General features: G+C 40.6%; 2 protein-coding genes across 5 annotated transcripts; both read left to right on the forward strand.

Annotated features, from left to right (window-relative positions):
* The first annotated feature begins 32,581 nt into the window (after window positions 1-32,581).
* aqp4 (aquaporin 4) lies at window positions 32,582-37,132 on the forward strand. 2 transcript variants are annotated; one of them, XM_038717957.1, is made up of 5 exons: window positions 32,582-32,703; window positions 33,319-33,736; window positions 33,818-33,982; window positions 34,730-34,810; window positions 35,648-37,132. In XM_038717957.1, the coding sequence occupies exons 1-5, from the start codon at window positions 32,612-32,614 to the stop codon at window positions 35,894-35,896; spliced, it is 1,005 nt and encodes a 334-aa protein (XP_038573885.1). In that variant the 5' UTR covers window positions 32,582-32,611; the 3' UTR covers window positions 35,897-37,132. The 2 variants fall into 2 exon arrangements, with proteins under 2 accessions (XP_038573885.1, XP_038573886.1); XM_038717958.1 differs by lacking the exon at window positions 32,582-32,703 and adding an exon at window positions 32,710-32,850.
* A 6,169-nt stretch (window positions 37,133-43,301) lies between these two features.
* On the forward strand, window positions 43,302-56,142 carry kctd1 (potassium channel tetramerization domain containing 1). Of its 3 annotated transcripts, XM_038717960.1 has the most exons (6): window positions 43,302-43,654; window positions 47,112-47,251; window positions 49,470-49,648; window positions 50,576-50,720; window positions 52,312-52,617; window positions 54,923-56,141. In XM_038717960.1, exons 2-6 carry the CDS (start codon window positions 47,162-47,164, stop codon window positions 55,082-55,084), a joined length of 882 nt encoding a protein of 293 aa, XP_038573888.1. In that variant the 5' UTR covers window positions 43,302-43,654; window positions 47,112-47,161; the 3' UTR covers window positions 55,085-56,141. The 3 variants fall into 3 exon arrangements, with proteins under 3 accessions (XP_038573888.1, XP_038573889.1, XP_038573887.1); XM_038717961.1 differs by lacking the exon at window positions 47,112-47,251 and having other exon boundaries at window positions 43,303-43,654; XM_038717959.1 differs by lacking the exons at window positions 43,302-43,654; window positions 47,112-47,251 and adding an exon at window positions 47,307-48,610 and having other exon boundaries at window positions 54,923-56,142.
* The last annotated feature ends 15,947 nt before the right edge of the window (window positions 56,143-72,089 follow it).

Genomic DNA, 72,089 nt, shown 5'->3' on the forward strand with positions numbered 1-72,089 from the left:
GAATGCAATGGGCCCATTGCCTTTCAAAGCCATTCCCACTTCCAAACTTCCCCCAACTCCTACAAACATCCGGTCAGAGCTACTAACACAAGTCTAAACTCTGATGGCACCGTCAGGCAACAAACTGGGGCAGTGTATCTGCTAAGCCTCGTATACATGTGTACATTGTATTATTTCGCACTGTAATGTTGCCATGCTAGTAACAAAACACTGTTGCTGTTGCTCTTCATGCACAGACGTCCGCTTCATTCCACTGGCTTTGGTTGGTTTTTCCAGTTTCTTTTCAAGATCCTTATGTTGTGTCTCAAGCACTCTCCCGTCCATATTTGTCCCAAAGCTTTGGTGTAACACACAGCAACTCCACTTCTGTTTCCATTGGTGAGCATTTACTGCAGCTCCGTCTGCACTGTATTCTGGCTCATTTAAGTATTGAAGTATTCTATGAATATAATAATGACAGGTGTGACAGGTAGAGGTTTGTTTTAGGAAATTTGGATTATGACATACAGTAAGTGACATTTCTTCATCAAACGGTACAGTCATCAATCTCTGTTATGAATACATCTTTTGAGTCTTTTGTTGGCCAACAGATTTCCTGAATAGGCACAAAATAAATTATAAAAGAGAGGAAAAAAGAGTATTTTGAATGTACTCTAGCATTTTGACAAAGGCTTGGGGAAATTCAAGTGAACACAGCTTGTCTTCCCCAATAAGCACAGCTAGTCCAACCTACACTGTGAGGCCCCTGTGCTTCATGCGAGACGAAAAGTAGCAGTAGGACTGACATCCACGGCATTTAGAGGAACATTCAATCAATCATGTGGTGGAAATGTAGCGTTTGCTTTAACGCTGGGTTGTTAATGTTCTCTATTATTTTATTCATTTCACCTTGTGGAGGAAGACGTCACATGAAACTGTGGCAGAGCAATAAACCTAGAGGCTGCAAATAACTTGGCTACATAGTTCATTTGATTTAAATTAGAGTAGAAGATCAGACTTGTATGGTTTGTCTGCTGTATAGTGCTGTACCATGAGGAACACTATCAAACTATGTGATTTCAACCTGCAGACAATCATCTGCAAATAAGCACACTAAAATTTGTTTGTACTGTTTTGGCCAGTCAAGACAGATGTTCTAAGTCTTGGCTAGTTCAATTTGTAATTCACTTCTTTGAGAGACTGAAAGAGCATCTAGAGCAACCTGTGGTCAAAGGATGAATTTCCTGCAGTGTTCCTCTCCTCAGATGCAACACTGTCCATCCTGTCTAGAAACCATCTTGTGCCAGTGTTTAAAGAGGAAGCACTCCTCAACAGTAGTCCCTATATGTGGTGTATGAGTAGGCAGGTTCTCAGATTTGATTGGATAGTGGATGTGATGAAATGACAGCTTAAAAATACTTTAAAAATACTGAATGACGTACAAATAATTAGCTTCTTTTTTTTTCAGAATGAACTGAGGACTTGTTGGTATGAACGAGTTCAGAAAACAGTGTATATTTGTTGTTTACCTTTTCAGATCCAACTTCCACTTGATACTTCAAGCCACTGTGGCAGGCTCTGTTGCCCTCCTGCAGAGCGCAAGATCTGCTCCAGCCTTGGACCATGTTGTTGGTAGAGTTTGCATTTTAATGAGTCTGCATCAAACTGTCTCTCAATACATTGTTTCCATTCATCGTTTGTTTGTTTTTTTTACATTTTGTTTATGCATAGCAATACCTCTTTCAAACTTGTTTTCATTGATTTACAGTATTTTTATTTTAATAAGCTATCTTGTTTTACTCAGTATTTCCTTAAAAAGTAGGTACAGTAACATTACTAAGGGAAAACATGTGCGTTTTCATTTTAATGCATCAAAAGCTGGCCTTACTCTCACCCGTATTATACAGCCCATCCTCACCAGAAAAATGGCTGTATAGGTTGATTATTATAAATCTTATTATGACTTATACTTCTGTTTTTAGTTAGGCCCCAGAAGACGTCAGGTGAGGTAGTATAAAGAGCTACAAATCCTGTGTAAGGATGTGGTGGAGTGGCTGGATGAGTGACTTTCAATAAGGAGACATGTTTTAAGTTAAATAATGTTTTGTAGATGACTTACGTCACATGACTTATGTGACTTATATACTTACTGTAACAAAAAAAAATTATCTGTTTCCAAATCTAAAGATCCTAAAGTGGTTTTATTGCCTAAACCTAACAAAACTTCAACCATTTCACATTTTAAGTCAGGGTTCGAGTTACGTGGGAGCCAGTGGGAGCTCAGACCCTCCTTCTGGGAGCTTCCAACGGAAGCAGTAAAATCATGCATCTGTGGGGGTCACTAATTCATTTATCAACAACAATTATTTTGGATCACAAATAATGCGTTTTCATTGTAATTAGTAGGCTACTATTATTTAGACTACATTAAAAAAAATAAACAAACTTAGATTAACATGTTTGAACCACGCTGCATGCCACATGACTGACAGGATGGTTGCACTTCTCTGCCATCAGCCACTATGGTGCGTTGTACAGTTTTGACGGAACAGGTTGAGATCACAAATGCAAACATAGAATCCGTTGTACTATTCAGTGCTTGAAGTGGGCCCGTACACACGAGTATCAGTATCAATGTCAGTTTTGGTGAACCACCCAATCAATTGAAATATAGAAGAAACAAATGTGTATTGTCCGAAAAAAGTAACTTAAGCTAAAACAACAAGCTGCTGATTACTGTATTGCATTCTGTTATATTTTATATATTTTGAATTGTCACCTGCCGCCTTAGTGTTGTTTCCGTTCATATAAATAAAGACATTTCCACCATAAATTGGTGCAGACATATATGTTGTTGTACTTTTCAACGTCGTTTTGTTAAACGGTCTCATATATCTTTTTGGGACACTTGACAATCAATCTATTTTGTCATTTATGTAAGAGGACAAGTTGGTACTATGCGCAACTCTTTATATAACTGGAAACAGGAAAAAAGTTACTGTTCTCCAATATCCTCCTTCCTGTGTTCTAAATCATCTAGTCAGTGAAGAGATGGGTCAGTCACAGCAGATGAAGGCCTCTTAAGTGCAGCCAAAAAGATTGCTTTGATTTCACTCCTCTCACAAATGGTGAGGGATCTTTTGGATCCACCAACACTGCTGTGGACAGTGTCTGAAAACATATTAAGAAAGTGGTGCAGAGTAGGCTATGGCTGGGCAGATGAACAGACACACTGAGCAAAGGGAAGCAGATATATAGTGTAAGGAAAGAAAAATTATTCAGTTTTGGAATCTTTTTTGTGTGTGATATACTACTAAAAAATTTATTCTTTACGTTATGCAAATAACCCCTTCTTTAACATGCAGCACATTTGACTCATATAGTGCTGTCTTAATGAAGTCATAACTTGCCCTAAAATTTCAAAGCCACTTAATTTACTGTCTATTTACATCTTCTGGCAATATTAATATTATACTTTACAAATGTTCATTTTATCACTCAGCTCATATAGGCCTGTGACTTAAGTACCTTGGTCTATGTTACGACCACAAATGTCTCATTCAGAACCTCTACAGATTGATTCATTTTCATTAATTTATGTTTGAAACTGGAGAAATGGCTTCACAACCCAAATGTCAGTGAGTCTACTAGAGGTCGTTGTGCAAAATTCATGCTAATGATGTTCAAGTCACTGCAGTGCGAAATGTGCATAAAGGTGAAACATGAGCATGAGGGATATCCGCCAATAATCCATTTCTGCGAGAGGGGTATGTTAAACTTTTAAAAAACAAAAAAATAATACAGAAAGTCAGGCTGGTTTTCCAAAACATTTTAATTGATGAGGAATGTAGTTGTATTTCATGTGGTTGAGGTTAACATGGACTATCTCATGCTAGGCATAGGGAGGTTTATGAGGAAGCAAAAAACTACAGAAAACCATTCCATCACATGGGGACAGAAATAGAAAAAATGGTAGTGACATGCAATGACACCAGTTGACCGTTCGCTAAGCCCCGCCCCCCTTAGTTACTGCTGCTAAGTCCGACAAACTGTTGGTGCTGCCACTGTCTATTACTGCACTCCCCGGAGAAATATTGTCAGATTTGTTGGAAAAAGCGATTTCACAAAGAAGCCGACACTTTGCAGTTGCATTATACATTTGAAGGTTGTATTCAGGCTGTCAAACTGACTCAAATTGACTCAAACGGACGTGAAAAAAATTAAAGATAGAAGAAGAAGAAGCTAAAGCCTACCAATCACACAGTACAAGTGAACCACCGCATTGCCCGACGATTGAGACAAAAGACAACAATATTAAGGATCAACACTGTTCCTGTAAAGCTGTGTAGGCCTCTATTCATTATTATAGGCATTAAAAAGCAGATGAGTATGGCTTTATTACATTACATTCAGTAGGAAGGTAGCTAGCTTTAGCTAACTAACATTACATTAGGAACAACCCACAGCCAAATTTTTTCTGGATTTATTTTAGGTTTTGGAAAGAGAATAAATCATACTTCCCCTATCAACCTCTCTGGGTAGCAACTGTAATTATTACAAGTACCCCAGGAACAGTGTTTGACCATATCTTGGAAAAATACAGCGAAAAAAACCTAGAAAAACGACTCCTTGGAGCCATGAAAGTGTCGGACCTCAGTTAGAGTGAGTCCTATACTGCGCTGTGATTTTTCAGCTTTGTATTCGGGGCGTGGCTTAGCAAAGGGTCAGTTACATATGCTGCTTTGTAACCAGTCATGTGACCAGTCATGGCGACAGTTGTGGTCTGAAGAGGGCTGGGGATGCAGGTTGGAACTCATCTTCTTTGCAGCTTCAAAACTGTCCATTGTACAGTATGTCAGGGCTGAAGAGGGAGGGAGTCTCAGGAGAGCAGCATGTTGAGGCTTAGGAAAGGATGAGAAGGAGCCACTGCTGCTGTCAGAGCTATACTTTGTTTTGAAGTGCAATTGTAGCGCTTCTCTTGGGCCAGTCAGCACAATATTTAAAGCGCTGGAAAGCAGGAATCAGGAGGAGCAGGGACGTGCACAGGGGGGTTGCTCTGGTTGCCCGGGCAACTGCCCGTTTGCCTTTCCTGACTCAAGTTGCCCTTCCGACTCGCCCTTCCGAGAAAAAAAAATAAAATAAAAAAATAATCGCGATCGCAAAGCCTCATTCACTTCCATTCGGGCACCGAAAGTGAAAGTCAGTAGGGGAAGGGCAAACTCTGTTTAAGTGGCTGCACTGCTGCAGCGCTGCCTGCACGTCAGTCGATTCTGTTCCCTACCGGAATTCCTGTTTCCTTCCTTTATGCAATCATACTACAACAAATCATGCGTAGTTTTGCCCAGTTACCATACGTGATACGTACCAACAGAAGTGAATACGAGCTAGAAGCGCAACTGAATGTACGGGAAGCCAAAAGGTTAAAAAAGGATTGTATTTTTTTCCGAAATCTAAGCGTTTTTTTATTTAATATTTTATTAGAAGCGAGTTTTCCCCATCTGTCAATTCAATCTAGATTATTTATTTTCAAATAAAAAAAAAAAGGAAAAAAAAAAAAATAATAATGATTAAAAAAACAATAAACAATAATATAAGGAACTCTTTTTCTCATATGTATTTTGGTGACATTTATATTGTTAATACATTTTGGATACTGTGTTTAGTGCCTTTTTTCAGGTCAGAGCAACTGCCCTTCAAAATTCCTGTGCACGTCCCTGAGGAGGAGGAGCCATTAGCATGTTATTCAGTGGCAGCATTTGCCTCACTGGTTCTGATTAGTAAAATGCCAACAAGGGCCTCATTACCTTAAAAACATTTCTGAGAAAAGTTGTTTGAGACAGTCTATGTAGGTTTAAGCAGGTCTGGTATTTTTGCTGAACATTTGCAAGCATTATTGATTCACTTTCTAGCCTGGGGAAAACTACCATATAATCCTATAATTTCACCTGGTCATTGCAGGTGTAAACAAATTAGTGAAATGTATCACATGATATGCTAAGCACTTGTATTTGTAGCCACTAGTCATTGTTGTGCGTGAAGAACAAAGAACACCATGATGCACATATTGATTCTGCTGTGAAGTACACACTTAGAGGGAGTATTCAAACAAAAGGTCAAGAAAATGAGATGGAACTTTCTTATTATAATACTGACATACCCCATTACATTAAGAATCATGAATCCTTACTCACCACTACTCCTTAGAGAGTAATGCAACACTTTCAGTTCATTAGTGCTTGTTGCTCAAGGACAGTCTATTCTGCTTACTTGTGAGTTGAGGTAGTTATTATAGATACAATTACAAAACCATACACTACAAATGGGTGGAAAGCTCAAACTGGACAGGTATGAATACAAGGTGTTATGACCTGGCTCAAAAGGCCACAACAAAAGGGAGACACACCATGGTAAACGGTTAACGTATGTTTATTTAACGAAAATAAGCCAAATCAATAGTTACTTCAAATTAACATAATTAATGTATGAGGTATGTAGTCTGTGGTTTCAGTAGTGTCTGTGCAGGATGATGGTTGCATGGGTGTATGTGTGAAGGTGTTGTAACATGCAAACAAACAAATACCACAACTCAGCAGTCCAACCAAAGAAAACCAAACTAAATGGAAAACCCGGGAGCCGGCCGCAGGGAGTTCTGATCTGAGAGAGAGAGAGAGAGAGAGACAGGCCACACTCATGACCCCACAGGGTGTCACAAAGGTGAGAGAAGCTCTTCTTTATATCTAAAGTTTAAAGGCAGAAGAAGACGGCACAAAAGGGATATAAGGAGTATTGGTGCATGCTTAGCGAAACTGCTTTTTGGAATATAAATACAGAATAGGCTCTTCCCTTGATGAGGATAATTATACTCATTTTTCTTCCATCAGCTTTCCAGCTCAGCGTGGGACCCAGGAGTCTAACTTGGATAAATTTTTCATAGCCTTTCAACAGCATTCAGTTCCTGCCAGTATGAAACTGCCGTTAGAGGAACTGGATACTTATCTAACCCAAATAAACAGCATCAATGTGCACAACCCAACAAGAGGACACAGCACTGAATGTGCTGCAGCTCTCTGATATCGTTTTCCTGAAGTGACAGGATCCTCTACTACTAACCATTATGTGCCATGGCAACACGTCTGTTTGCTTCATCCTTGATATTTTTGCCATATTCTCACTCTGTGTCTGTATCTCTCAACAAGTTACTAAATTACCCCAATAAAGAGTGAGTTAAGGCACCAGATGCTACTTCAGCCAAACAAGAGAAGAGTGAAAATCCACCTTAAAATACTTCTAACTCTCTCTGGCACTGCCATAAATGCAAAGGTTGCTTTATCATTTCAAATTGGCATATCCTATTGCTATTTACACTTCAGGAAAGTGGCTACGTGACATCAGCTAGCCAGGCAACTAGCTAGACAGGTAGCTAATGTAATTTCATTTGTTCAGTTGAGTTGCTAATCTTATGTATGAGTACTTTATTATTATCAGCAACTTAACAAACACATCTAACATTAAGTTAGCATAAACAGCCGCTTATTAAAGTTAAAGTATGTAATTATTAAAGTTAAAGCACGTAAGTTTAAAATGTTCCATTTGTTGATGTAGACTGTTGAAACAATCCTGAAAAATAAGATAAGGAAACAGTGATGGAAGCTAGTCCTCCACTATGGCCTGTTCCCCTGTAGATGTGGCTCATGTGAGCAACTGCTCTGTACTTGGGTGCTTTTATTTTCAACAGTAAAAAGTGCCAATACTGGAACTTTTACTTTCCACTTCCAATAAAAAAATAAAATTGTCTCACCATTCCAAAAATACCCATTGTGTTTTGTTGATCTTTCACCTCCATTCATAATAAATGAGAAAATGGTGAATACAAAAAAAAGCATTTAGAACTCATGACAAACATTTCATTTTAATAATATATTCAACATTACAGCTTGGTCATATTTGTAAATGGTTTAAATAACAAGCACGATGACAACATGCTATTGTTCAGGGTTTATAGATTATAGCAACTTTAATAAAATATGCTGTGTTTAAAAAAAAACAATTGTCCTTATACAACTGATACACTCAATGGCCACTTTATTAGGTACACCTTGCCAGTGTTGGGCAAGTTACTCAGAAATTTTAATATATTACTAATTACTTATTACTCCTTTAAAAGTAATATTATTACTTTACTTGTTACTGGGTGATAAAAGTAACTAGTTCGTTACTGGTTAGGGTACTATATTACTTTCCGGTGTTTCCCACAGAATGACAGCGGGGGAGTGGTATTCTATGGAATATTTCACTATCTACAAGTATTTAGTGAAATATTTGCGCATCATAGTACGCATTTGTGGATTATTTTCTGTGGGTTACAAATATTAAAGTCCAATAAAATCTTCCATAGTTTTCTTTAGACAGGTTTGTGCAGCGGTGTTCACGAGAGAGAGAGAAAGGGGGAGCGAGCGCGGAGGTGCTGCACGATATATACTCCTCAATACAGCTCCTCAATCAAATATGATTTTAAACGCGCCTAGTAAAAAAATTAGAAAATCAATATGTGGCGGTCAGTGTTGATAATTATCCAAATTATAGGCTAATTATGGGAAACACTTCTTTCACTACCACCCCCCTTCACCCCCAAACAAAGCTGTCTCTCCCGACTTTTTAAATAATATCATATTCATAACAGCAGCAGGGAGTATGGTTTTTACAAAGCATATAGCCTAAGCCTAACATTTCTTAACACCAGCAGCTGAAATAAAAAAAATAAAGCAAGTAAATCCCGACTTTTAAACAGCTGTTTTTCTGCACATCTGGACTGTTTATAAGAGCAGTATTCAGTAGTTACAAAACGCTACGTTAAAGCCACTCTCTCCCGACGAGTCCAAGCATCAGTGGCAGTAACGAGTAAGGCAGCGTTACTAGCATAAGTAACTAGTAATAATATTACTGTTTTACAAAATGAATTAGTTACACTACTTAGTTACTGGGAAAAGTAATATTATTACAGTAATGCATTTCTGCACCACACTGCACCTTGCTAGTGACAGTTTGGAACCCCTTTTGCCTTCTGAACTGCATTAATTCTTTGTGGCATACTTTTAACAAGGTGATGGAAACATTCCTAAGAGACTCACAATATTCCTCAGATATTGACATAATAGCATCACGCAGTTGCTGCAGATTTGTTGGCTGCACATCCATGATGCGAATCTCTTTTTCCACCACATCCCAAATGTGCTTAAATGGATTGAGATCTGGTGACTGTGGAGGCCACTGGAGTACAGTGAACTCGTTGTCATGTTCAAGAAACCAGTTTGAGATGATTTGAGCTTTGTGACATGGTGCATTATCCTGCTGGAAGAAGCCATCAGAAGATGGGTACACTGTTGTCATAAATGGATGGACATGATCAGCAACAATACTCAGGTAGGCTGGCGCATGTAAATGATGCTCAATTGCTATTAAGAATTTTTAAGAAAATATCCCCTACACCATTACATTGCTTTTTGTCACAATATAACAAATTATATGGTGAAATTGAGTTTTGTAATTCCCTTCTGCCACATAGCAGAAAATATACAGCAATTATAAAAATGGTAAACAGAAACTGTAATCAATGGAGCAGTGCTGAGGATGAATTTGAGCTTAAAAGTCTGATAGTTTGGGGAAAAAGCTGCTCTGCAGTCTGGTTGTGCGGCAGCTGAACCTAATACATCTCTTCCCAGAAGGCAGCGGGGTGAACAGGCTGTGGCTGGGTGGGTACTGTCGTTTAATATCCTTTGGGCTCTGCATAAGCACCTCACCTCACTGATATCACTGATGCTTGGGAGATGGGTGCCAATGATCTTCTGAGCAGTTTTAATCACCCGTTGCAGAGCCCTCCGGTCCTGGGCCATGCACATCCGAACCGTGTCCGTCTTTCATGTTGTTTGCACCAAATTCTGAGCCTACCATTTGAATGTCGCAGCTGAAATCGAGACTCATCACACCAGGCGACTTTTTTCCAATCTTCTATTGTCAAATTTTAGTGAGCCTGTGTGAATTGTATCCTCAGTTTCCTCTTCTGAGCTGACAGGAGTGGCACCCGGTGAGGTCTTTGGCTGCTGTTGCCCATCTGCTTCAAGGTTCTATGTGTTGTGCATACACAGATGGTATTCTGCATACCTTGGTTGTAACGAGTGGTCGTTTGAGTTACTGTTTCCTTTCTATCATCTCGAACCAGTCTGCCCATTCTCTTCTGACTTCTGACATCAACAAGGCATTTTCTTCCACACAACTGTCACTCACTGGGTATTTTCTCCTTTTTGACCATTCTCTGTAAACCCTAGAGATGGTTGTGCGTGAAAATCCCAGTAGATCAGCAGTTTCTGAAATACTCAGACCAGCCCGTCTGGCACCAACAACCATGCCACATTCAAAGTCATTTAAATCCCCTTTCTTCCCCATTATGATGGCTAATTAGCTATTTGTGTTAACAAGCAATTGAACAGGTGTACCTAGTAAAGTGAGTGTATATGAAATGTACATTAAAAAATGTAGTCTTCAAACAAAGTTTTGGCACATGTCTTATAAAGGACACATCTCATCATATGTGCACATTCCATCCTGATTGTTTAAAAGAACTTCTCCTCTTTTTGTCACTGTGTGAAGTGTGGTCCATTTCATTTTCTTGTAGCATAATAAACGAAATAGAAAACTGGTTTGTCAGATCACTGCACACAATTACACTCATTTGTTTTGACATTATTCCTTGTACTATGTATAGAATTGAGAGTGTTGCCATAATGTGTTGCCATGTGGGAAGAGTCATGAAGCCAGGGGCTAACAGCCGAGCCAGTCAAAGCCAAAGTCAGAGCCATGTGTGCGCCCTTCACACGCACCCCAATACACACATCAACAAGCCTACAGTACATTTTCAGCCACTGACTTTCATTGCAAATGACTGCTCTCTGAATGTTTCCAGGCTACGTACATTCCTCACAGAAAAAGAGTTTTATATCTTTTATTTTACAGATGTATTAAAAGTAATGAAAGTGGTGATCTATAAGCTCATCATTCCCTCCCTATTCTTGCCCAAGAAGCAGGTTTTTAGCCCATAAATGGGTCTATATACAGTAGCTTGTGCCTATGGTGCATGAAGAGGAGGGTTTACTCCTGCAGGGACTAGCCTTTGGCAGACTCACTAATGGGATATGGTCCACAGCTTCACCTGTTCCAATGAATTTCTCTCCTTGGATCAGCTAGACAGCATCACGTGAGAGCCTGCAATAGGGAGGTAATGGGGAGGTAGTGGCTTGAGAGACAGCAATGATCATCCCTGATTTCATGGATATTATTCCAGCAGCCATTTAAAAATCAAACATCGCCACTACTCTCTCTGAGGGGTGGGAGCAAGAAGTAGAAAAATGACAAAAGGCTTCAAGGACAAGAACCAAGCAAAAGAGCCCTGACAGCCCAACTTGTCGTGGTTTTCGAGAGGATGCGGCGGTGTCAAATATGATTTTTTTTTTTAACCACAACAGAGTGACAGTGTGGAAAATTCCTCTGGCTATTCTATTCCAGAAGGGTATCTCTGCACATTAAGTAACCTATATTATGTATAAACAGTGTTTGACAGGTAATTATTTTAGACAATGAAATGCAAAGGAAAACTTTCTTGCATCTGAGCGCAAAGGCCAAGTCAAGCCTTCAGTGTGTCTTTCACTCCCACTTGACGCTCATTTGAAATGTAGATCATTTTTATTTCAACACTGAGCCTTTCTTGTCTTTTCTAATGCACTGCGCATTCATGGCAGTATACACGGTTTAGTGCAAATCCATCTTGATAATTGTTATCTGCTGAGTCAAGTATGGACAGAGTGAAACATGGTCATGCACCACCATGTTTTAAGGTGAAAATTTTGTTTCATCGGCATTTACACCCCCCATGTACTGTAAATCATGTAAAATGAAAATGTGCTCTTTTGAGCAATGATATTGCAGACCTTAGTGACAAGGAGGATATAATCTCGGGAATGGGATCATTAAAATGTGCATTAATATTGAAAGAGACTGTCAATCTAGTCCTGTCTTATCCTTCACCATATTTATCATCTTCTTACCTAATCATTCTACATTTATGGCTCCTTTCATTCATTCGCATATTGATTTTATTTGTGTTTGTGGGTGTGCGCATGTATGCGTGTGTGTTTGTGTGTGTAAGTCAGTGGGTGTGTGTTTGTTACCTCGGGGTGCTTGTTCGCTAATGGAGTTCTTTAGTCACAGATCTGTGTGACAGGTGGCCCTGCTGGCCTCTAGTGTGTGCTCAGTACAAGTGCTCTCCTGGGTGAGAAGCTGTCACATCCACTTACTCGAGGGAACAATTCCTCAGTCCTCCTTTCTTTACACACAACTACCTTCCACCTTCTTCCAAAAACAGACCACTTTTACAGTCTCACCATTTCAAATTCACAATTCAACCTCCCCCATCTCTTAGCAACATGCAAGCACATGCGGCATAGCCTACTGTGTATACAAATATAGTGCTTGGAAGATATTTTTTTCACTTTTGACCATAACTACACACGCTGATTAGCCTAGGAAACACTATATATGTGTCTATACTGGAGAAAACTGTGAAGACCTTTTTGTGTTATGGTCTATGCTGCGAGAGTAGTCTCAGCAGAAGAAAATTCTTTTATGCGCTTTATACTTGGCAGTTGAACCATGTGGGAGAGAAGATGTCATTTTTGTTCTGCATCAACTATATGTCACCATAGGGAAATATTCCTCCTATGTATGCTCTCCAAAACACTCACCGTGGGCTACCAATTATGCAGTTTGAACTCAGGCATAAAGGAGAAAAGGGGCATCAGAATTCATGAGTTTCTGCAACGTTATACCACATTACATGATTAAACACAAGAAAAATATTTTGGTGAAATAAAGAGAAGGATGGTTCTGGTGAGGTAGCATGTCTGCTAATTAATTATATCCATATCCAGGTTCTTAGGTCATGTGCAATGATACTGGGGACTATACAGCTGATTAAACTGTGATTGTAAGACTATTCCTTTATTTCTTTCTGGGACCAGTTATTGTTACCATTAAAGGAATAGTTTGACATTCTGGAAAATATGCTTATTTGCTTACTTGCCAAGAGTGAGATTGGAGGATTGCACTCTCATTTCTGTGTGGGACATGGAAGCCGGCAGCCTCTTAGCTTAGCTTAGCACAAAGACTGGAAACAGTGGGAAAAAGCTGGCCTGGCTCTGTTTAAAAGTACCAAAATTGTCTAACAGAATCTCTAAAACTCAGTAATTAACATATAATATGTTGTTGTTTGTTTAATTCATTCAAAAGTAGAAGTGGTAAAATAACACTTTTTTACACACTTTGTTATGGGCCTACTGGATCTGCCAAACAATTTTGTGGGCTGCTAAGCAGTAAATTCAGACAACAACAAGACTATATGAAGTTACTGTGCCTGGCCAAGAAATATTCCAGCAGATAACCCCTCGATAACGCTGCAACATGTTTTTGTAGACAGGTTTTGTTAGCTTTGGGCAGAGCCAGGCGAGCTGTTTCCCCTCATGTCCAGTCGTGCTAAGCTAAACTAACTGTAGCTTCATATTTAACTTACAGACATGAGTATCAACCTTCTAATGTAACTCTGAGCCAGAACGCAGAAAAATGTCAAACTATTACTTTAATGCAGCCTGTATCATATTGATAAAGTGCTAACATTATTAGGGTTATAACAACAAGTGGTGGCCTTGGATGAATTATCTGGAATGAAAAGGAAAAAGTTGCTTTATTAAAATATAATGCCTCCCTAGTTAGCTACCTTACAACTCCCCAAACCAACAACTTGTTAGATGAACACTGTACTGACTTTTTAAAACTACCATGCAGGTTTTTGAGTTGAATTTACAGTAGAGTTAAAGACTAAAACTTAACAAGCTATAGTTTACTGTGCTATACTAATATAATATGTTACCACATGGATCCACACCCATGATACTTCTGAAGCCATTATTTTATGCACTAAGCCATTAGGGTATTTGTGTACAGATAGTGGTTGTCTGTAATAGCAGAAGCTGAGATTCTGACACTCTGTAGTCAGTCCGTTTTTAAGCATGCATCATCCTGTTAATAGAAGGATAAGACTGGTAGAAATATGAATAGCTTCAGAAACCTGGCAGGGAGCTCATTCTATGACAGTACATCCACCATTAAGTTAATATTATATAATGCCACTAGAACTGTCACTCAGACTGTAAAGCTGTGGGTCTGTGAGGAATCTGTGGGTGGCAGAGGTCTCTGTGTTTCAAAGCACACTGGCACCATCCTGAGGCAGCACACAGCACATACAACATTTTAAGAAAGATTAGCAGGGTTGTTCTTTACGCATCATGTAGTGAGAAAAGGTGAAAAATACTCTAATATATTAAAGGAAAAACAAATAAAAAGGCCTCATTTGTGTTACACTCATTGATTGTGTTCATACAATATTGTTATTTGAACATACTTTTGAACATCAACTGTTATTCCATTTAATTAGACAGTGAATGTAGGATTTTTAAACCATCTCTTTTTATCAAATACAAAAAAGTACAAAAGAATTCTACAACTTGTACTGAGATATTCATAATATATACAGTGAATCATTTCAAAACAGTTTATGTATCACATTATTCAACAGTATCGGATTATATGTTTCTTTCTCATGGTGGTTTTTAATCCTCATTTAAAAGGTATTCTTCTTGACAGTTATTGAAAAATTATTATCCAGACAAACCATAATACACATTAGATATTGAACACTAACAATATTACAATAGATGTGTTGCAGAACAGATTTTTTTTGGAAGTGGGTCTCCTGTTTCCTGTCCTGGGGCTAAATTTATACAGTAAACAATGCGTGCGCACAAAAACCCTGCATACTTCATTTATTACTAATAGCTGGTATTTGTTTAAAAACAACATGCTGTATGAATTAATGCACTCATACATACTGCAGACCATGTGTACTATGGTCTGGCTATGGGTGACTAGGCAGCAACCAGTGGTTGTGGCCCGGTCCGCCTCATCCTCTGCTCGAAGGCCAGCTACATTAACTTGGAAACAATATGGGGCCACAAATGAGAAGAATGAAGTTGTTGTATGCACTATCTGAGCACAGTGTTTCTGTTTTTTCTTCTGATGTCCTCCAACTGCCCTGCCTCATCTTTTGCTGATTTATGGAGTTTCCTTATGAACAGATTGCTTTTCTTGTTGTTAACAGTTACTTTAGCCACTAACTGTAGTCCTATTAGATTGCTTTGCCTAGACAGGGAGCTTGGCGCTCCGGGGGTGTTGGTGTCTACACCTCTAGTACTGTAGCTTTGGACTGCTGGGAGTGCTGGTGCGCTGAGCTCCCAATCTGGCCAGCTACACTTAGCAGTATTTAGCGGTTAGCAGCAACAAGTAAAGCTGATCATGTAAATCACAAAGAGTCGAGGTTGAGTAACCAGAGGACATCAGGGGAAAAAACAAAATATTTAACTTTCCTTCTTTCACATAAATCATTCTCTGTGAGACATAATGGTACTGAACAACCTCCAGCTGTAGCTCAGCAGCGGAATGCCTGCTTGGTGTTGTGCTGTTAATAAAGTTAAAACAAATATAAAATCAATATGTGACGTCAACATTGACGTTAGCTAAATTAGTAATGGAGTAATGTTAATTAGTTACTACCTAACTTCGTCGAGGAATGAGAACACCAGGTTCAAGCTAAACTGGTGTCCTGTACTCATACTGTAACTTATCCTGGTCGTTAAATAATATTTCCAGAGGAGTCTGACAACTGCTTGTTAAAGGAAGGACGCTGGTGACCAGGAGGAGCTGAGGCTACTAAAGTAAATCAGGGTTGTAAACTAGTCCTTAAATGCCTAGTAATTATTCAGAAATCACATTGAAAAAAAAGATGCATCAAGACGGATTGCCGCCCTCTGAATTGTAATCAAATAGTCATGTGGTGCCAAGAGATTCTCATCCCTACTGCCCAACCAGTATTCCCATTCAATTACTTTTAAATGTCCTTTAATGCGTTTTGTGGAGCGGTTGCCACGATGTCTCAGATTCACTGCATCTGTTAGGGCCTGTCCATAGGCTCGCCTTTCATCCGTGACAACATCTGAGCCTCTTCTTACATGATGTTATAAGGTCGGCAACAGGTCTTCTCTTGAGCGATCTCTCACCACCCTGAGAATGAGGTTCCTTGATGTAATTGAGTTGTATCTTTGTGATAAACTGCAAAATGTTTAAAAAAAATTCATACAGATTGTTATATAGATTGTGTAAAGTGAAGAAACATAAATAAAAGTTGTTTTCCTGCGCAAAATGTCACTTTAATGACGTGTTATAAGTTGTTATGATTAGCTCATGTGGTATTGTGTCCACCTGTAATATGTTATACAGGAATAGATATTTTAACATGCTATTTAACATTAAACATTATTATCAGCTATTATTCCATTTTATATCACTAATTTAAAATGGTGACTAAAGTGTATTTATAACGAGGCAGAGTTGACGGTTATAATGTGTTATGGAACATGGTCAGAGATTCTAGGAGCACATTGATATAAACTGGTATTACTATTAGTTATAAAACATTGAATTAAAAGGTCATAATACGTTATGAACTTTGCTATAGCGCCTAATGCATGTTTGTAAGTGATTATAACAATTGTTATAATGTAGTAATGTCTTATGGACACATTATATCGTTTTATAAATATATGCATAAGTCATTATAGCGATGACCTTCATAGAAAGTGTTACCTTCATAGCCTTCAATTTGTCTCCTGCCTTGCTACTCTTTTAGACCTCCAGGCGGCTCTACATTTTATCAACAAGGTAATAGACAAAATGAGATGTTTCTTTTTGTCAACCAACTTTAGCTATTCTATTTTTGGAAAATGAAGAGCAATAAAATGTTGCCAGGAATGAGCTGGTGAATGAGTGTCCGTCTAAGACTGAATAGGTGTACAGAGTGCAATGAAAAGGACGTGCTTGGCACTGGGGCTAAAGGAGCAGTGTTCAATGGCTCTCCACCAGAGGCAAATTTATTAGTGAAAGTACTCTAACAAAGGCCTCAATGAATACTATTTATAAGGTATCAAAATATTTCATTTAATTAGAGGGAACAGGAGCTATCAGAGAAGTTTTTATTTTTATTTTTTTAATGTAAAAATGTGCTCTACTCCTGTCTTATTAGGGAGACTCAGTGAAAGATTTTATAGTAATACAAACAGAGGAGGTACCTTTTAATGCAAAACTTGAAGACATATTGTTTAAAGTGCAGGGCCTTCTTTATTGTTATATTGCCTCTGCTCTCCTCTCTTTCCAACCAGCTTTAATAGTGTTTCTTTGTAACAACTTCTTTATACAAGTATTTTATAAACCTCTTATACAAGACATAATTAAAATTAATTGACAGCATCATTAGGGGATGCTCTGTATTGTCTACGGTTTGTGATTCTGCACTCAAACAAGAAGCAGCGTGTGGATCACACTAAAGGTGTTTTGAGACACATGAGAACTAATGTAACATTTCAGACACAAACTTAGAGAAATGTTTGGGGTTTTGAAGGAGTGCTACCTCTCAGCAGTTCTGGTGTAAATGATTCAATTTATTCTTAGCTTTGATGCCTTATGTGTTGCACAATGACAAGAATAAAGTTTTCATTTGTAAATTGCACTCTGATAAGGGCAACATGCTGTAAAGTAAAGCATGAATTACCTGTTATATGTGGCATGAATATACTGTAGTATAAATATTGTTAATATCTAGTCAGTTGGCATTAACAATGTTGATTTTGGGGTGATATATTGTGATTCATGCTTCTGAATGATCATTATCTTGATTCAACCACACAGCTATTGTTTCTGTATTACATTTGCACATTATTTGCAGCGGTTTGTTTATAATTCTTTGACTGACCTTGGCTAAAGAAGAGCATCTTGGCATCTGGATCAATATTCATAGTGAGGCAAGCTCTATAGCTCATAATAATAACATATTGATCATATTGGTCAATAAAGGAGTTGTCAGTGGAAGTTGTGGTGGATTTCTCTCTCCCCGACACTCATTCATTCTACAATAAGTGTTGCACTAATGTTGTTTTCTTTCTTCATCAGCACTGAATAGTGACAAACTTATGGTTGTGCTATTGACACATCCAGATATCTTTTCTGAGTTCAGCCATATTAGTGAGATAGTTAAATCTCCCCACTGGCAGCACTAACAGCAGATTGTAAACTCAAACTGAACCCAGTGGACTAACACCTTGTGGAAGAGTTGGTTTGTAATCAAAAATTCAGTTTGAATGCTTTCCCTGTAAATATTTTCTTTTCCCTCTAATGCTGATGCTAGCAGACATCCTTTTTCTTTAGCGTTGGGAGTTGAGGCTGATGGTTTGCAACATCTGCAGCAGGCTCCTGTGGGTTTCAACATGACAGCTTGTCTCCATGAAGGTTTGGTAATGAGAAAGACTGTGTTCATTCTGTCTTCATGTGTCAGAATGACACATACACAAGTGTTTTTGGAGCTTGTGTACACTGTGGTTTTCCTTAAGCATCGCTTGACAAGTATAACAACCAAACACAAGCAACAACATTCAGCCATATATGTACACCATCTATTTGTTTGAGTTAAGCTTGAAGTTATGACCGACATCTTCTTGAGTGTCTCTAGTGTAGGTTTATGGCAAGAGTATGACAAACGTATAGTAAAAATGCCAAACAACAACTCTTTTGAGTTCTGTTTTCATAGTCCCAGTGTTGCTGTTATAAAACTGGTTCTAGTTTTCAGGTAATGGAATCAATGATAGTGATGTTGAATGTAACAGAGGTATGCAACTGTAGCACCAAGGCATTTTAAAGGCCAGTTTTATTCATCTATACTTGCATTCATTTATTTTTGGCCCCTTAGTGATGGCAGTACAACAAGCTGTAATCACAATATTTATTTACAGTATTATTACCATGCAAAGGTGATATGGAAAGCATCTTAGCAAACAGTTGCGTACAGTATTTACTCATCCAGCAGACATGGAGCAACATTAGCATTTGGCTGAGCCATGTTTCTGTCCACCTAAAAGAAAGTTCAACATTCACTCTCCTTTTACTTCTGGTTTTGTCTCCACCAACTCCTGAGGGAAATATCTGACTTTTTAGCTGCTAAATGATATGTTCACCAGCTTACTTTATCTGTCTGCCATTTGGTGCTGCTGCAGCTGAGGTTGATAAGAGTGGTGGGACTCAACGCTTACAGTTAAGTTGGAGGTCTTAAAACTAAACATAAAAATATTAGCAGAGCTGATAGGTACAGCAGAGAGTTAGAGCTGTTTATTCATCATCCCTAGAGGCGACCCCTTTCTCATTACATGTAGTCATGTGATCCATTGTCAATATAAACATATTGATAAGTGTGGCTTTAAAGGTTCAGTAGGTAACTTTTATAAAAACTCTATTTTGGCATATTTGCTGAAACTGTCACTATATCCTGACGGTAGTACATGAGACAGATAATAATAATAATAATCCTTATTTGTAGAGCACTTTTCAAAAACAAGTTACAAAGAATAATACAAAAAAAAAACAAGATAAGAGCATGAAAAATTTATATAAAATTAGTAAAATACAATAAAATAAAAGGGATAAAATAAAGTCAAATAAGATCGGGAAAGGCTCCAAAGATAACATGTCTGAAAGAAAAATCAGGTTCCTCTGACACCTCCCACTGCTCCTTTTTGTAAAATATGCTCCTAATGCTATTTGCAAGAATCCACCACACCTGAGTCAAAACAACCAATTAGAACCAGGAGGAGTCTCTGAGGCAGTATCAGTCACTGCTCGTGCACATGCTGTGCAGCCCCCCTCCCATTGCAAGCTCAGTGAAGCGCAATATTCTCCGCTCGTGGCTTCAGAAATTTTCAAACACATTGGCTGAGAAACAACTACCAACCCTCCTTTGCCAACAACAGCATGTAGTACAAAAAACATCCCAACTCCACACGGAGCTTTGGGCTCATTATGTCCGATACCATGATGCTCGTCTAGATGAGTGGCAAAGAGGCATGACGACAAACAGTGGGGAATAACTTTTGAGGGGGGACAATGGTGTACCAGCCTCTCATCCTGCTGTCAGACATTGTCGCAGCTGTCTCTGAAGCCTGGGGCGCTCTGCCCTGGGCCATGAAGCGTTGGAGTGTCCTTGTCCTTGAGTGTCCAAGAGAGCGAGCCCTACACGGGATGATGTTTCGCAGGGATACAAGCTAATTTTTGGGGGTTTTTACAGAGATGTGGAAGGTTTTGCATTGTGTGTTCTATTGTTACCTACTACCACTTTAATGGAAAAATCTCAAATAGTTAAATAATGTTTTTTGCCTAATGTCCACTTTCTTTGTGTGCTGGGATCACCCTGCACAGTCACCAAATTTCTATGTGGCATCAGTTTGTAAATCATAACTCTTTATTTGTTTAGAAAATGTCATATGGAAAATCATTTGTGAGTATTAGGGTGTCAGTATATGAAGGGAAGTGTTAGCATCCTCATCTGCTTTACCATGTTTAAGTAGTGTAATAATGAAGCTGATGAATATCAGTTTGACTCTGGCAGTGCTGCTACTAGAGGCAGATGAAAATCCAACCTAATCTAAGAAACTGAGCAGGTAAAGACGTTAAAAGCCCTTGACGTCAGCCCCCATCTAACCATTATCAATACATCATTTAAAACCTGATGAAAAAACTAACAAAAAAAGCTGGAAAAGTGCCTTTTTCTCTCTGTGCTTGAACATGGATTTCAAATTGTGCCTGGCCTTGAGGCTGACTTGCAATCAAAGGCAGAGATTGTGTGGCAGTGTTCTCTGAGTGGCTGCTCTGTGTCCTACGTTGACCTCACAGGCAGAAAGCCTTTTAATTAGTCAGTTCTCTAAAAGAGAGCAGATTGTCGCTGTTCTTAACCTCTTTGACCCTGATTGACTCACCAGTGAATGTGTCACGTAAGTAACAAAGCGGTATTCCTCAGACATTTATTGTATATTTTCATGAGGAACTATCGTGTAGAAACTGTTCCATTTGACGTAAGATTGAAAAAACAAAAAAGTGGTTTGGTTTTTCTATCCCTATACATACAGCTTCAGTAAAGTATTGGAACTATTGTATTGCACTAAGTTTTATAATTTTTTTAGCTCTTTGGCTACCTTACTAAAGAGTTTTAAGGGAAAATACAACGGGGAAATCAGGGTTCAACTTAAATTGCAGTGCTCTTCAGAGTGATGGAAACTAACAGAAGTACATTTACTGTACTATTTAATTTACAGCACTGTACTTGAGTACAAATTTGAGGTACTCACTTACACTTCCATTTTATGCTACTTTGTTTCCTTTACTTTTCTCTACACTTAATAGGGAAATATTGTTCTTTTTACATCACTACATTTATTTGACAGGCTAAGTTAGTAGTTACTTTGGAAGGGTCCTGACCCCTAGATGGGAACCACTGGACTAAGCTAGCAAACAATATAGAAATTAATTAGCATAACTTTCACCTGTAATAGAGTATTTTTACATATTAGTAATGGCACTTTTACTTAAATAAAAGATCTGAATACTACGTCTACTACTGCTCTTCATACAGTATATTTATTTTAATTGAAGAAAGCCAGTCACTTCCTTTATACAGTCTATGGTCACTGTAAAAGTTCGAAGGGAGTGCCCCTGCGGGCGGTGAAATGGCGTAGGGCCAGCAGGAAAGAATCTGTTTCAAGACTACAAAGGAGGTCCAAGTGCACACAGCGAGTTGTTAAACACTTAAATATAATGCCCCACCGCTTCTCGGTCCGACGTCCAAGCTTGACATTATAAGGTCCAAAACAATCCATACCAGTTGAGTAGAAGGCAGGCTTGTACAACTGGAGACGAGCTATAGGAAGGTCTGCCATCCTAGGAACAACAGGCTTTGCACGCCACCGTTGGCACTGGACACAAGCACGTTGGTACTTCCGTATTGCCTCTCTCCCTCTCAAAATCCAGAACCGCCTGCGGAGCTCTGCAAATACTCTCTCCAGGCCGGGATGTTTCAGTCTTTCATCATATTCCTGGATGAGCAGCTTAGACACTGGATGTTTGGGATCGAGGACAATAGGATGAGTGGCATTAGGTTCCCGTTCAACCTGCCGTAGCCTACCTCCAACACGAATAAGACCTGTGTCTATACAAACTTCGGGGGCAAGGGTGAGTAGACGACTGGTTGACAATAGGGGTCTTTTGGCCTTGAGATGGGCGATGTCTTCTCCAAAGCTATCCATCTGTGCCTGTCTCAGAATTTCTCTCTCTACCTGAAGATAATCTGCTGGAGTTGAGGTTACATGAGCATTTGAGGGGTGCTTCAACTGGACAGAAGCATCAAGGAGGGCTTGATAAGTTCCATAAAGGCTGAAGTCTGGGACCGACCTGATAGTGCCAACTTCTCCACAAAAGGAGGGCTTAATTTCAAGGTGATGTTGATCTCTATCATTGTTGGGGCCATCAGGGGGTAGAGGCCAGGTGCCAGGAGGTTGATAAAGGAATTGAGTGCCTTGCCTCCACCGGTTGGGCCGCTGGAGCTCTCCAAGGGTTTTACCCCTCGTAAGGTCATCAGCTGGGTTATCAGCTGTATTGACATACCTCCAGTCTTGGCAGTTAGTAAGTTCTTGTATCTTAGACACTCTAGTACCAACGAAGACCTTAAAGCGGCATGAATCTGCCCGCAACCAAGTGAGTACAGTGGTTGAATCTGACCAAAGGATGGTACGTTTGATAGGGAGAGTCAATTCTGTTCTGAGGAAGTCACAAAGACGTGCACCAACTAATGCAGCACAGAGCTCTAATCTAGGAATTGACTGCTGTTTCTTTGGTGCCACACGAGATCGGGCAAGCAAGAAGGCTACTTGAACTTGTTTCCCGACCTCCGACCAAAGGTATGCCACTGCACCATAAGCAGATTCCGATGCATCACAAAATATGTGAAGATCTTTGTGTAGAGGGGAATGGGGCACAGATAGACGTGTAACATCGAGGCATAGTTACGGTTGGGAGAATTGACAGTTCATCACTCCAGGAGTTCCAAGCAGAGAGTAGGTCACAGGGTAACAAGGGGTCATCCCATTCCCGTCGCTTGTCCCACAGCCGCTGAACCAGGACCTTTGCCCTGGTTGTGTAAGGGATAAGATACCCTAAACGGTCATAGAGGCTGGAAAGGACATGGTAAATATACCGCATTGTTGTGTTGGATGATTTTGTTGCCTGCCCTCTGTAGCCAAGACGATCTGTCTGGCAATTCCACTGCAGCCCAAGAGTACATTCAGTTGAGGGCACGGTGTCTCTAGAGAGCCAGAACTCACTATTCTTAGATCTTGCATCCGGTTGTAAGTGACTGATGACCATCGGGTCATTACTGGCCCACTGTCGAATGTTAAAGCCTCCAGCGGACAAAATTGACTCCTCAAGAGGGGTGTCGCATAGCGATAGATTCCATCCACTAAAACTCTCTTTGTGGCTACCTCAAGCAAGTTCACTGCCTGATGGTCCAGCTTGGACCAAGTGGCTGCCCTTTCATTTCGATGGGGAACTGCATCCAATTGCCAGAGCCTTTCCACATTTTGGTACAACTCATCACATCGAGAGGCAATGGAGGTATGGAAGCATGTAGCAACAGAAGGGAGGGATTCAATCTCCTCTGTTGGACCTTGCAGTGTCCAGCCAAGACAAGTCTTAACAGCTGCGGGTGCTCCTGATGGACCAAATCGAACAGGGGCAATAGGTGAAATCAAGTGATTATGGTCTGAACCAATTAAGAGTAGTGGGGTGACCTTATGCATTGGTGTCAGTGGCAGTCCATATAGGTGTCTATATTTCCGTTGAAGGGAAAGAACAGGGTGTGTGTGCTCAGACAAGGCAAGTCGATCAGCAGTAAAGGCATGGTTAATGTGGAATTCACCAGAACTTGAAGCAGAACTCACCTTGAAGGAAACGGTATCCCCCTGGAGGATCTCCACTCCTTGTCTCACAGTTCTGAGAGCTAAGTCCTCTGGTTCTCCATCGAGCTGAAGACTGTGAGCTGCTGATTGCAAAAGGATAGTTCTTTCTGAACCATCATCCAGAAGTGCGAACGTCTCCAAGGTGCATCTGCCATTTCACAGGATGACTTTAACCAGCTTCAAAAGGACTGATATGATATCAGCTTGGCTAAGTTCTGGAATGCCGTCTTGCTGTCTGGTGGCAGATGTAGATTGAAACGGTCTGGTGACAGAGGTAGGAGGTAGTGGAATTCCACTACTATTAATATGGAGTATTCTGTGGTCAGAGTGCTCAAATCTCTCTTCCTCATCATCTACTTGGGGTTCTTCCTGTTGACCCTCATGTGGAACATGTGTGCATTCTGTATTGGTAGCCAACTTCATAGTTCTCCAGGCGCTGAGGTGGGCGAATTTTGCGTCGAGGATTGAGAGCTCCATGGGTTAGAGGTGACTTCCCTTCAGCCATGACAATGCTCAGGCTTCCGGCTCGAAGGACCACATGTAAAATCTTTCTATATTTGGTTCACAGGAGTTTGAACATCACCATGGTACATCGATAAGAATGCAGAAGGGACAAGTGGTTCTGTTTAAGCCATTTATTGCCACTATTCACACATGAGATGATGAGGCTTGACAGTTATGGTTTTTTTATCACGCACAACCATAGAGGTGTATCTGAATCACAGAGACGGAGGGCCCTCACATGTAGTTTGTATTGCTGCCAGCCAGAACAAAGGAAATGGGTGGAGTTTATAAAGTAGACAATTGATTAGGAGTAAGTGAGATCAGGTGAGATTGGGTGGGTTCCTTGCCATGGAAATAAGCAGAGGGTTGCTGAATAGTATGGCTCTATTCTACAGTCACTCCCCATCACACTCCAAATGTGTATTTGCTGCTCAGGAAAAACACTGACATACAGTCAGTGACATGTACTATTTTAGAAATAAACCTCAAACAAAGAAGGTGTCAAACTGAAAGGTTAGACATTCAAATTCCTTAGTGGGATGTAACCAGAGGCCGGATGTTCTATGATACTGTCTGTCTGAAAGCCCTGGAAACTACAGAATCAGTATTTACTCAGACTGGTCCTCCCACAAAAACAGAACAATTTGTTCCTCTCTAATGGGCTTGCTCTCTGCTGAAATTAAAAAGGGAAAGATGTACACAGAATCACTCAACGGTGCTTAGTTGCTGTGAAAGCAAGATATTTATGATCTTTGCTTGCTGGATGGTTGATCACAAACTGATCTTGTGAGAGCAGGGAAAACATCATTGAGACTGGTTTTTCCAGGAAGAGCAGGGGCCAAATAGCACTCTCAATTCACAAGTGGACTGAAATGAAGACATGACATATGGTGGTAGACAGGTCATCCTTCAGTTCAAAATGACTCCATAATGCAAGCCTGTCTGACAGGGTATTAAAAACTTAGAATGCCACTGTGCATGTTTGTCACATTGTGTAAAATATGCAACACAGGGGTGAAACTCTGTGTATATGTGTGTGCACGCGTTACTGTCCAGTTGCTGGTTTTCCATTTTCCATCTGACTGATCATGCTGAAATGTTGCTGTGTTCCTAGCAGTTTGAGGTCTGTTGATAGCTTTTGTATATATGGAAGCCTCTATTTGTTGTTTTGATGTTTACATAGATTCAAAAAGTATTTTTTCTTTAACCCTGTAACAGCATTAGCAATGGAAAATTCTTATCAAGTCACTGAATCTCTTTGAAGTCAAAATGAATGAGTGAGACAGAAAGTGAGAGAGAGAGAGAGAGATAAATGGGGTTTTAAATTAAATCCCCAGCAGGTGATGGTAATATGCTGAAGATGATTTTCCCATAAAGGCCCTCATGACATGAACTATTGTCACATGACAGGAGTGTGGAGTGTTATTCAGATTGAGTAATATATCAAGTGAATACCATGTTTAAGAATATAAATAATATTTGATACTTTGAAGTTAATTTTCCTCAGATACAATTGGTTCTTCTTTCCTTTATGTCCATCCATCGTCAACTCATGCCTAAGGACAATCACGGTGGGAGGAGGCCGGCGCACCCGGAGAGAACCCACGCAGTCAATACAGAAAGGCCAGGACAACTGGCAACGGTGCTATCCACTAGGCCACCGGCCCCTTTATGTAATAGTTCCTAAAATTATACCTCAGCTAAATTCCACCAGGGACATTTTCTGTAATTTTGTATCAGGCTAAAACATTTCCTGTACTGCATATCAGGAACACACTGGAGAATGCAAGAGTCCAGAAAGACACTGCACAGAGGACAATTTTATCTGTTCTTTGTAGTTCTGTGAATACAGGCAGAGCCCCCTAAACCATGTATCTGTGCAAATAAAGATTGCATGTTAATTTAACATTCCCAGACCTATGATGGCTGTCACTATCAAAGGGCACACTGTTCCTCATGCTCTAAGAATGAAGTGACCAGTGAATGATTTAGGACCGGGATTCTCCACTAGGGGGTACTCCCTGGCACTGCGGTGAAGCGGAGGAAGCTGGCACCAGCCCAACTGCCACCACACATTGCCAGGTCTGACATAGTCAATGTAGCATTTAGCATGTAGCATGACGTGAATTAAAGAAAAGATACATTGGCTTTTAGCCCTACATTTCTACCACAGCAATGATGCCTTTTGCTCAAGTTAGCCCAAGTAGAAAATCTCAGTATACTCTCTGGATGATTGAATAGGAGTAATGAAGCTTACATGGAATGTGCCCTCTCCACACAGCAGAAAACACTGGGATCTTGTCATATTGTTTTTGTCCAACAGCAATATAATCTCAAGGTCTTTTGAGTGCCTCTGAGAGATGGACAGGGAGAAAGGGTGAGTGAAAGAAAGTGAAAGTGTGTGTGTGTTTATTGGCCCATAGGATTTGCTAATAATAATAACTAATTATATTTTGGTCATTTGACTCACAGGGAAAGGTTTTATTGATATGTGAATATATGCAGTTAATGTTTAGCATTTAGGCTCTGATGTCATCACACCCTGCAGCATACTCTTCAGGCTGCACACTGGGGGAATGGGAATGACTATATCAAAATCTTCCCCCACAGGAAATTTAAAGCCAGGGCCTTGTAGTGGGGCTGATTAAATACTGAGCAGCAGCATCATGATGCAGTAATTCTTGCGGTGTTAAGTGTTGAGGGAAAGAAATAAAAGTAAGTAAAAAAAGTAACATTAACAGCTTACCCTTTCTTAAAGAGTATATTGAATATATGTTGCAGTGAGTTGAGTCAGTCACACACACAAAAAAGGTTACAAATTGCATTACATTTTTTTTCTTCAGAAAATTTATTTCAGGCTGCAATGAATAAAAAACACTGTGAGATCCTGAGAGAAGAGACTTGTGTATTACAATTACTGTCAGAGTTCTGTTGTCCAACTTTTGTGTCTGTCATTAAACTGGACCAAGCAGCCCTGAAGAAGCTGTCCCCATGCTTTTACTTTTACTCACAACCTAAAATGTGTTGTAATGCACTAAGCCATAAATACACGATGCGTTTAAACAGGGGATCTCTGTGTCCGGTTGCCAGCAATAGCAAGGTCAAAGACATTGATATTGTAGCTTAAATTCAGCCTGTATAAGGATCATGAAGAAGATACTTGAAAACTCAACATTAATTTGCATTTACCATACAGGCCAATGGTTCTGAAACTATAAAAGGGCAGCTGCAACCCTACTTCACATCCATTAAATCTGGAGTGACTGTAACGTGATCACAGAGTAACTCATTAAAATGCTATATTGGTGATCATATAACTGGAGTTACAACATGTAACTACTACATCTGTCTGTTGTGCAATTACAAACTTGGGGTTTTTGTCACAAATGTCTATCGTTTGGAAATGGAGACATTTGTGAGTTGTGCAAGGCTCCCATGTGCTTGTGCATGGGTTGCAAGTATGACGTTTGTTTTGATTAGTGAAATCTGTCAAAATGAACAGGAGATGGAATGTTCCATGTTGGATATCACAGCTTGTATGTTGAAAATATGGTGAAACAGGCTCTTGGCAAAGGAACCAGTCAAATGCAGCATTTAAAATACGATGAACTGGGCTGCCACTGACCATAATACCATAATGTAAAAAAAAATAAAATAGAAACATAGCCTAATCTAGGGAAGGAAAGAGAAATGCAGCCACTGTTAACTGGATAGAATGCTTTCGCCACTAAAAAAGGAATCCCTGGAAAACCATTCCAGTTGCATGCTTTTTGGATGCATGTGCCACCCTCTTGCATGATTGCATGATTACAAGATCTTACAGTTAGCAGCTTGTTTTTCTCTCTGTGTCAAAGGTTAAATGAGCGTCCATGGGCAGATTGTTCCCATTTGCTTCATTTACTTCGATAAAAATCAATGCTTTAACAAGTCCTTTCTTTCAAGAAGAGGCCACTGATCTGGCTCCCTGTCAAGCCTATAGATTATATAACAGTGCCGGGATTCTCTTCACTAAGGCATGTAGAAAACTTGGCATGGGGCAGCACTAACAAAGGCGGAAGCTTGTGTCTAACGAGGCATGGCAATATTACTCAGCAAGGAAAACATGTTTGTTACCAGTGACATTCTGCCTATTGTCTTTGGTAAATCTCCAGGTTGGAGCTAGAACTGATTATTTAAAAAAAAAAATACTATCATTGACAGTCTGGGTGAGGATTACCACTTTATTGTTTGATCATTTGTCATGGTAAATTTCCATCTATTTCTATGGTTTGATTTTTTGATAGCTAAACTATGTGCCTGAGTGAGCACAAATGCATTGATGACAGTGATAAGTTGATGTTGTTCTCCACTTGACTGTTGCTGTTGAATGCTATGTGTTGTAAAGCACAATTCAAAATGTGTTATGCACTAGTACCCCATACTTGCTATAGCCAGTGTTTTCAATAACAAATTGTAAATCCATTATCTTGATAAGTTCCCAAAATGACTCCTAAAAGGTGAGCAGTGCCTTATTAACAAATAACTTTTCAAATCCCTTTTAACAAATTTCTTGGCTTGAAACCCAACAGCCTGATCTTGAGGACAGCTCTCTAATCAAACAGAACTCATACTGTATCAACAAATGTTAATTGACTCAAGTGTAATTTAAACACATGCAAATCTGAAGAATTAAGGCAAGCTTTTAATTAGTAAAGAAGGGCCTCCTCTGATGTGTGTGACGCCTGGAGGAACTATAGAAACAAGATCCTCCACATGATACCGAGAAACGGTTTTATAACAATTTATGTAGCTCATTAATATTCAAGTTTGTATAGTGTGCAGAATTAAATTTCAGTGTAAAATGAGCAAGCCTAGTGGCCATATTTACCATTGTAAATAAAACTGTATTGCATGCATAATTGTTAAATTATGCATATGGTGCAGGATGTAGCTAATTGTATGGTGAATGCAAGGTGCTCCTGTTTGCTGTCTTATCCATGGTGTTTGTTTGTTTGTGACTGTTTTTGTTTGTTTTCCATAATTGAAAGTCTAATGTTGGAAGCAATTACATTTCCAAGGAGAATGTGTGACCCTGGATTGAAATGAACCTTTATATAGAAAAAGGAGAACCTGCCATCAAAACAGTTACATGAAAAACTTTCCCCTCTATGCTCTTGTTTGTGACTAGAGGTGCAAGAGGATACCAGTTGGCACTGAAGAGTGACGAGTGACGACAATATGTCTTTCTCCTCTTCCCGAGTGGTATGTCTTTACATCCAAATTGAGACTGCAAAATCTCCTCTTTTAATGACATGACAATATATCACAGCATGGATCATGTTACTCTAACACTGATGTGCAGTTGTTTGTAGTATGCATTCATGATATCCTCGCAGCACCTCTACATGTTGAAATTCAAGAATGTCTACCACCTTCAGGCCAATCCCAAAGACAGCAGGGTACACACATGGAGGACAAACGTAGGTCACCATATTATATTTACCTCATTTCATTCGACCTCTGACTATAAACTTAATCTCAAATTAACACAGATAAGAGAGATGGAAAGAAAGATAGAAAGAAAGATAAAGAAAGGAAATAAATCTATGTACAATCCATTTTATTTATTTTCTATTTTAAGAAAGATTTAATGTGCTGACAAAAAAATATAGATTTTTGCTGTAATTTTTCAATTGCTGTAATTTTTCAATCCAGAGGGCCTCATATTTTCACAAACTCTAAAATCACCTTCACTTCCCTCCTGACCTTCTTGCTGCTTGATGGTGTGCAGAACAATTGTGTACGCCTAGAGGCGCAGGACCTTTAAGACAAATATTAACACTTGAAACAAACATATTAATAGGTGAAAAACTCCAAGGAATGTCCTTTTTAGAGCAAGGTCACTTACATGGTCTTTGAAGGCATCATTAAGTTTGGTCATACAAACTTACCACATGTTTGATGTATAGTGTATTGTACATGTGCAGGTTTAAAGCGGTAGCTCCCACGAAACCCACAAGACTGGTTGCCCTGTAATACCTTATCCCTCGTATGGCTCGCTCTCCACAACGAGAATCTCGCCCCTGGTCCCTCTCGCTTTGACTCGTCTTTTCAAAGATGCCCCTCTAACGCTTTTCAGCCCAGGCTTCTGAGGCAGCTGCAACAACGTCTAACAGCAGGATGAGAGGCTAGTATACCACCGTCCCCCAGTTATTCCCCATTGTTTGTCATTATGCCTCTTTGCATAATGTACCAAAAGTAAATTATTTCTTTTAAGTATATTAAGTTTTCCTAAACCTAAACAAAGTATGACTGTTTCACTAGGTTAACTATGCTTTATTTAAGTCTAACCGGACAATGCATATTTATTTGTTGCTAACTTGACCGTGGATCCCTGCGGGGTACTTATAGCATCTTTGAAAAAGGAAAATGCTATAGGTGTGCATTCATTTCTAAATATTCTTAGAAAATTAATATGTTATCCAATCCAAAATTAAATGTAATGAAGCATCTTTAGCTTCTGTCACTTTGAGTAACTTGTCCAGTTTAATTCGTTATACTATTAAAAGTCAATGCACAACTCTTGTGGAGGTTAAGACTAAGACCAAGTGAAACTGAATTTGGCATGTAGGCTCCTAAAAGTGAAAAGACTTTTGTTGGCTTAAAGCATAGTCGTGATCCAGTTAGTCATGTGAAATAGACGCAAGTGTAAAAGTAGACAGAAAAAAATGTGCTTCCGCCCAAAATAGTTTCAGTTTGGCAGCTCTCACACTTTTGACATTTTTTTCCTAAAGAAGAAGCAGACATTTTTTCCTCTCAGACACAAAGTGTGTTATGATTTTGTGGGAAGCATGGCCTCAAATGCTGTCGACCAATGAAAACACTGGGGAATAATTTACAATATAAGTCATATACTTCTTCACATTTTTGCAGTTCATATTTCCTGAAGATCAAGATCAGAAAGACACCCAAAATAGGCAGCTACAGTTTCCCCCTTTGGCACTAAACTAAAAAGACCAGTTTACTTTATTTTTAGTCATCTGAAGTTATTTGAGTAATAGCAGGAAAACCTCTGTAAGTTTAAGTTATTAAGTAGTTACAGTAAAAGGTTTCAAAAATTTCAGTTATGGTATTTTCATTGTATTTATTTATTTACTTATACCTTGATACTGAGGTCACAGTACCCCCAAAAGGAACGTCTTTTATGAAAACAGGTAAATGTAAAAAAGGAAGGAAGGTCTCTTCTTACAGGGATCTCTCTATTCACCCTACAAGTATACTGTCTGATCATCATAAAGATACAATTTTTTTCTTTGCGTTCACACCAAATAAGGCATATTTGAATTCCTGGAGGCTTATCATGGAACATTTGAAGAAAAGCAATGTGTGTGCGTGTGTGTTTGCTAATGTGCAAACACTTGATCCAGATAAAATGGAAATGTGGAAATTTATTTGCCTCTTTCATGACACAGACGTAAACTTGTGTTTTTCAGGGCTCTTAAACACCCTCAAAGTTGGATGTCTTACAATTGATTGATAAACCAGGCCTTTGTTGAGGTTAAACCTCAGATCCAACCTGTGACACAATAAAAAGATCATTGGCTTTTTTCCAAAAATAAGGTGGCTTTAGTCAAAAGGACAAATCAAGGCCCTTATTTTATCAATCTGCCTTCCCTATCATAGCTTCCCTAAAGAATAAAAACAAGTGTACTATTCGACTCTTACCATAACTTGGTGTGTGTGTGTGTGGGAGTAATAGTAGTATATTTTTACCAGTTGTGTAAGAAGATTCTTTACCTAAGTAAAAATAACAATACCACAATTTAAGGAAGTATGTCTCACATTCAAAATTCAAAGTACGAAAGTATTAGTGACAAGTAAAGAACATTTTGAATCTCCCAGTATATTACAAGAATGTTGCAATAATATCTATACATTTTCATTCCAAAATTACTTGAGGATGACTATTGTTTGTTTTGTTTTTTTAATAGGGTAAACTGTGCAACAGCACTGTGTGCAACAGTGCTACTGGTGTGACTCCTCCCCCTTAGCAGGCTGTTTAATTCTCGTGAGGTGATGCCCAGTTAGTAACTTAATAAAGCTGCTGGATGCAATCACAGGGCATAATGTGTGGATCATGTTCGTCTGACAGACCGGCTCTCTGCTCCACTCCCAAGTTCACACTGCCTGCTGCTTTCCTGTAAGTACTACACGTCACAGCCATTTCAACTTAGACTTGATGAAGGGAGAGATGTCTCTACTGGTTGAGTAACACACCAGGACTTGTGAATGAAAACACATCAGACAAAATGGGGGGAAAGAAAGGGAGACCATGTAATTGCATCTGGTAAGTTTCAGCCCTTTTGACCTAGTAAAAGAAATGAGTGAAGCTATCAATGCAACTTTGTTCCCTTGGAGGTTTGTTGAACAAAGCCTAATGCGATTCAGTTTTCAGTATTTTTCTAAATGTTCAGTAACTTACAGATGTTTTAATTTATGTAAATCATGTTATCTTCAGCATTAATAGTCAAAATGTAGACATTTCCTCTATCCTGGTTAAAGTGCAGTGAGTGACAGCAATTAAAGATTGTATGCTTTGACTGCAAGTTTGATAATTTCCCCCTGTACACAATGTTTAAAGAATGCTCTGTATGGCATTTTGTGATGGAAAGTCACTGGCTTAATCCCTATTGGAGTTATAAATGTTGTGCCCAGAGGCAGCCATACTGATAGGGTTCAGTACATTTTCAGCCACATGCACACACCAGGAATACATAAGTAGGCTAATCATTTTGCTCATTATTCTTTTCGCCAGGAGGTTCCTGTCCTGGTGTAACTGTCAGCGCATAATGGTGGCTTTTAAAGGGATCTGGACCAAGGACTTCTGGAGGGCTGTGTCTGGAGAATACCTGGCCACTCTCATCTTTGTCTTTCTCGGTCTGGGCTCAACCATCAACTGGGCCCCAGAGGAGGAGAAGCCTCCACCAGCTGACCTAGTCCTTATCTCCTTGTGCTTTGGCCTGAGTATTGCCACTATGGTGCAATGTTTTAGCCACATAAGTGGTGGACACATTAATCCGGCGGTCACTGCAGCTATGGTGGTGACTAGAAAGCTGAGCTTGGCAAAGGCGTTGTTCTATGTGGTGGCTCAGTGCCTGGGAGCCATCACAGGAGCTGGGATTCTCTACCTAGTCACACCTGCTGCTGTTAGAGGGTCCTTCGGTGTGACCATGGTAAGGATCTGACCATATTCATTATCACTTGTGTGTGTGTGTATGATATATGTTTCCTTACAGTTAAGTTCTGTTTCCAAGGTGAACTCCAACATCTCATTAGGACACGGCCTTCTTGTGGAGCTCCTTATCACATTCGAACTGGTCTTTACCGTCTTCGCCACCTGTGATCCCAAACGCACAGACCTAGGAGGCTCTGCTGGCCTTGCTATCGGCTTTGCTGTGGCTATTGGTCACTTATTTGCAGTAAGTACCTTCCAGTAAGTCCGATAAGAGATAGATATGAAATGGCAGTTAGGGTAAGAAGTCCAGAACAATGTTTATACCAGCGATTCTCAAACAATTTCAGGCTCTCATCCTGTTGTTATATTCCCAAATTCCCATGACTCCAGTGAGAGGAAAATCTAACTTCCATACAGCAGCCTTAGAAATCTTTTGCAGCCCCATATACATCTAATCTAACACTTCCCATGCTCCGAACCCCAACAGTGGTAACACTGATTTAAAGATTCATCTGAAAATTGTATTAAATTCAATACACCGCAGTAAAGAATTGTAGAATAACTAGTTTCAAGTGCAAGCCTCTTTAGCATGCACTGAAAGCTGGAGCACTGAAGCTTCTTGGAGAAAAAGTAGGTGCATTAAAGCATCTATTCAATGTGTGATATTTTATGCTTCTCACTGATTCACACCCACATCTTTATTGGAGGCTGCCATCGCATAGCAACCAATCTCTGGGGGCTCCCCTGAACCCTGCACAGCAAATTAATGCACAGGGAAATAGATGTTATCTCTCGCACTGCTCAACTGATTTATCCGTAGGTCTGTTTAGCAAATGCATATATACATACAACTTACTGCAAGTTGTATGTATACATGCATTTGCTATATATATATATATATTTCAGTATAAGACATGTAAGAAAAAAAAAAATATTGTACAAAACTATGTTTTATCATTTAGACTCAAAACAATGCTGATGTGTTTTCTAGATCCCTTACACAGGAGCCAGCATGAACCCTGCTCGATCCTTTGGGCCTGCGATGGTCACACTCAACTTCGAGAACCACTGGGTAAGAGATACTTCCCTAAAAGGATGATCTTTCTTTTAAGAGTTGGTGTGGCCAAAATATTACCCACTCACTCCTGATAGTAGCTGGGTTAGTTTGATTGTACCTGTGCATGACTGTGCATGTGTTTGTGTATGTACTTGTGTATGACTAAGTATTTGCACTCTAAGATAATACATTAGCTCACTGGTTCAAATGGTTTGTCATAGTACCATGTCAAAATGGTCTGAAATAATTAAGATAAGATAATAGATTTTATTTTAATGTCCTGAGGAGGGCAGACTCTACTACACTAGGCTAGTGGTATGGCATGTTGAAACCTGGTAAGATCACATTTTCAGCACCATTGCGAGAACAGTAAAGACAGCTGTGACCTACATATGAAGAGTCTTTCACTTGTATCAGTAATTGCAATACAACCTAAATAAGAGGCTTTAAATGCTTATTAAAAACCGTACGTATTACCCTTGAATGTATGATTTCGTCCAACCGAAGAAGTGCAAAGGTAATCATACATTTTCAGCATTTTCACCTCTAGCTCCATAATGAGATGTCACTGTTCAAGGTGTAAAATAGCATTAGCTCAGAATTTTTGTATCCATGCAATTATTTCGACTGAGCTGTGTGTGTGTGTGTGTGTGTGTGTGTGTGTGTGTGTATTAGATGACGTGCCTGGCTTATAACACTGTCAGTAACTGTCACTATGGCTGGTATCATATTCAGAAGTGTCTTCTCTTGGAAGCAAATGCTTGATGCAATAGACAATGAAGGTTGACCCTCTTTTCCCAATTGCCTAACAGGATGGTTTGACAGTTTTGTTTGTCTTGCTGTTTGTGGTAGGTGTACTGGGTGGGACCCATTCTGGGGGGCATCCTGGCTGCTGGTCTGTATGAGTATCTGTACTGTCCTGACCCTGACATCAAGAAGAGGCTGAAGCAGGTCTTTCAGAAAGACCCGTCAGTGAAATACAGGGAGGTGGACACAGAGGACATCAAACCGGGCTCCATCCACACCATATCTGATCTGGAGAAAGCTGAGAAAAAACATCCTTTCCAGGACTCGACGGGAGAAGTGCTATCTTCAGTATGACTATCACGCGCACTGGAAATGGAGACCAATCTGTAGATCAGAGTGACAGTCAAACATTGGATCCTGTCCCACTATCCTGAAAGCAGAATATGATTTATGTCCATGAGGCTTCACAGCAAAGCGGAATTACTGTCATCGTCATCATATGATATTATGGCTCAATCTCACAAACATCAGCCTGCTCAATACTTACTCCTGAGGCCCTCCTTCAACAATTTAGGAGCAGTGCGGCGCACATCGCATGCTGCGGCATGACAGCCTGAAAACACGTTGTGGTAAAGAAATATGCGTAGGGTCAACCAATTATGAGAGGTCATCAAGCTGAATTGGAGAAGTGAAGAAGAAAATGCAGCCTTGTTATTTTTGGATTAGTGTCACATTTGTTCCACGTATTGCATATGTAATAACAGGAGAGATTTTCCTTGTGATCATTAAGCACATTACAGGTCCCAAGCAATGTAAGACAGATCTGACAAGCTTTAAGAGTTGTATTGCAGTGCACTCTATTTTCAGTGCGTTAGTCAGAGAAACAACCAGACAACTCCACTTTTTGGTGTTCATTATGCCTATTACTACATAAAGATTTTATTTTTCATAAAATGTGATAGGTAGCTGTTTTTATTTTATAGACTGAGATTTGGTTATTGTAATACATTTCTTATTTCTCTGTATGATTTGCTATATTTCAAACTTAAAGGCGGAGTATGTGATTCTGGAGAGATCTAAAATATATATCGCTACAGTTGCTGGTGTGAAGCTAACATAGGCTCGCAGAGAAGACAAGACGGTTTCCCAGCACACCAGCTCTAGACAGCATACTCACAACTCTTCTGCTACTATAGCTAACAACATCAGCATGTCTTGGCAAACTAGAAGTAAACTGAATGTCATTTAACGTTACCTCAGACACAAATGATTGCTGGAACGGCTGGAATAATGTTGTGTGGTGGGGTCTGAGCCACTTACAGAGCCCAGGCTGAGTACAAACACCAGATCCTTTTTCAGTGCACACACTGAATGGACAGCCAGCGGACAGTGAGGAGATATTTACTGAATTAGTCAAAAAGCTGTGTATTGATAAAGAATTGCTTACTCCACCTTTAACTTATTAAGATATTTGGCTGATCTGTCTTTGTGTTCAGATATTACTCAGTTCTTGTTTCATGGTCACAAACTGGAAGTGCTACAAGATGTAAAAGGTTTTCGGCTGTAATAATAAAGTCTCCTTGTTAATGATTTTTCTTTGGCTTATTAATAAGATTTGAAACACACAAACAGGATAGCTTCCCCACATTCATAAGAAATCCAGTGGCTATAACTATAAGGCTTTTCACTTGAGTCACTTGTTTCTGGTAGTAGGAGCTGCTCACTGGGGAGAGGAAAGGTTCAAATCAATGATGGATAGGCTCATCTACCTTTAGATTATGTGTCCCTGTGGCAGGATAAATGTCCATGGATGTGTGGTCTCTGAGAACAGCTTCATGTAATCTCATTCCATCAGCAGAGAGCACAGGAAATGATACCACTTTGTGATAAGAAATAGAGGTGATCTGTTATGTCTGCACTTTATTTCCTTTGCTAAAAGAACAGGTGCAATTCAATATTTTACTGTAATGTGGAGGAAATGATCAGCCCCACCGATCCTACTGCATCAAGTGAAGTTGTCTACATGGTGCAACTATATTGCCTTTGCAAGGCGAGAATGCCAGTGTAATTCAAACACTAAATCAAAATTATTTTTACTCCTACATGGACTAACCCCCCCCCCCATTTCACCCAAGTCAGTGCAGTTTTTATGTGTGACAATACCACCACCTACTGGCCACAATGTGAATCACCTACTGTGCAAAAATGCTCCCATTTGTTTTTCTCCAGGGGAGGGCAACCAAGAGCCTTGGATGGACAAGGCAAACGTTAGGTAGACACAAGTCAGTTTTATTTAAAAGTCTGAGCCAGATTTCATTTGAAATTGGTCCAGGCCATTTTTTTCAGAACTACACAGGAGGATTAAGTGTTGCATAGCCCTGTAACAGGAACATAGTATTCAAATAGGAGCCTAAACGAATTAATACTAAAGTACTTTGTTCCCCCTTAACTTTGGTATTCTTAGCATTTTTACAGTTTTGCTGAAGTAAAAACTGAAGCACATTCTCAATATTTTTCTGTGGTAAAGGTAAAATGTTGACAGTTTTAACTGTAGTGTAAGTAAAAAGTAGAAGTAGTGTGAGATTGTTGATGTTAACAAATGCTGTTCTTCAAGGCCTACTGGAGTTGAAGATGGACAGCAGCGAATCTCTCAGCAGCACTATCCTTTACCTGCAGGCGTGCTGCCTGTATCCCTTAAGGCTTCAGTGGCTCGAGGCCAGCACCCTCTCAGCTACCCTTAATCATCTTTATAGCCTAAATAAATGAGTACATAAATCTGATGTTTCATGCATTGACTATTTCCTCTTGGGACAGACGATGGGGAATGGGTTCACTCGGTTTTGATTTATTGGCCCGTGCCCATCTGAAGATTAAATAGAGGGAGACAGGTGAGGAGAGCAGCCCCTGTTGGATTGGAAATTTGGTTTTGTTTTGAATTTCATATTGGTGAGGGAGAGTAAAAGTATGTGGCTTCTATGGTATTCAAGAAATTCCTTGTGAGACATTTCCATGCCCTTACATAAATAAGCAGATGCTGTAAAGTGCCAATCAAATCCCAAGATTTAATTATAAAAAAAGTCGACAAACTTCCAAAGGCTTGCTGCGGAGTGCGGACCCCTCAATTAGGAAAAGGCAAATAAAAAGTGACAGCAAATAATAGACCAACACTTTTTCAGCTGTCTGTTAACATCATGGCTTATCAGCAAGATGTTAAGCAGAAAACTAATAACGCATGGATGGCCTTCACAGTGGCTGCCTCCATAATTCATTAATTTACATTCACATTCTTTGCATATAACAATGGCTATATGATGGAAATACTGTTATAACTAGAGCTTCATTTGCACATCATACAGATGCCAGCAAAGTATATCTCAAAGTGCATCTCATGCTTATCTGACTGAGAACAGACTGATTTCTTGCGACTTGAAAATTCAGATTCTCAATTCCCAGTATACAACAGAAGGGGCAAAAGATAAAACACACACCTTAAAGATCATTAGCAAATAATATTTGGGGATTCATGAAGAAAAATAGCGTTAAACACTTGTTTAATAATTCATACTATAAACAAGAAAGTCTCCCACTTCCTTAATAATTTAGACGTAAGCTAATGTTGATTTATTCAGGAAGGTCTCTGCCACCAGCACCGCCTGGAGTGCCCAAATTTGAATTAAAGTAGGACAGTAGCAGGCGAGTCTGTAATAACATTTGTATAATTTTATTATTGCTCTGGGCTCAGTTCATTTCCTCCTCCAGTAGCTGCGTGAAATTGTTTGATTCTGGAAACTGCCTTGAGTCTGCGGCTCTGGGGTTGGAGGGTGGTACAGGAACAGGAAGGCATGCGACACTCTCTCTCTCTGTGTCTGATGCTGTCAGACATATAAACACACACGCACGTACACACACACACACACACACACACACACACACACACACACACACACACACACATATGGAGAGAGAGAGATAAATAACTTTGTTATTCTGGGTTTTGTAATACTGTTACATTGGCTCACTTAATAACTCAAGCTGTCTTGAGAATATGATTGATATTCTCACTCACCTTGTCACTTATGATAAATATTTTACTGTATTTATGTGAGATAGCTAGGAAGAATAACTCATTCATTACATTATCAAATCATATAAATATGAGACTTTGTGTTTACGTCTTTTTCCAGTAGAGGGATTGCCATTTCTCGTTAATATTAGTCTTACAAAGTCACTTCCCCAGTCCCTGTGCAGCGAGTTTATTTGTAAAGAACCTGATCTGACGAAATTTCACCCTTTTGTAACTTATGCTAAGAAAAGTTACATTTAATTTTCACCCACAAGGAAAAAATTGAACTTCATAATCATTTAGAAGTTTACTAAGCTAAGTCTTATCTCATGATGTCTAGTTTGTAGTGTTCCTCTACTATACTATGATTTTGTTTACCAATGATAGGACTATCATTTCCAAAATGGTAATTTACAAAACTCTGATTACTCTAACACAAACAATCAAGTTTGGGAGGTATTAGCTCCTGTAACACACACCTGAGACCCCGATGGCTTTGACACAGGAAGGGAGGGTGGAGAAGCTCTGATTGGTTTCCTCGGGGCTCTGCTTCCAACTTCCCACCCGCACACATTCCCTCACTCCTCCTCCCCCCTTCAATTCCTTTATGCAGAGCAGCCCAAACTGCAGTTTGATGAAACACATTTGTTTGACTTAACTCTTGCCTCACCATCATGGCTAAATCTCGAAGGCCTGTCGGTGTAATGTGGCCCAACAGCAATTGGGTTAATGAGAGGATATATGTACAAGTGTGGGACTTGACCGGAGGAGCTGTTTTCCATTTGGGTTTGGTCTGCTCGTGTTATTAGGGAAACCTTTATTATTGTTGCCCTCTAGTGGGAACCATATAATAGGATTACATTTTATTAGAGCCTCCCAGCATTACCCAAGCAGCCCCCTCCTCTTGTCTCTCTTCCCCTCATAGTAGTGTCACTGACTCCTCTGTCCACTGTGGGTGGGACGGGTGGATATGGGGCTGAAAGGGAAGCCATACATGGCTGCAAGTTATCCCATACAATGGGGATCGTCTTTTCTTGGTAACAAAAAAAAATCTTGGTTTTGATCACTTTTGTCAAAAACTGAAACCATTTCATGAGCAAATTAGACTCTGTCGTGTGTGCCCTGCTTCCCTTGTAAGCTGTAATAACTCCATTGTAACAGTGAAACAGAGACATGCACATGCAAACCCCACAGATTTTGCATATTGGAAGTTTCTGGAGTAGAGCAAAAACAAAGATACACTATAGCGCACAGGCTTGTTGGTTGTCTGTACTGTTTGCTATTACTAACTGAACAAAGTAGCTCCCCTGTCATATAATTACCATTAGTTAATGTTTACCCTTCCAGAATTGTACCTGATTGTATGACTTGGCCTGTACTGTAGCAATAGTCATTCTCCAGAGCTAAATTTCATTGTGCCAAAGATAATATTTGATGAACTGTCCTGGCCTAAAATCGTGCAACCCTGCAGGGCAAACTGAGTCAGCCTCTGGAGCAGCTTCAGCACTTTACCTTATCCATCCCACTCCCTTACATAACCACAGGCCATTAGAGGGGTGTGGCGAGTATAACAGCAGTTATTAACATGGTCTGAGGCTAAACCAACATCTTTCTTAGTCCACACTGAATGGTTTGCAAGGACTATGATGTCCAATGTCAGTTAGTGAGTGCAATGGTTGTTCACATGGTTTAGCCGCTTATATATATTTAATATTATATATAAAGTCTAGATTATGTTATTATTAGGCTACATTTATAATGATAAAATGGAGACTTCCTTTCTGTGTTTAAATTGTGTCATTGTGATTTAAAGTGAAGTGATGATGTAACTTTTACTAAACAGCAACCAGTTTGGCCACAAGTGACACATTCAGGATAATGATATTGTTTATGAATTGAACTTTTCATTTGTAAGAAGAACACATTAGATAGTCTAGCTTTAAGTGTTTAAGTTATGACAGAAAACATAGATAGAACTAATTCAGGTCTTTTTGGGGTGAAGTTACAGCAGTCACCCAAAATCCCAGCAAGCAGACTAAGTTTTCCAGGATTCCACTCTCCTTTCTCCTGCGTGATGTCATGCAGTGCAGTTTCTGTTTGGGGCAAACTCACATCTGCAACGAATCTGGATAATTTGTCCACCAAAATATGGTGCAGCGAGCCAGCGATGGCCTGCTGTTGCTGCTGCAGCAGTTACAGTACGTCTAGATCCAAGGATAATACTACCCTACCACAGCAGCATTACAGCAATGTTTTTTGTTTTTTTTTTGGTATCAAACACCACATGCATTCAAAGATCTCCACTGGTTACTCTCAACAACATCTGATGCATATTTTGAATAATGAAGTGAGAGGATCCCATTATGAATGGGCTCCATTTGTGTGGAAAATGGATCACGTATGGGATTTTAAGGCCTTGGGGTGTTCTTCGTTCACCATGGTTTGTCAGACTAATGGCATAAAAATGTGTGTCAGTGTGTGTTTATAGGTAGGATGATAGTTGAGGCTTGGTGTATTGTGTGCCAGCCAGTAACCTCTGATTTCTAACACTTTAATCCAGTTTGTTTCCCTGTGGGACATGCTGGTCAAAAAGTGGAAAGTTTAATGGTCCCTGGATCGGATGGGCAATAGCTGGATAGCTGGCCTTTCCCCAAAAGCAATTCTGTTTCTTCATCTACAAAAGAAGAACATTGGAAAATGCTTTTGTTAGTATGCTTGCATCCATCTATCACTGGTCCCTTGACATATCTTTCTTTTTCCATTGTTGGTTGAACTTCAGGACAAACTTGTATTCAGTTTTCTCCCTGGATGAACATTAAAATACACAGCCTGTTTGTAAATATTTGTTTTGTACTTTTCTTATGTATTTCTCCTGCTTTTAAAGTTGGATAGTGTTGCGGTAACATGGGCAAATTGATTTGATTTGCTTTCATAGCTGCTGTTGAAAAAAATGTTGACGGTCTCAACAGTAGGGGGCGCAAAAGCTGATATTTCAACCTTATTCCACTGTGTATGGCGAATGTAAATAAATAACTGTGTCAATTCTAAGTCCAGCTGCGCACAAAATAGCACTCTTGACTCAGACAGAACAATTATGCCTGCTCACATGAAGGAATTTTACAAAAGGAATGGCTTTAAATATGTAATTCCTTTGCTGACTGTATCCCCCTGGTAAATCTAAAAGCCTCAGAAGTGCCTCAATCTTCCTGAAATCATGCATGGTTGAACATTTGAAATGAGCTCGCACATCACCCTCAGGCACTGATTCAGACTTGATTGGGGAAAGGCAAGCTGCAAGTGCTTATTTATACAACTACGTCATTTTGGAGGTTATCCAAAGAGAGGAAAGGGACTGTAAAGATTACAAAGGGGAAACTACACAGTGAGAATTCCATTAACCACATTCCATTAATTTAATAAGTTGATTCCAGGCAAATCAACAAGTTGTCTGATGCACACGCAGTGTGTATGGCATGTGTTAAAGAAGTAGACTAGATAGGTTAGATGTTTGCGATGTAAGGGGGGAAAAATCAAAGGAGTCCGCCAACAATCTATATAATTATCATCATCTGCTGCTTTTCCTCCCTGGCAAAGAAACACTCCAACCATTTGTAGCAATCGCCCGGGGGAACGTTACATCAAAACTAATCATAACGATTAAAATCAGCTCCTCTGCGAGAGGGAGGCAAAAGGCAAGTTGGAGGCAGGAGGAGTGAGGGTGTTGTAAATGAAGAAAAAAAATTCTTTATTTGATTTTATAAAAACATAAACTCAACAAAGACTAAGGCACTGCTGCTGTGATCTCTTCCTTTGCTCGGAGTTTTATTCTGCAGATTGGTTTAGACTGGGGCAGAGACATGAGCTAATTGTATCCTGATCTTTGCCTTGAGGGGTTTCGGAGCCCTGGAGCAAGTATTCTCTGTATTTTGTTCTGTCTACCTTAGCCAAGCTATTGCATTTCTCACTGGTGTAGCAAGAGAAGCAGATCGTGGGCCAAATCGGAGGGAAAAGGTGCATAAAAAGATACTTTATGCCTCTCTATGTTTCAGGTAAGCGGAGATTTATTTGGTTTGCTATTATTTCCGTGGCTGGATGGACTGGGACATTGAGGCGCAGCAGCTTTTACGCATGTGCCAAGCGATTCGAGCGATACAGTTCTTAAAAATATTTAACCACTTCCTGGCTATTGTTCCTTAGTTACTGTACATATGTATGCGCGTGACTACAATATACGAGGCTTTGGTACATCTGGTCTAAACGAACAGCGGATTAGACTGCGATCTTGCCGAGCGAACACTCTACTTGTCCACCGTGTGAATTCGCTCCTGGCGCGTTTCAGCTAAGAACACATCGCCGTCTCCGTGTCGCTGTTGCTGTGTAACTTGCTCATAACTTACTCAAACCTGCGTTTGTCGTTTCTGTTAAGATTTTTTTGAAGTCAGTTTGGTCGTGAAACTGTTCTATTTCCTGGCTGGCCCAGATCTTTTAATGAAAGGCGCCATTGTGGAGTAATTTTGCCGCGGGCGTTTTTCTTATTCCGTAAAACAGAATGTACCTTTTACACACGTCAATGCAGAATCTGTGAATCATCCGTTAATACAAGCCGTAGCCGTGTTGAGAGAATCACATTTATGTAAACGAAGACAAAAATAGGAGCGAATTTTGTCCTCTCGTCTCCCCTCTTGGCTCTTTGACCGCAGCGCGCGTAATCAACTCCATGGTCCGAATACGAATCGGCAAGTATAGTTTACTAAGTAATAATGTGGACATACTTCGCCGATGTGACCATGCATTGTATAAACAAACATCTACTAAGGTTCATAAAGTTTGTACTTTATATGGTATTATTAAAAAAAATGTGTTTTGGTTATTTTAATATTTCTCACTGTACTACAGGCAGGGAGAGGCTTTAAATAGCATTAACAATCTAAACAAAACCCTCCAAGTTTAGGTCACCTGTAATGAAAGCCAATTCTCTGTTTCGCCAGTTTCACAGGGAGCATGAATTAACAGAATGAGACTGAGATGTTGTCAGGACTGATCACTTGATGGCGCTGTAATAACAAAACCATAGTACTTTATTGTATGTACAGCTTCTAAGCATCCGTTCCCCACTCAGATTACACTAACAGATGTTTTAAATGCAGGTTAGTCCACATTACATTTGTCAGACTACATCATCAGTTTAAAGTTAGAGGTGCTTTATTTGCTAAATTGGAGCTCCTTGGAGAGGAGTGCTGTTATTACATTTCACAGCATGGCTTGCCACTCCTGTGCCCTGGGACAGCTTGGTCTGCACCACTGTCTCCAACAGCCTGCAGCAACCCAGCACTGATCACACTTCCTTATCTGTCATGCCATGCTGATGTACTGCAACAGTACCTCCATAAAAGACTGACATTGAAGTAGACAAATAGCCCTACTTGCAATAAAAACTCAGATGGAATAAGTATGTGTTTTTTATATTGGAGCGCTACTATGATATGTAAAATCTGAAACTTTGCATCAGTTCAGATTGCCTTTGAGTTATTGTTAACAGAGCGGCTCAGGTTCCATGACATTGTTCATTCTGACTGGATAACCATGATTCAGAGGTGCTGCAAATGATTATTTCCCTTATCCTATTTGCCACCTGTACTTTCCTGAGTTAAAAAGTGGTCTATCCAGACAATCACATTTTTCTTAGCTGTTTTTTTTCCCGTTTCTTAACGTTTCTTTCCTCTGGTAACTTTTTTTAAAATTTCTGATCCTGATTCTGAGCCTCGTCATCCTTTCACCAAAAAGTATTTCTTTTACAGTATAGAAACATTTCTACATTTGTAACAACAAACTTGCAGATCTACTGCTGTTACTGAGAAATAAGACTCCAAGAAATATAGTCGGCTTGAAGTTGTTACTTGTGAGGCAAACCCCAGACATTTCTCTACTTATCAAACAAACACAAACATAAGGCCATTATTGCCACAATCCAGGACTTATGTTAACACACTGAAAGAGAGAGAAAAGGAAATGCTGATGACAAGTTGAATTAAAATGTTTATTCACTTATATTAGCAAACTATTGCAGATGTGGTATTGCTTGGGAGCTGTGAGTAGTTACCTTATGATATCTAATGTCAGTTTCTAAGGTCCACAGTGATACACACCTTACCAGACAACCAGCCTACAATATTTACCCAGGCCTTTCATTCTCACTGCCTGTTATAGATATTTTTTTGCCTTTACAGTCGGCAATGACTGAAGTTAACCCAAACTCTCTGGTTGTCTGTGTTTGGACATTTGAAACAAATTGCCACGGGCAACAAAGCAGAGACAACCCATCTAGATTATGTAAATACTGGTCTGCCAGCCTCAAACTGAATGTTAATGCTCTGATCTGAAATGCTAATTGTGTCTTGTGCGATATGTCGCAACACTGAAGAGCTGCATTGTGGGATGGAAAATTGAAAGCTAGTTTGTTGCCAACAGGCCCTTTGATTATTGCAATAGCAGACAGGTACAGGTTAGGAGCATTTGTGGGTAATACCCTGCATTCGCTTACAAAGGACGTAAACAAAGCTATAATGTTTGTTCCTTGAGATTTAAAGATGTTCAAATTACGATTTTGCACAAAAGGCTTGAAAGACTCCAGAACAGTGTTGGAAAACAACAGGAGTAACTGGAGCAGCCCATGTAGTTCCCGGCTTTGATGCACTGTGCCTGTTTTAGATTTGTTTGTGCATACTGTGGTGCAACAGAATTACACAAGCTGGGTAAACGAGCAAATTCCCTAAACACATACGTTTCGACTTGTTTCACAAAGGCTGGAAACCTTTGGAACACGTCTACAAACACCGTCACATGGGAGACTTTTGTAGCACTGTGCTTCAAAATGGCAACAGGTAGGAATAGTGCTGGTGTTTATGATCTGCTCTGTACATCTGGAGCTGATGGCTGATACATGAACATCAGTGGTCAGTCCTCTGTCACATGCTTACTGATGGATTGTGAGGATGTTGCGCCCTTTGAACTGCCCTTGCGATAAAAGCATGAAAGACAGAAATGTAATGTGGACATCAGTCTGGGAAATGGTCACCAACACATATATCTTTACTTTCAACAACTCAGAATGATTTTGTGATATAAGAGCTCATTCCCACAATCCGCTACCCCCATCCACCTCCCACCCACCCAGCCACCCGTTCTCTTTCACTCTCTCTTCTCTCTCCTCTGCAATTTTCCATAATGCCTTACAGATTTTACACTCAATCCACCTTTGCGATGACAAGGCTTTGAGGAAATCCAATTCCACCAAGCTGTTTTCAGAACTTACTCTCCACAGGCAGACAGTCGCTCTAACACTTACTCTCTCACACACACTCACACACACACCCCACCATCTCCACAAATTAGTCAGGGAACAAATTACCTGCATTCTGAGTGTGATCCCACGCACTTTGCCGGCTGCCTTACACAGGTCCCCTTTTGAAGAGCAGCCATGTGATTTCTCTCTCTTTTGCCCTGCAGGCCCCTTTGCCTTCTGCGAGGGATTCTGGAGTTGAATTTTAAAACTATGTATGGCTGCTGCCTGCGCTTATCAGCGCGTGCACAAGCGGCATGCAAATCAGACCAGGATCACACACCGCATTGGAGGCCTACACTCAAAGGCAAGCTTAATTGCTAATTGGGTATCTAGGTGTGAAACTCACACTGCCAATGCGAAGCAGGAATGTGGATGTTTTAAGGCCAGTGGTTGAACTAATTAATTTTAATCTGAATGTTATTAAAATTTGTGGATTCCCTGCATTTGCTATGGAAAAAAACAGCCCAGGAGAGTGCTGTGGCAGTACTTTTAACAGCAATTGGACATGTTGTGGTCTGGTTTTATACTTTATGAAATCATTAGTGTGGTGGTTTTGCAATGCTGATGTGGTCATCAGAGGTGGTGTTTACACACTGCAGTCATCATACAGTAACTTATATTTGTAGCCAATGAGAAACTCATTAACAAGATGTTCCACGTGTTCTTTGAGGGACAGACTCTTGTTTTGGAGGGATGTGATGTGTTACTTGAGCTGTTTCTTTGTGCACATAAAGAGCACTTTAGTTATAGTAATATCTTGTTCAAATGATGAAAAGAGCGTTTTCATTTTAATAACAGTGGATCTGGGCAACAGGAAACGCTTTGTGATTGGAAAGATCATGATCAGTCATGTGGTTATGAGTGATAGCCCATGTGTGTTTGTAGGGGCATTTCTGTCCAGGTGGTTGAGTGGGGTGGTCACCGTTTGGGTTCTGCCACTTAACTTTGGACTTTGTGGGTCTGTTGTGGTGAAGGAGGGTCTGACCTGCTGATCAGAACGGCTGCTGAACAATGGGCAGCAACAGCAAGAGAAGGGTGATCGCGCGCAGAAACACTGCTCTAAAAGGGCAAAGGCCAGCGGTGACAGGAGACGTGCGCATTGACCCGACTCGCCTAACCAGACGATCTTTTGTGTGTGCGTGTGTGTGTGTGTGTGAGGCAGGATTTGTTTTATTCTGAAAATGCGACACACATACCTGCCACTGAAACAGCGACAGCCCAAAAGAGCCGCAGGCGCTCCAATGCTAATGTTGTCGGGGGCTTTGACTTCTCCCAGCCATTGCAAAGGAGCTGCTCCGCGTGACAGCCACGGCGCCGCTCTTCCCCCGGTGTTCGCTATCCCGCCTTTCACGCCTCTCCACATTTGGCAGGTGTGTTGGAAAAAGCCGTACGCGTCCTATCTGTTAACCCTAAAGCCTGCGTTGTAATGGACGAGACGGACATCATGGACTTGACGCACCAGAAAGCGAGAAAGCGACCGCGTCCAATCAGTTCTGTGGATGAGTCCGTGCACGCTTCTCTCAAACGGCTCCCGATCCGAGCAGCGGAGTGCAGGGAGCCCTCACTGATGTTCGCTGTCAGGGGAGAGCCTGTTCCCGCAGCATCTCTCAAACAAAATGACCATTCGGTGACTTCCTCTCCAAACACAGTGATGCCGGCTCAGGTAAACGCGTAAAGTCTGATAATGTCTGGGGGGGGTGGGAGGAAGAAAGAAGAGAAATTACTGTAAGACTGCGGTCAAACTGTCACTTTGCTGGAGGAGCGAAGTGACACTTAGGTTTTATTGAATGCCGCATGTGAATAGATTGTCTTCCTGCTGTCCTTAAATGTAGAGTGCGCACTATTGTAACGTTTTCTGCTTTGCTGCGTTCATTTACCGTTAAGAACAGTTTTAATCATTTTCAGAAAATGTCTGTAATATCTATCTCCACAGTAATCCTCAGTGATTGAGGTGTTACAGACACTAGTATTTTCTCCCATCTTCACTCTGGGTCTGAAACTTTTGGGGGTTAAGTGATTTTCGTCTGACAGCTTAACAGAAATTGTCTGCTAATGGTGTTTGTAGGTTAACAGGAGACAGTTTCTCCAAATCCTATTACAGTATTCAAATCAAGAGCAATTATTGCTCATTTCCAAGACTGTAGAGATTGATGCTCCAAATTAATTTGGTTTTGGAGATTATGGCCCACAGGAGTGGTTGCTTGTGGATTGTGGCAACATTCAGGTCAAGGTCAGGCTGCTCTAACTTGCAGGGAAGAAAATCTTTCCCTTTCACTCCTGACTGTGGAGTGTGTTACGTTACAGACATATTAAGATTGCTATTTCTAATTATCTACCCCCCTCCCCCCAATTCTTTTCAAATTATTCAAAATTGTCTAAATCTTAATTATCAAGTCCCCTGTGGTTGTTTTGGTGTATTTTTCAGCTTATTCTGCTGAAGGTAAACAGAATTTGATACATCTCTCTATCTGTCTTACCTATCTGTGATATAATATTTTCTCCCTTGTGTTGTGTTTTAACAGGATAATCGCTCCAGCATGTCCAGGCCCATGATCACACGGTCACCAGTGTCTCCCTTGAGTAACCAGGGCATCCCAACACCTGCACAGCTCACCAAGTCCAATGCCCCTGTGCACATTGATGTGGGCGGACACATGTACACAAGCAGTCTGGCCACCTTAACAAAATTCCCAGAATCCCGGTGAGTCTGCTCTACCATGTATTTTAAGTGTGTAATGGAGATAAAGTTTTCTTTTTTGGGGGGGCTAGTAGTGAATGTTTATGTCTAGTGTTTAGTCTGAAACAGGGAAGGAAATTGTGGAAGATTCGGTGTCTTATAGAGAGTTTCTGTTCAAGCCAAATGTGTCATCCTGTGACATTAACAGTCAAATGTCACATCTCATCAAATCACAGAAACATCTCATTGCACTGGGTGGAGAAACTAAGTATATATGAAATGTTTACTCCTCCTAACCAACAACACTGCAGTTTCAGTTGCTTTTGGAGGTATCAGGTAGTAGGCTATCACAAAATGTTTCCTTGTGAAGTAATAAAGCCCACAGTTATTTTGAGCGGTAAACAATTTGTAGGAGCTTAAGTTCAGAATGCAGTACAGACAAAAGCAACTTGGTTATTCTGACAGATGTCACAGCAGCAGTAAGGGGCCAAAGGGCATGGGGCCATCTGGAGGCTGGGAGGCCGCACTGTTGAGCCGAGCCCAGGCCGGAGGGTGACTGGCACACTGCTTCAGGCAACTCACTACCAGCTGGCCCTGACCTTTTCGTTCCACCTCTGTTTTTATTTTCTTTCTTTCTTTCTTTCTTTCTTTCTTTCTTGAGCTCAGTAATGTGTGCATGTCTGTGCGAAGGTGTAAAAAACATTTCAGAGCTTGAGAAAATGAGTGAGTCACATCCCTTTGCACATGCTCTTGCTTCACTGTATAATTTTTGCCTCTCTCTCTGTGTCTTTTTTTCTATCCCTTGTCTCCCACTATAAAAGATGCAGGAAACCGAAAAACATAGGCTGAAAAGCAGTATATAGATGGTGTTAATGTTGACACGTTGTCCCCTGTCTCCCTCCTTCCCTCCCTTTTTGCCTAACCCACCACCCCTCCCCTCTCTGTGGGTAGAATTGGTCGTCTCTTTGATGGCACAGAGCCTATAGTCCTGGACAGCCTGAAGCAGCACTACTTCATTGACAGGGATGGACACATGTTCCGCTACATCCTCAACTTCCTCAGGACGTCCAAGCTCCTCATCCCAGACGACTTCAAAGTGAGTGGATGTCCATACTTGAAACTGTAAAGTCCCATCAGCCAGTCAGCAGTCCTACAACTTATCACACACAATGAATGCTAAGGCCATGGAAAGCCTTTGGTCAGTTGTCCCCCTTAAATTGCTGAAAATGGCTCCCATGCTGGAGAAAAAATATCAAGGCAAACAATCACAATGCATTTACTCATCATAAGATCTAGCTATTACTGGCCAAATATTCTTTTTTTAAAAGAAAACCTTTTATGGAAAACAACAAGCTTGCATCAACACAAATAAAGAAATACTGAGCTGCCCGTGACCACATTGCATGTACTAGATTTATTCAGCGCTCTATGTTCTCGTGCCATGTGTCCATCCAGGGTGAGTCTCACTGTATGTGACACATTAGCATTCCTTGTTTTTTTTATTGTATGTGTCATTTAGTCAGTAATTACTGAACTTGCCCAGGGAGAAAACAAATAACGACATTATCTGATGGACTGTCCACAGTGTGACTCAATCAGTGGAAAGTATGTCAGCTAAAATAAGCAAAGACAAAAGACAGGATCAAGTTCATGCTAAGGCCACATTCACATTGAGTAGATTATGAGAGGAGCATGAGAAAACTTGAATGTGGTGCGATTTAAGCCCTGCAGTCCTGCGGGTAAAGGATCTGCTCCTCTACCCCACGCAACCCTGTGTTACATGTCGCACTGTATCTCCTCCACTCTGGATCTTTTGTAATTTTTGCTGAATGGTATCTTCGCTAGGGTTTATTGCTCATTCATGTAGAACAGTGGTTTTCAAGCTTCTTTGTTGTTTTCTTTTTTGGTTTGAATCCACATTAGAAAGAAAATTCCAACCTCAAACTGATTAACTTCTTACATGTTTTGTTATTTTGCTCTCCAATAGTACTCCCACCTGCTTCCTCCAATTCAGTTCAGTCTACTTTAAAAGACAGGGGACATATCTTTGTACAATATAAATGTGTATAAAATGTTTTTGTAGGATTTCTTAAGGGAAATCTTGACCTTTGATGTAAAAAAAAACTTAACAGGAGAGATTATGGGTTATTTGTATTTAAGTATAAATAAAACAATTAAACTGCTTATTCTACACATTAGATTAATGATTCTGCCTCAGCCCAGACAGATTTCTGCTAAGCATAATCTTTCCAGTATTGACCTCATAAACCAGCATGAGTCACATACTGTTCTCACTGTTATTTTGTAATTTTATACAATATGCAACATCTCGGCAACCTGTAAACCTTTAAACCCCTTCAGATTTTGCATGGTAAATACACCCAATCATTCACTTTGTGGATATTTCCTCCACAAACTCGGTGAAGTATCAAATATAGCACTAGATTAATATTAATCTACACAGCATTTAAATAAGTATTATTTGAACATCTTCACCTTTACTAGATGGGAGACAGTAAAGAGCTGACAGGAAATGAGGGAATGGGGATTATGTGGTCAGTGTTCTTCACCTTTAGGCCACAAGTATGTAAGATAATAAACAGTATTTGCAATGTTTAAGGCAGATAATCGCATATATCTTTTTGTTGTTTCCTAAGATATTAACACCCTTTGCCGTTCACCTACAGGACTACAGTCTGCTGTATGAGGAGGCACGATACTTCCAGCTGCAGCCCATGCTTGCTGAGCTGGAGCGCTGGCGCCAGGACCAGGAGCTGAGCCGGGTGTCGCGCCCCTGCGAGTGCCTGGTAGTGCGCGTTGCACCTGACCTGGGCGAGAGGATCACGCTCAGTGGTGACAAGGCCTTGATTGAAGACGTGTTTCCAGAAATTGGTGACGTCATGTGCAACTCTGTCAATGCTGGCTGGAACCACGACTCCACGCACGTCATCCGCTTCCCACTTAATGGGTACTGCCACCTCAACTCTGTCCAGGTAATGGGAACAATTGTGGATGTGTTGTCATTTATACTAAGCATTGTATTCAGCATTCCTCAAGAAGCATAAACACTCAAAGGTTAGATAGGGATAAGTAAAGTAATTTATGTCTGTATGTTTCTGTTCAGTTGTATGCTCAAGGAATTGACTGAGGTGATGATCTGTTCATTCAGATTCTTTTTATCTGCTGTTATACTGTAGACTTTCAGAGTGTTACTGATGTCTGACTTATCTTTTTTAATCTTATCGAATCATGAGAACAGCCTTACAGAAAAATTAGTTCTTTGATGAGTTCCTCAAAGCATCAATTTAGCAAGCCATCATTACACAAACCTACCACCATCTTTACTTTTCTGTGATCTGACCGGAATAATGATTTTGACTTGGTTCAGGAGCTGGTGGATGGTCAGCTTTAATATCAGAATATGGTCCTCACATCTCACCCTATTGCCTGCTGTGTTCCATGAGGATAAAAAACCTTTACAATTCAATCTGTAAGTCATTTCAGTGGTGGGCATCAGTGCCAACCTGCAGGAAAGGGACAGTAAATTGGTTAATGGTGGATTTCAACCCATTAAGTGAAGGAATGGCTGACACCTTGAATCATGGTGGAGAGTCACAGGAAATGTGCAAAGTGAGGGGAAACTGGCTGACAGCAAGAGGAAGTGGGCAATTCAGGATGCAGTGAAACACTTACATAGACAGAAGATGGCTCCCCTGAGTGTCTTAGAGGGTTGTTGGATCAATGCTCAATTTAAAATCAAAATAAAGTCAAGCCACTCCACACATTTGCATGCGTGCGTAACATCCAAGAAACAGTACAACACATTTTTAGTAAGATCCACAAGATTCCAGGTGCAAGTACATGAATACCAGCAATTCTACGAGCCTGTGCAGGCTAGGGGTAGTTCTAAACCAACATAAAGCAGTACGCCTGTCACATATGGGTATTTTTTGGAAAACAGATTTACTTTACTCCTTTACTGTTATCTTGATTAATACATTCAAGGTGTCTGCAAAGTTGTGATTTATTAGGGAGCAAAACTATGACTTGCAGTATTTTATTAGTCAAAGATGGATCTATAAATAAGTTTCTTTAAGGAAGTTAAGGCCCATGTACTCTTGATACTTGCCTTTACATTTATACTGTATAGAAATGACTTCATATGATCAGACATAATGGGTTGTAGGCAAAACCATACTTGTGATACTAAACCAAGACTAAAAGAAAGCTTTTACATTCAAACAAATGTGTTAAATTTATCTTTTATACTCTGCATATATTTGGCAATATTGCATTTCCCTGATAATATATTGATATTCCACTAATTCATTAATGGGAAAATCCTCAGATATGCATCAATAAATGAAGGAGACGCATATTTGAAAAGGTTTCACAATGACTTGGACTGTGTCTCCATCTGAGGAAGTCAAATCTCCATCTCCCTCACAAAAACACACAAACAAACCCGTCTCTGAAGTGTGTGAGTCGTGGAGAGCAAGCAAGTGAGTGAGCATGCTCCCTGGCAGGTTGTCCCCAGGCAGGGCCCATAATCCTGTTTGGTTATTAAAGCACGCCGGCGGTGGATGCTGTATCTGCGGCTAATGGAGGCAGGGCGGGGGGTTTTGAGAGAAGGAAGGGGGGCAGAGAGAGCTGCCAGCAGTAGGGGGACCTTTGTAGTTTTGGCGGAGGCTTGGGCCTGGGGGCTGGGGGAGAAATGGGGAGAGGGGCTTTTGCTGAGCAGCCCACACTGAGCCAAGTGGCAGAGAGAAAGCCTCACTGCTCCCTGGGGCCTCTTCGATGGAATGTGATCCTACAGCCCCCCCGGACACGTCTGTAGATGTCTGCAAGGCTATGAGATCAGGAACAGCTATATACACACACACACACACACACACACACACACACACACATACACTAGAAAACAATGAGGCATGAGGCAAAATGAGAGGCACTTGGTTTTGTGAAAGTCTTGTGAAAGTCTCATCCAAATTCCCGTCACAAGCCGTATGTTGCTGCAGCTTACTCCCAAAGCTGTTTCCAATGCTAGACTTAGCACTAACTTGGCAGCATATAACTAGAAGAGTTTCAGATGATTATGTGCTTTCCAGTTTTGCAGTAGTAAACAAAAGGTTAGAGGTTACATTCATGTTTTAACATCATAGTCTGCCTATCAAAGATACATGAGTAAACCCTGCCTATCACCAGGCACTAATAAAGGATGCTAATGATACTTTTCCCTCCCTGGTTGATGTCCTGTATTGACATCTTCCTCCTTCTATCCCATTCCACCTTTTCCAGGTTCTAGAGCGTCTCCAACAACGTGGCTTTGAGATTGCCGGCTCCTGCGGCGGAGGCGTGGACTCATCCCAATTCAGCGAGTACGTCCTGAGGAGGGAACTGAGGAGGACGAGTCAGCGAGGATCCAATTCAAACAGGATAAAGCAGGAGCAGCTGGACTAGAAACCTCTCGAGCAGTAGGAGGTGCTAGACTTTTCTGTGGCAGCCAAATGCCCGATGCTGCAGAACTCTGTGGACTCTGTTTTTCTTCGTTTCCTTGTTGATGTTTTTGTTTTCTTAAACTTGAGAACCATCTAGAGAATAATAATGAGGTGCAACAGGAGATTTTTTGCCATAAGAAGATACAAGACATTTGATAAGTTTAAGATTGCAAGGACATTTGTGATTGTCTAGCCCCCATAAACCAATTAAAAAGGATTTATATACGCTGGATCCCCATACAAAGTTTGTTTTAAAACTTAGAGCCTACATTAGGTTGAATATGATTTCTATTATACCCATATAAATTAAAAAGGCTTTTATTGCTGATGTAGTATGTTGCATAGCTTCTCACCAGTGACTTGATTTTGTTTTCTCACTGGCAAATTGGCTAAGTCGGTTATAATCCCTCGCTGTAAAAAGGTCACTAATGTGTTGCTTACAGTACAGAATGTCTCAGTTGTCATATACCGTTAGTTTCAACAAAGCATCTTTTTTCACACTTAACATGATGTTGAATATTGTGATACCAATGAGTGTTTTTTTTAATGGAAGTTATTTTATTTGTTTATGCCATAAAATCTAGTTGACATTAGTATCATCAAAATTAAACATCAGAGACCATTCTATACGCACAAAAGAAAATAATTTAGTAAATTATTATGTCACGCCATTTGCCTCATTGGGGAGTATGAACTACTAACCCCCATGTGCTACCTTGGGAATCATTTAATTGGATCATAATATTCCTCTAAGTCATGACCTGTAAATCCGTTCATTGTATATGTGTTTGTGTTTTTTTACATTAAATCTTTTTAAAGCAAATTTGTTGCCTCAGGCATGACTGAACAGATTAAAGCTTATTGTACTACCCACTCCAAGATCACTTTTACTTGTAGCACATATTAATATGAAGTTGGATATAAAGTATTTCTATGATGACTGACCCACCTACGCTCCCTAGATTTGAGTAAAGAGGAATGTAGCAAAAAAAATGTGAAATAAATCTCAACTAAAGTTGTCATGGTGTCTGTTCACTGTTTTTACATTGCTGTAGGGACTGCTTTCACACGTTTTCCCGGTGTTACATTTCAAGCACAGCGGTTAGATAGTGATTTTTTTCAATTTACTGCATCTATACTACATCTTAAGATTCTTTCTAACATACTGAATGTGTTCAGTGGCAAACAATGAGCAAAATCTTTTACATTATGTAGTGGTTTAGCTCTTTACAACCAGAGAAACGTAACGTTAACTTTGCCAAGGCAATATTGTACCTTGGAGGATTCACGCTGGTGCATCAGTGACTACATGGGGCATTCTTTACTTAGTTATATTGAATAGAGCCGACTTCTCCACGCAAGTCCTGTCAGTTGTGCTTCCACATATCCCTGCAGGGCCAAAATCCAAAGTGAAATCCCACACGGAGCCCTGTCGTCTTGTCTTCATCCCTTTTGGCAGAATCTCCACTTTCTTTGGCTATCTGCGGTTTATGGTATATGTCTCCCTTTCAGGCCTCTTTGCCCTAGATTCCCTTTTGACTGAATGTTATTCTCATAGGCTAGAGGTGCATCTGTGAGTGGTACACAGTCATGTTTCACTCTCAATCATAAAATCAAATGTTCAGTGACTGCGTGATTAACAAATATTCATGTAGCAGGGTTTGCAGACATAAAACAAGTAAAACTCAGCAAGCGTTAAAGGTGATGTATCACTGATGGATCATTGCTTTTAACAAGTCGAAATATTATCGTTCCTGCATTCAACCTACATCATGAGCCATTTTTTTCAAATTTCCCCCAAATTCTCAGTATTGATCATTTGAAATGAGCAATATACTACCTGATAAATATTTAAAACATGTAATCATTTGTAATCATTCACATCTGTACAATAAATATGAAACTAAAGCTAGCTGACAGTTAGCTTAGCTTAGCACAAAAACTGTAAAACCACACTCACATTTACACTTTGGTTTAGCTGTAACATGTTAAATAGTGAAATATGCAGGTGCTGGTATAGCCAGACTAGCTGTTTCCCCCTGTTTGTGGTCTTTCTGCTAAGCTAAGCTAACCGGCTGCTGGTGGTAGCTTTATATTTATTGTACAGACGTGAGAGAGACATTGATTTCAATTCAACTCTCAGCAACAAAGCAAAAATTAGAAAATATGGCTCATGATGTAGGTTGAACACTGAAATGATAATATTTTAACTCGTTTATTTTATTTCACAAATTGTCGAACTATTTCTATGATACATGTTGGTAAAGATTTTTAGAATGGAAAGGATTCACATATCTGGGTAGCAAATTAATTTAGCTTGAATGGATGGCCATTAAAAACAGTCATTGTTTTCCTAAGTATAACATATTGTTAAGGGTGGTGTAAGAGAGAGAATGAACATGTGTTAAGTTTAAAATTCAGCAGTTCTCTTTTTGCACCCTATGTGATTTTTAAGTTTGTTACCTGTGGGGCAGCCTGAGTATAATGAGACCCTGTCCAGCCCTATCTCGTCTCACTTCCTGGATTCAGAATAACATGAAAAGGAATTAGAGATATCCTCCTCTCCGGACACAGCATGTTGGAGAAAAGATGAATGGTATTAACAAACTGACTTCCAGTCCTTTAGAGGACAGGGGTTTTGAGGAGAATAAAGTAATTTGAGATCCTCCTCTCTTCTGTTGTGTGTCTCTGATCATGTCTCTCTCACTCGCTTTCTCTCTAGTGATTATTTCCAGTCATCAAAAGGCAGAGTGGGGCCTGGAGAAAGTAGCTGTGGCCATCTTTTCCTCAATCCCCAGGCTCTGCTTACTCACCACTAGTGAAGGTCAATGGATGGACTCATTCACCTCGTCTTCAAACAATCAGCTCTCACTGCGCTCAGTTATACAGCACTGTGCAAGCAGTGGCTACTGTTTCTAATAAATGTTCTAACTAAATACACTTATTAGATGATATACTTTGAAGTCTTATTCTATTTACAGTTCTCTCTCTTGTTCTGTGTTGATCTGTAGGTAATATTCTGTACTGTAGGTGCCTCCTACCTTTATTGAAAAAGCCTCTTGGCCATTTTATGCCAGCAAGATAATTATAAATGTAACCTGTGGCAAAAAAGCAAAACACAACTCCCACATCTCTCCCTTGCCATTCTCTCTCTCTCTCTCTCTTTCTCTCTCTCTCTCCCTTTCTCCCTCACACACCCTCACTCCCTCCCCTCCTCCCTCATAAGCCTCAGGAGCTGATTTCAAATTTTCAAAGATATCTCATAGTGAGGCTGTGAGATTGAAGGCTCATAAATACCTTTATTATAATATAATGGCCACACATTTCTAGCAATTATTTCTAGTGGAAAAATTAGTTCATCTGGGTGATGAATGCCTGCACAATCTTTTGGGATTTAAATGTTCTTAGATGGACAATCGCTGGTAGGATAATATCTCAAATGGACACTCGCTAGTACAATAATAGTACAATGTGTGACAGTGTCTTTGCTTGCAGAAATGCAAGTCTTAGTGTAAAATGGAGCCAGTCTAAATACACAAAGTGGTGCCCAGCACCTGCACTGGATGGTTCTTGGGCTTCAGCTTGTTTGAAAAGGCTGCATGAAGAAAAGAAACCTGTGTTACTTATGTCTCTGCAGTACCATATTAACACATAATCCTTTACGTCCCCCAAGTTTTCTATTTTGTAGGAGCCCAAGGCAACTTGTAGTAATCCACTTTTAATGTATAACAGATTTTAACCCAGTTAAGCTTTGATAACCTCCATGGTGGTTTTGTCAGCTCAGTCATACAAGATATTTTGGCAGCATCACTGTTTCCTGGATAGTGAAGCAACAATGGAGGTGAATGGCTAGTGACAAAAGCCAACAACAGCCTTTCTTCATTCACAAGAGCTTGTGTTCATTTCTCCCTAGGGTTCCAAGGGTAAATCTCCAAAAACACTGGATCTTACACTTCCCATAATGATTATAATTAAAGCAAGACTAAGGAACTACAACCACGGTAGCAACTCTGTGTGGTTATACATAATGCCAACATGCTGATGTTTAGTATAGTCATCAGTTTAGTTTGGCATGTCAGCATGTTAACATTTTCCAATCAGTACTAAACTTGAAGTACAGCTGAAGCTGATGGCAATGGCAGGTATTTGGTTTTAAACCAAAGTAGTGGATAAATTGATATTTTGACCAGATGATGGCGTTAGATGAAATGTCCAGATGAACGAAGTTATTCCAATTCATCCTGAGGGCAGCATGAATGTCTGTTTTGTCGCAATCCATCCTATTGTTGCTGAAATATTTCAGTCTGGACAAAAGTGGTGGACCAATAGACTGACCGCTTTATACCTGGTATTAAGGGATGTCACTCGAGTAATTTTGTCACACTAGACAAAGCTTCTCCAGAGCCACCGTAGACATTATTCAACTGTTCAGTTAGACAATGTAGTACTCTCTATTATTTCTAAACAAAGTGAAAGGGAATCAAAAGGGTAATCATCCTAGTTGCTTAAAAGTAATATACTCTGTTAACTCTATATTATTAAATGTAAAGCTTTGCTCTTTATTATGAGTAGAGTCCTGAGAGTGTATGTACATTTCCACAGATTTTGCACAGTGTTATATACTGTACGTGTATCCTGCACCATGCTACAGAAGAACTACACTTGGCTTGCTTCCTTTGTCAAAACAGCATACTTTATACACAAACCTTCATCAGACCCTCTACTCACCTCATGGTGATTGGGCTGTAATATGTGACAGTGCTCCAAGTGGAGGATTTGAGGTAGTGCTCCATAACATGCTGCACTTTCCATTGTTTATTTATCAGTCAGGCCTTGAGTTATGGTGCGCTTGCAGTGAGGAATTTTAGACCGGACTATGGTCGCTGCAGGCCCCTTGGCATACACTGTACACTGAGAGGGAATCATTTATATTCTACTCCAGAGGTAACAGAAGAACATGAGATTGGGAAACAGCTCAAACACCACTCTGCTTGTGAGGCTTAAGGCGCAGAAAAGTCAAGCTGTTTTTTTGGGTGACTGCAGAACATATTCAAGCAAGTTGTTTTTCTTTTCTATTTTTTTTAATAGTTTCCCAAAAAATCTTCTAATATATATGCTGTGCTCAGTTATACCTTCACGCTCACACTTACGCTATATATGGCTCAGTGGAGGTGTGATGGAATGCTGGCTTTGGTGAAATTGTGAGCAGCAATGCAATGTGACCAGTGAAGCTGCCTATAAATGCTATAAGTGCCACATTCTAACCTGTATTGAAAAAGCCTGCTGGGTGTTTAAAACCTGAGATAATTGCAAATGTGTCCTTTAGCAAAAAACATCAGCAAACTTGCCCCCTCCCTCACTCAGTTTCTCTTTTCTCTCACTCCCCCCCTCTCTTGGTTGAGAATTAATAAGTGCTACCTATCCTTGATTAAAAGGTCTCAACTGTATTGTATTGCTCACCGGTAGCCCCCTTCTCTGCACCAGCCTTTACCATGGGTAGACCTGCATGTTAGGAGTGCTCTAATGATTCTGGAGCTTGCCATTCGAGGGCCACCCATCCATCATAGTGGTAAGGCCAGCGGCTTTATTATAATACAGAGGACAGACATGCTCTGAGGCTATGTGGGACACAATAGAGGTCTTTCAACAGACCTATAAATACATGATCTGTCAGAGTTGCTGTCCTGAGGGCGCTCTCAGCTAGGCTCTAGCCCTCCGGTTGGCCATCACTTATGCTAAGATATGCGCCAGCCCCCAGGCTAAGGCTAAGGCTCAGTTCATTTCAGCCCCTCATCAACCACCACATTCTACCTCCAGCCATGAGAATAAATAAGAACAAGATGAAAAAAGTGATTCATTATGATGGAGAGTAAAACCTTAACAAAACAAACAAATGGAGGTGGTGAAAACAACCAGTGATAGCCGACTATTGACTCTTTGGGAGCAGCATCTGAAAAGCTATTGCTGAAATAACATGGGGAGGGGGGGGGGGGGGGGGGGGTTGATCCAACAACACACTTCAATAAGGAAAAAGCTGACCACACAGGTTACATGCTGAGACATTTGTTTTGTTGTATCACTGCTATGAACAACTGTCTGCAGGATTCTGACAAACAGCTCTACACCTGCAACTGTGTGCACTAATAAAAGGCATGTATTTTGGATTGGTCAGTTTAGAGGTAGAAGTGGAAGATCCCTGTCTCCTATTAGCTTTTCCCCCAATATTATGTTTTTGTCAGTACATTTTAAGTGATATATGCAGCGCCACCTCTTCTCACCTTATCTCAGGTGAGAATCTCCTTTCACTGTTGCCTCCAAGCCAAGATCAGCAATCTGGGAGTTGGGTGTGTTCTTTTAGAGATTAGTGTGGATGGAGGCTGTTGCATGTTAGAATAATAAACAGGTGAACACTTTAACTCTGCATAATTCTCTATCTCTGCGCCACCTTAATGTATTAAAATCATATTCTTTCTCGGGGCGGAAAACCAGCAGCAGATTATGTCCAGGGCACAGGGAGTGGAAACCCAATGACAAATCTCACCACATGCACAACAATGATCACCTGGGAAGGAGGTTGCTATTTATCATGCTTTTCACCAAGTCCTGGCATTTAAAGGTGCTAGCCGTTTGAATTGTAAGTATTACTAATGTGACTGGTGATGTTTTAATGCCATGTTTACAGTGGGACACACTTTTCTGCATCTGCAAACAACACCTTACTCCAAACATATGTTCACATGTGCACTGCCCAAGTTCTTCCTGTTCCCATCCAGAGCATAACCACTCCACCAGCCCCCTCTTTGAGTACTCCAAGGGTTATTCCGGTCCCCTTGACAGCCAAGCCAGGTAGGGGGTCGTGTTCATAACGGCTGGTGTTCTCAGTTTTAGATTTTAGTGCCCCCTCCCTTCACGCACATACACACATGCACACAGCAACGCCCCCTACACCAGTCTCATGCACCCCCCAGCAGTCCCTCCCCAACTCACTCTTCTTCTTCTTCCCCCAGATCTCTCTTTGCCACAGCTGCTGCCTCCTGGCCTTGCCCAGAGCCTTCAGGAGGCTTCCCAGCTCCCTCTCCTTTCCCCTGCAGCCAAGAAGGAAAAGCAGGCAAAGGAGGAAAATAAAACTTCAGGCACACCACGCAAGGCCATCTGGGTAATCTTGTTCAAAAGGCTTGAGGTGATAGCTGCAATTTACACAGGCAAAAAAAAGACAAGAAAAAAGAACAGACCTCATTTCCATACCTACCAGCCTCAAGGAGATGAAATTGAATAAACTAAGAATTAGAAAAGAATTACAGTAAAACCAATACGGAATATTCAACATTAGTTCATTTTGTCCTTGTAACACCCCCCTCCTCACACACACACATACACACATCTTGGGATTTACTAAGAAAGAGAACAGTTGGGCTGACATGAAGGTGCCATGGACAACTAACAGAAGCACACACACTCACACTAACACAGCTCCACTCAAATACACGTGCAGACGCACACAGCCGAGGGGGGAAACAATATTTGCGATGAAAGCAAATCAAACTGAAATCCAACATGTTAAAGTCAAGTTGATTAGTGTGAAAATGTAAAAGCATCTTCAACTGGCATATCCCACAGTCATAAAGATATGTTAATTTGCAACTTAATGGCTGAAAGCATAATTTTGCTTATATAAACCTTGAAACATGCAGCATTTTTGAAATGTGCCTTAATTTAATGAAGTAAACACCACCACAAAACAATAAATGCCCCAATTAAAGAACAGGCATGAAGAGAAGTGTCTATTTCCCATTTTGCCCCTGCGGACATATGTACCCAAGCGTGTCTGTGCATTTACCCACATGCAGAAGCATATGCATCGTGTGCAGCTCATAAACATCATGCCTTCATGTTTCACATTAGCATATGTGCCATGTTGTTTAAGATGTAGGTTATCTGGTGTGAGATCCAGGCTACATGTTCATGGCGTGCATGCATGCATGTACGTGTGTTGTGAGTGTGTAGGGGATAGGAGTATGTGTGATTGTATGTAAGTGTACGTCTGTGATGATATGGTTACAGTATAATTGGTACACAATGTTGTTAGGGTTACCATCAATAATTGCATGGATGTTATTGAAATATATTGTGCATTGAAGGCAGGATGTGCCATCCTCTATTCTTCCTTCCTTCTTTGCCTGCCCCTGTGTCTGTATGTCATCTGGCCTGCTTCGCACTCCTTGGGGGCATATCCCATCAGGCTCGCTGTGCTCCAATGTGTCCCGACAGACCTGATGTGATCTGAGTGGCTGACGGGTTTGTCCCTGCTGCCCGCTGTCTTTTCTCTTCCCTGCTTCACTCACACATGTGCCTAAGAAACACACAACCTGATGCAGGCTGACTAGAGTTTGCACCTCCTGTGGAAAGCCTCCAATCAGTGCATCCAACAAAATGTGTTCAGTGTGTAGGAGTCATGCATGATACCTCATAACAACACTCTTTTAATCAATAATAGTTGAATCTCGAGTTTCACTTTTGCCATGGATAATTCAAATGTAGAACATGGTTTTGTACTTCACATCTACTTTTAGCATCCATTTGAATGAGTGCATAAATGTGAACGTTCAATTATGAAACCCCGCTGGAGAGAAACAATGCCCTCTTGGTTCAGTAGCCATCGTACACACACACACACACACACAGACACACACACAGAAGCCTGAGGGGATGCAGAAAGAGTGGGGGTTGGATACCATGAGACTAGGGCATCAAACTGGGGCTTAGAGACAGAGATATACCAACTGGAACCTTATACCTACAGGGTGTGTGTGTGTGTCTGCTCGCATCCTTGTGTTAACACAAACCCACATATGGAGGAAGCAAGTGTCATACTGAGTGCTGCATAGGGGGAATACAGTTTGTGGAGGCTCTCTGTGTGTGTATGTGTGTTTGAATATAATCTAATTGCTTACTAGTGGAGGACAAAATTGTTTTGCCTGCAGGTATAAGTATGGGTGGTGTTGATGAGAACTGGTCTGATATCTCAATCCACCAATCAGCTATGCAGGGCCACCCCACAGCCTACCTCTTAAAATCATGTCTTTCATGTACTAATACTGTGTATATGAGCATACCACTTTTTGCTTATATAATTTGGGTATTTATTGTTAATTTTTTTCCCCCTGAAACGGACAATGAAAATTAGGATGGTTTAAAGTCTGTGTTCAAGTAAAAGGCAACAGAGCACATCAGGCTTTTAGCCTTTAATTAAAAAAAGATCAGAGGGATTTTTATTGATATTTCTCTGCACACTTCAGGCACAGAACTATAATGCCCACAGTCCACAGTAATGTTTTTTTTTGATCAATGATTAACTACCTTAGTTGGGATCTTGAATCACCTTTAGGTGCTCCTCACAAGCTAGTTTGTCTTGTGGCTAAAATGAACCACATCATGGAGGGATGGCTGCAGAAATGGCTTAGGGAGGACAGGGACGAAGCAATGTTATTATCCTGCTTGTATCCATTCAAGCAGCACAACTCAAGTATTTGCTTGAACTCAAGGTAAAGGTCCAATAAGACAGGTGCCTTCCATCACTAATTTGCTCTCAGTGACTATAAATGATAGATGGCTTGCTTAGTTTTACTGTAGTGCTCAAACTTCTTCCACATGAATAATATTTCAGCTGTACTGCTTTAAGATGACACATGAGGTTGGCCACTTCTGACATGATGTTTTGACACTGTCAACTCAGAAAATTCTTCCTTGAAAAGCCCAAGGACATAACCGCCATTTTGGGGGGGCAAATGTGACCCTTACGCTGTCTGTGATCATTCTAACCAACTCGCCGACAGGAGGGGAGGGGTCTCAAGAGGCCAGGCAGGTCAGGAGTCACTCGAGTCATGTGGCAACCCCAGGGTGTTGTTGGGAGTGACAGGGAGACCGAGAAGCAGAGCTGCAGTGTAGCTGCGAGCCCACGGGTGAAAAGGAGGTCAGTGGCCACAGGAAGCAGTGCAAAAGTGCCCAGAGCCACTGTCCTTAATAAGAGCATATACCCTGGGGTGTATATCCCAGCAGCCTAACTGCCACATGAAAAACTCCAATCTATATAGAGTGCTGTAGGCACAAGAGAGCAGCCATTTTCATGGTCCATTCCCTAAGCCAGGAGCCATCTTGTGAGGTAAACAAACCCAAGCACAAAGATGTGCACCTTGGTATGGGGCCAGTGCTGTTCCATCATTCACACCGTGCTTTAGAAGTCCTTGTCTTACCATTTGTTTGGTTTGAAAAATCTTGACTGCTTGAGTCTCAATACGGGCCTCCTTCAAAGCATTGTAAATTGATTTATTAATAAAGTTTGTGTGCTTCTGAGGAACAGAGGCTAATAAAACAGGAGCCCTATAGGGCGAGTGGGAGAAATACATTTGAAAATAAACTTTGAGTAACTCATTAGATTACGAAAATTATAAGAATAATATCCTTGAGCACTGCCTGCGGAGGGAAATCTCATTAACAGGTTTTTCGATTCCTCCTTTCAATACATTTGTTAAAAGTGCCAGGGAGTGTTCAATTATCACCCGCCCTCTCACCTCCAAGACATAGGGTGACAAGAAACCCCAGAGAAACCTGCAGGGCTAGGGAGGGGCCATGCACACAAGAGCTCACACATATCCACACATATGCACACACGGTTTCGCTTTATCCACCCCTGAGTAATGGGCTTTCTGACCATTTGTTTAATACTGTCAACAAACAAGACAAGAGCTGGAGGGCTACTCAGGCAATGCAATCCCACTCTTGAATGAGTATGAGCACATGAAATATACACACACGCACACACACACACACACACACACACACACACGTATATTCTCAGGTCTATACATGTCCAAGTGTTCAAACCCAAAAGAGAAAGCTTTTGCCTATAGAGTCTTTGAACAAAAATATTTCTTACTGAAGAAAACACTTTCATTCAGCAGGGTTTCATAAGAGCAACCAAGAGCCCCACCAACGTTTCTTTCTTTCATCTGTTTCCAATCTTCTTATTGGCCTTTGGGCTACCTCCTTGAGGCAGGAGGTTTGGAAGGCTATATTTGCTCTGGAACCATTTACTGTTCCCTCCTCGTTCTTGAGACATGGCAAAGCGCCAGAGGGGGTTTCAACTCGGCCCACCTGGAGTGCTGTGTCTCCACCCATCCCCCCTCTGGTGGTAGTCACCAACAGTGTGCAGCACTGGTTTATGCCTCGCAGGCCTCCAACTACAGCAACTGCTTGGAAAGACATCATAATCTGGAGATCAAGATTGAATACTGCCAGTTTCCAAACACCACTTTGTATGGTACAAAGCTGAGGGAATGGATTTGAAGCATATGTTACCAATTGAAAGCTTGACCACAACTATGTTATGGTAGCGCCCATTACCATTTACAAGCCAGATTTTTTAAAGCAGAGATGAGATGCTGGGTATAAAAAAAAGTTGAACTGTATGCTCAATGTGCACACAGTACTACTCCCATGTTTATTTATGGTACCAACTGGCTAACAGTTAGCTTCATGGCAGCAACACCTGGAGCTAAAACCTCTTGCCAGCTAATATTCCTTAAAATAACATCCAAGATCCATGCAAAGAAGGTGTAAAATGGACGAGTAATCATAATAACTAAGACAGCTAAGTGGATTCCTAATTAAAAAGTAAGTCTTATGTTGAGCCATATGTGGTTAGGCTGTCTATAAGTGCCAAATTTTGCACAGGCTAAAAGCTATTTATGTTGTACCAGAAAACAGTCAAATCAAAATTATTTTGACTTCTGCTAAAATACACACATTCCACTATACAAAAATCATGAATTAAGGATATATCCCCCTCTTTGTCTATCAGTGTGTCGAATAAATATGTAATTGCTTGTGCTTTATGTGTGTGTGATTTACTTTGTTTCTGACCCTGATAAAGCAAAACTACGTATGTCGAGCCAGTTGTGCTGCGCTTGAAAAGGCAGATCAACCATCTTGTTCTTAGGTAAGACTTGAATTGTGACATATTGATGCAAACTAAATCAAAACCTCTGGGAACATAGATATGAACATTCCTATGTTGAAGAATGTGATTAAAAAACACATTATGGACTGGTGACTATTTGGCATATTTACACACAGTGTATACATCATGTCTCTTCTTATGTAAAGAGGGAAAATGATTTGTGGATAAGTAAAAATATAAAAAAATTCTCATTTGCCGGAGGCAAGAGAGAAGTCATTTATTTTCTAGCCCTCTAGCTGCAAACCTGGTGTCATTCATTTACATTTCTCTGTTGCCTATGCTACTTTTGAAACTGCAGCATGCGCTTGACTTGTTTCATTCTATATCCAATGGATTGGCATTTAGTGTGACAGAGGAAAAGAGAATAAGTGAAAAATCAATTCTTTGAAAATGGGTTTTCATCAGGGCTACAGTGTGTGATGTTGTGGCTAGTTTGAGAACAAGGGCACACAGTGGCAAAGCACCAGGAACTAGGAAGAGAAATACAGCTACAGTGACAACAGTTTCAGACATCCAGTGCCAGCCCAAACTGTGCCATTTATTAGCAAGAATGCTAACAAACTAAAGCAATTTTTGACCTGCAGATACAGATGATGTGACAATAGGCCTTTTTCTAAGCAGACATTTATTTCATAGTCATAGTATGAAAAGTACAGGCGTTACTAATAACATTAATGATGGCTCTGTTCTATTCAAGTTTAGTTTATTCAAGTGTATTAACTAACGCCACCCTCTCTCTACCTGTTCAAAGCAGCTGTTAACCTTTGGGGACCTACACCCACTATTATTTCTGTTCTGCAATCACCAAAATCATCAAATATTTTCATCAATAAAAATAAAAATACCCTGTCAGAAACTCGGTCAGTAGCATCGTGTTTCTGCTTTGCATGATTTACAAGACCCAATCATAGAGCCAAACGTGAGCGTCTGCGTCATTATTTCTAAAGTCCTCTATTTTTGCTCATTGAGGTGCAAACGTAGCAAAAGGTCTCCGTTTTAAAACCAAAACGCAGTCGTGTGGATGGGGCATTAGTGCTATATCTTCTAACATCATCCTAGTGAGGGATTTTGATAACACTGGTCATATGTTTACTAAAGATTTAAAAGTAATGTTTATTTGACTCTAACACAATACGTCAACTTCATAACACACAGCGAGGGCCATATCCTGGACTTAGTCTGTTGTACCGGCAACACACCATATAAAATCACACCTTCTGAGCTACCCAACCAACCTACCACTCAATATGTCAAGGGCACATCGTATTATATCATACTGCAACATCAGACGTGTTCACCCGGATGATCCTATCATTTTAATTACTTCAGACCCTTGCTCCCACCACCTCACTTCTGGACCTAATGGACTACTACTATGATTATCTTCTGCACTTGACACTCTGGCCCCTCTGAAAACACAGGCTGTCACATATTTTTATTATACTGCAACACCTGAACACACCTGAACAATGTCAGCTTAAGGCCCTAACTCGGCACCTGGAGAGGTTCTACTCCAAGACTGAACTTGTTGTGCATAAACAGATGTATGTACCTTGATCATATACTCCATTATAAAAAAGCTCTTTAAATGTCTAAAACCTCATATTATGCAAATATTATCACTACAGGTGAAGGGAATACTATAACACTTTTCTCCATAGTGAAAAGATTACTCAAACCACCTGAAACCAATATGAACAGTAACCTTTCCAATGAAAAGTGCTCTGCTTTTTTGACTTTTTTCAGCTCGAGAATTACTGTAGTTCATAAGCGGCTGGCTTCTGCTAACACGTAGACCGATTTATAATCAGCAAGTTTCATGAAACTGTCCCCATCCACTGTCTCATGTGACTTCAGTTTGAGAATCACATCTTTGAACTATTTACTAAATCCAACAACTTCACATGCCACCTTGGTCCAGTCTCCACAACCCTATTTAAAGCATGCTTGCCCTCTATCATTTCCCTGATAACCTCCATTATCAACTCCTCTCTGTCCATTGGTACAGTTCCCCCTTTACTAAAAGTTGCCATAATCAGACCAACTCTGAAAAACAACTTTTTTTTTTAGCAGAAATGGGGGTGGGGGACACAACAGGAGACAACCAGCCAAACAACAGCAACAAACAACACAGGAAAAACAACAAAGCGCTGCAATCAGAAGCGAAATAACAAGTTAGTTTAAATAAATAACTTAATGAAAAGCATAAATAACAAGCCAGCTACCAGTTGACAACCACAGACAACCCAAATTTGTGTGTGTGTGTGTGTGGGTGTGGGGGGGGGGTGTATGGGTGTAGGTGTACCTGCACATACACCTACACAGTGTAGGTGTATGTGTGTGTGTGTGTGTGCATGTGTGCACAAGCAAGTCCCGGAATGTAGTTGTTAGTGAGAGTGCAGTGCCACAACAGCGCCAGACTGACCCCGCCGCCAGGCAGGTAAGAACCGAAGCAGCCATGGCACCTCACAATCCACACCACATTACCTGGGGACTGACATGCCACATCCCAGGGGAGAATGGCAGAGAGCCACACCGGGGACCCCTCGCAGTCAGGGAGCAAGACTATGGGAGAACTAGGGGCAACAGCCCCCAGCCCAGCCAGAGGCATCAAAGGCCCCACGAACCCAAGGCCCATCCAGCACCCCAGACAACTACCCCCACGGGAGTGGGCCAAGACCCACCACCACAGTACCGGCCATCAACACCCAGAACTACCGCATGCCCTTGACCCGGGAGAATCAGCAGGGGACAGCAAAGGGAGCACCATACCCGCTGAAGAGAGCCCCAGCAAAGAGAGGGGACCACAGATCCCAGGCCCAAGGACACGCCACCCTCTACGGACATGTGGCCCGAGGCCCTGGGTCCGGAGCACGCCCTCCAAACAGGGGGGCTACTATGGTAGCAATTTTCACTGTTACGCTGCCTTTCTCCATGATATACAGATGGATAACAAACAACTAATTAAAACTCAACAGTAATACAACTGAGCTACTGCTCATCGGTTCTAAATCTACAGTGTCAAAAACTCTGTTCACTCCATATTGTTGAAGCCATCATACCTGTCTCCACCTGGATTAAGAGCCTTCGTGTGATCCTGGACAGTACCCTTTTTTTTCTCTAGTCATATAAACATTGTATCCCGGATTGCCCTTTTCCATCTGCGAAACATATCCAGACTACACCCTGCCTTAACTCAGCACTCCACAGAAATCTTAATCAATGCTTCTGTCACATCCCTCATTGACTACTGCAATGCGATCCTGGCAGGCATCCCCAATAAACGTATTCACCGACTTCAACTCATCCAAAACTCTGCAGCACAGATCATCACATGCTCAAAGTCCACAGAACATGTCACTCCCCAGCTGATTCAATTACACTGGTCCCTGTGTCACAACGGATTAACTTTAAAATCTTATTAGTAACATTCAGCGCTCTCCACAATCTATCCCCTGCTTATCTCACAGACCTCCTTCAGACTTACACTCCATTTCATTCCCTGCGGTCTTCAACGGCAAGTCTACTGGCAATCCCAGCCATCAACCACAGCATAATGGTTGCTAGCGCCTTCTCCTTTGCTGCAACCAAACTTTGAAACGTTCTTCTCTCTCACATCTGGATACTGGACTCTAACACAGAGTCTTAAAACCCATCTTTTCAAACACGCTTACTCACTTTAATAGCATGTACTGCATACTACTCAACACTATCAATTTGAATTTGATTGTTGATGCTTTATAAGTGTTGTTTTATTATTGATGCTTGATGTTTACTATATGTTTAATGTATGTTTTTATAAGTGATGTTATATGATGTAAGGTGCCACTGCAGGCAATGACTGCTACAACATTTTCTTTTCTTTTTTTTATATCTTTGTGTGTGAGTTTGTGTATTTGAGGCCAAATCATAGAAGGAAAATAAGTGACAAGTTAGCCAAGCTGACAAGCTAACATTTGGTGTTTTATAGCCACAAACTGAATTGTGTTCATTTTTAGATATATTTTCAGCATTTGACATACTTTGGAGGTTAGTGTGACATAATGTCACATTTTGATCAATTATTCTATTTTCAAGAACAACTGGAAAAACAAAAAGTAAAAAGCTGTTACACACATTGACTGTAGGGGGTGCAAGTATTTACACTGTATCCCTTTCTTTGCCTTCGTACCTACATGTAGATCTAACTCGCTGTGTACAGCCCACAGCCCCCTCTTGCGGAGAATATGCAGCATGCTAAACTTGAATGAGTTTGTGAGTGAGTTACACGCCATTTTAATTGTGTGATTTGCAAAAAGAACCCCGCCAAACCCCCCAAATGATAACCTGACTGTTGTTACTTTGTCTACGGTACTCACAAACAATCATTCCCTTTCTAAAAATACGTATTTGCTGTATAAAATATAAGGTAAAAAGGAAAGACTAAACCGAAATGGGTAAAGATGCATTCAATGATGCAGAATGTAGAGCAAGAAATGCAGGCATACACATACACACACCATACACACACATACACACACACACACACACACACACACACACAGTCAAAGTTTTAGTGCTTAGTTTTGATTCAGCTCTTCATTAGCCACAGGGCCCAACTCCGGTTAGCTCCAGTATTAGGCTCAATTAGAACAAGATCCAATTAGAGGGCTCCTTTCCCCTGGGGCAAGGAGAGGCAGGAAATGGAGACTGAGAAATGTATAAGTCGACAACATGCGGACACAGCCAACATAAACAAACTTACTTTGTTGATCTCTGCTGTTGCTACGCAGGAGTCCTCTGGGAGTTAAAGCCCTGCTAGTCTAAGCTATGAGATAAAACAAAATAAAAAAAAGCCCCGCGGCAAAACATGAACTCTGTGAACACAAGGGCTCCGACACCATGAAGGGAACGTCTGGGCCCAGAAAATGAAAAGCCCAGAGGCGTTTTCCATTTACAGCTAAAAATCCAG

This window comes from Micropterus salmoides, unplaced genomic scaffold (assembly GCF_014851395.1).
Source record: "Micropterus salmoides isolate LMB-PRFRI ecotype aquatic unplaced genomic scaffold, ASM1485139v1 Ms_hic_scaffold_14, whole genome shotgun sequence".
In the NCBI taxonomy this organism is placed as follows: domain Eukaryota; kingdom Metazoa; phylum Chordata; class Actinopteri; order Centrarchiformes; family Centrarchidae; genus Micropterus; species Micropterus salmoides.

Coding starts and splice junctions, on each gene's coding strand:
- aqp4 (XM_038717957.1), top strand. CDS start 32,612: ATGCAATCACAGGGCATAATGTGTGGATCATGTTCGTCTGACAGACCG. Junction 33,737..33,817: donor GGTCCTTCGGTGTGACCATG/GTAAGGATCTGA, acceptor TCTGTTTCCAAG/GTGAACTCCAACATCTCATT. Junction 33,983..34,729: donor CTATTGGTCACTTATTTGCA/GTAAGTACCTTC, acceptor TGTGTTTTCTAG/ATCCCTTACACAGGAGCCAG.
- kctd1 (XM_038717959.1), top strand. CDS start 48,374: ATGGACGAGACGGACATCATGGACTTGACGCACCAGAAAGCGAGAAAG. Junction 49,649..50,575: donor ACAAAATTCCCAGAATCCCG/GTGAGTCTGCTC, acceptor CTCTGTGGGTAG/AATTGGTCGTCTCTTTGATG. Junction 52,618..54,922: donor GCCACCTCAACTCTGTCCAG/GTAATGGGAACA, acceptor CACCTTTTCCAG/GTTCTAGAGCGTCTCCAACA.